Genomic DNA, 72,089 nt, shown 5'->3' with positions numbered 1-72,089 from the left:
TTTAATCCAATTAAAGGAGAATTCTAAATGGATAGATGTTTTAGATTTTCACTGTAGATTAGTAATCGATGGACTTTTAGTAGGATCTATTTTTTGATAGAATTTATCACTACTTTAGATACTTTAGCGGTTTAGCTAATTATCCAGAATTCACGATTATTCTATTTCGTGATGCTAGTAATGGATAGCGGTCAAATAGGATTATTTTCTTCACAAGACTTTTTATTTTTATTTTTCACATGGGAGATAGAATTAATTCATGTTTACTTACTTTTATATATGTAGGGAGGAGGTGTCTGTATTCCGGTACCGAATTTAATTTATATACTACAGGCGGTTCTATTTTTTTTTATAGTCTATGGAACCAAGACTGAATTTGGTATTATTGATTAATCAATCATTTTACTAAGAAATGTGAACCCAAAGTAGTGAAAAAATCCTATAATACTCTCTTTTTAATGAAAAATATGAAATAAAAAAGTGAAGAAAGGGTACCTTATAGATATTGGATCTTGCCACATGCCTCCCTTGTTTCAAGGAAATATTTTTAAGAAAATGAATGATGAATTTATTCATTCATTGAACCCTAGTTCAGGACTGACGTGACTCGAACCCGTAGCTTCTATCTTAATAGGCTAGTCCTCTGACCAATTGAACTACAATTTTACTGGATAGATGTCATATCTATTATTAAATAAAATTATAAGAAGATGTTATTCATCTATCATACTCTAAGAAATAGACGAATCATATATTACATACCCACATAAGATATATATAAAAAGTGAGAATGATATAACTAGTATGTCGTGATTTTTATCTTAAAAAATAAATGATAACCCATCTTTCAATATGAAAATCTCTTTTCTTTGTAAGAAAAGAATCAGAGAGATATGGATTTGAAACAAAATCCTCTTTCTCTTTATCTCTATTTCTGTGAACCAGATATTTTTTATCTAGAAGTAAAAAATTGATTTAGTTCATATTGACGAAGCCCTAGTTTTTTGGCATAATCCCGTGGCATAATTCCTATCTCGGTCACGGGCTCACGGCTTCTGCCTTCTTCCTGCCGCACGCGTCGTCGCCCATTCGACGGCCGGAGCTCTCGGTCTCGGCTTCTGCCTTCCGCACGCGGCCTTCCCGGTATGTCAGCGCTCCCCTCCCCCCTGATGCTGATCGAGGGAGATTGCGTTTCTGATGGTTTTCTCACTCGCCGGTGCTTCGCTCGGGGTCGCAGATCTGCCACCGGAGGGGGGTGGTTGTTGCTCCGCCGCCGACCACCTCTGGTGGCCGCCAGAGCTCGCCGGGGTGGTAGATCCGCCCCTGCATGGGAGGGAATCTTTTGCTAGCTGAAGAACGACCGGCTTTCGCAAGTGGGTGTGGTTAGCCTTCAAGCATGCAACGATCCAATGCATCGGCCTGTCCCACTATCACATTCGAGGAGGCTCTTAGGAGGGAGATGGAATACCGTAAGAGATTGGAGAGGATCCATCCACATCTGCTGAAATGCCTCAGTGGAGCCCCTGAAATGCAGAAAGTAAGGTTCTTCTGGTTTGATGATGGCTTTACTGTTAAGTGTTGTAACATTTGGCAAACATTCTTCAGAGAACTGGAAGTGCGTGGCCACTGATGAATAGCAGAATTTTACGATTTTATAGAAAGGTCTTTGCTTCATCAGTCCGTCCTTTTCCATTGGAAATAAAGTTTATTCTTGTCATTGAGCCAACATACCTGATTCTGATCCAACAGAGCTTGTCAGAGTTTACATGTTAGCACACAAAGATGCACGCCTTGTATTTTCTGTTTGTTTCTTCTGAATTGCAACTCATGAAACTACCTGGAACCTATTAGCAGTGCTTAGGTCATGATCCATGCTCCATCAAAGAATTCTGCTTCATAAGTTACTCTCTCATAATTCTTTTCAGATTCTTATTCCGTCTGTGGATGGTCAGCCAAGCAACGTAGTTAAGTTTGGCTTGGATCTCCAGTAAGATGAAAAGCAAAACTTTGATTATTACTACTAGGGACAGTTTCGCGAAGGACACATTCCTATGTAGGGTTTTCTATATCATCTAACCTTGTTGATAATGATTCTGTCTGTGCAATTAGTTGTTTTTCCTTGAGTGTTTCTTTCAGCCTCAGATTCTAACTCACTTTGCATTATTTTTCTTCCGATAATCAGAATACTTACGCTTGTGTAATTGCATAGTTGTCAATCATAGGTATATCTTACTGCTTTAATTAGGCAATTGAAGATTGTGTTATCTGGAAGCATGATTTTTAGCCTATCTGCTATTCATTACTGTGCTTTCTTAATGGGTCTTCACACCTCGATAATTTTGCTGCAATCAAATACTCATTACTAATTCCAAATTGTATAAAAATACTTTAAGTTTCAGGAGTTCGGTACAGATTCAATACCAGATGTTTTTAAGAGAAAGTTAGCCCCTGAGAGCGCTGTGTCTCCACAGCAGTCTAGTTTCAGTTGTGCCACTATACAGAGAAAGCAAACAAATTGGTACCCTTCAAAGAAAAAAGTGAAAGTTCCACAGCTTCCATCACAGATTCTGCAATGTCCGAGACCAAATGTGGTGCCTTCCTTTTGGTGCAAAATTTGCAAGATTGACTGTGTTACTGAATTCAATTTCAAGGCCCATATTGGAGGGAAGAAACATAAAGCCAAAAAGCTCGAGATTCTTGCTAATAGAAACACTGGAAGACCTGATAGTCAGTGTGCAGGTAACAGGAATCCTGGACAGAACGACCATGCAATTTCTGGAAACAGAAACGACGAACAAAATGTCTCTAGCAGCACTACTGCTGGACCAAGCTGTGATCTGTCTTTTGAAAGCAGAACTAATGTAACAGAAGCGACTGGATGCACTGCTGCACCTATGAGCAGCTTTAATTTCACTGCAATCTGATATCTACTAAAATGCACTATTTGGACAGCAATCTGACAGCATGATTGAGGCTTCTCATTTTCTTCCTTCCTGGAAATGTACAGTGGCATATCTTGCTCCAAAGTAGGAGGTGAAAGTTCAGAAGCCTCAAGCCAGTGCTGAAATTACAACACAAGTCATGAATGAATATCATACAAGCTGCTGCTAAACTGGTGAGCCATACTCATGCATTTGCAGGATATTTATTTACCATCTAGTACAAGTTTACTCGAAGCAGGCAAAGATCCATAATGTTAGCTAAATATAAAACCAAAATATCTATAGAGCAAAAACTTTTACTTTCACATTTCCCATAATTCACTTAATACCTATTGACTTGACCAGATGGCGCTATATGTGTATATACCTTTAATCATATTCCCTTTTGACATCAAAATGGTCTTTGATTGTCACCATTAACCTCATTTTGTTCTTACTTATATGTTAGGAAAACGATACTAAAAATTTGATATTATTGAGATACTCATTTCATGAAAACTTACTGATATCAAACTCTTTTATTTATATTAGCGGTCCAACTTTTAAAAGATTGATTGCAAATATTTGCATTAACAGCCATTTCTTCATTCAAAGTAAAAAATATATTAAAAGTATAATGGTATTGAAGTTTATTTCTAATAAAAAATTGTACTATCAAACAAATCTTATATTAGAAGTCAATGTTTAAATAGTTTGACTGTACATGTTGTAATATGGCATAACTCAGTAGTTTTTTATCTGATAATCTGACAGTTATCAGTCATATTTTGATGTTTGGAAAAAAATGCTGCTGCAAGTTCTTTGATGTTATGGTGGATCAAAGTAGTGTTTGGAACTAGCGGTGGACATCAGCAAGATTGGCGAGCTTTCTGACTTCGCTTTCCTCCGATCGTTCGTGTCACGGCCTACGATGGAGGAGTGTCAAGGACAAGGGAAATAGCGATGCAAGTTAGGCAGGCGCTGTACCGTGCGCTTAAACTTGGGCGGTGCCGGGTTTGGGTTTTCTTCTACTTGATTATCAAAAGATGAATCAGGTGGCATTATATAGCCCTCCTGCCTAACAAATCAACTAACTGAATCTTAGGCCTAACAATCCTAATCATTTAAGCTAACAATTCTTATCTCTAACTGCTATCTCTAACTTAAACTGGAAGAAGGCCCAGCTGTGGCTGGCTGGGACTCCTCAGGTGGTTGCGCACTGTGCATGTGGCGCCGGTAGTGTTGCCCTACATGACAGTGCGCATGATTTAGAGCTAGCAATCCTTTGATAGTGGCTCCGGTTGACTACTGACTCTTGAATGGGTGGTTTTTGGATGTGAGAGTATTGCCACGTGTACAACCGTAAAGTATCCCCTTGTTTTTTCTTTACCATATGAGCTGGCAGGTAGTTTGAAGAACCATGTCCGTGCCAAGCATGAAATGGCAATGGGAAAAGGTTGCAGCCATCGCTTCATGCCTTCCGCCGTGGCTATTGATGTTTCTTATATTTGTGCGCACTTGTTTAGTCACTATCTTCTCTGAACTTTTCAATTGTGGGAGGACAAAATCCATCGGGTCACTGCACGTTCTAGAAGGCCAGGCAAATAGGGTAGGAGAATTGCAATCCACCGGTCGATAAGGGTGGTAAAGGCCACAGCACATCTGATCTGGAAATCTTCTTAGTGCCATTTTGCATCATGATCACCAAAACCTAGCTGGGTTGGCGTGCTCTCTTTGTGCACCATAATGCTACACTCGATTGCTTCATGTGAATTCATGTTACTATCAATCTATGAGTCATGTTGAAGTAATAAGTGTTAAGTTAATGGCAATGTGCATCCCTAGTTGGTGTAGCGGCCAAGTGTTGTACATCCAATCATCCATTCTCTAAAAGAAATCAGCCATGTGAAATGCTCCATCACAGTTGTAGGTGGGTTCCTTCTTAATATCCTATAATTGCACCCTGTTTGAAAGCCTGAATGCAATCATCATCAATAACATTTTAAATTGTATTCCGAACATCAATAATTTATTAAAAATTATCTTGGATGTTAAATGTGAAGAGAGCCACGGGTCGACCAAATCTAACATGGAAGGAGTCTGTAAAAAAAAGACTTGAAGGAATGAAATATCCTCAAAGAACTTTCTACGGATAGAAGCGTGTGAAAGTTAGCAATCCATGTGCCAGAACCATAACTTATACTTCAGTATCCTTGTACCGTTATTACTTTATTTTTTATTATCACTAGTACTTTTATTATCATTATTATATTTTCATCATCTTTTAAGTTGGATCTTGTGGGTTTCATCTCTAGGCTATCCCAACTTGCTTGGGACAAAGGCTTTGTGGACGTTCAAAAACTTGCATATGGAGCTTTTCAGCTAGTTAAACAACAAAGTTCTGGTGGAACCTTTTAGAATTATACGGAGACTAGTAGTTAATCCAGTCCCTTGCATGGGCAATTATTTATCTTAGTTTGGGCACAAAAATTTGTGAGAAACTAACCTTTCTTCGGACTGTCAATAACTGCAATATAACTAAATAAAGAGAGAAAAGAAAACCTTATTATTTGGAATGGAGAAAAAGTGAAGGAATTTTGAAGGATTCAATTTCTATAGGAAACTTCTTCAATGAAGCCTTTGGAACAAAGGAATGCCACCCTTAAATCCCTTTGAGATTGCTATGGAATAGACTTTTCCATTGGAATTTGGATGAAAAATAAATGAGGTCTTTTCCTCCTATGTGTTTTGATTCTTGCATTGTTTTATTGCATAATTGCTACTTTTGGAACTTTCCTGCATTTTGATCTCCTCTAGACTCCGAGTTATATCGTACATACTTCCGTGTGAACTCCGCAGATCATGAACTTCAACTTTCTTTTCCCATTAATTACTCAAATCGATAATTTGGTTAGATGAAATTGTATAGACAGATTCATTCTCTCAACCATATTTTTTATGTCTCAGATCATACTCCCTGCAGTTGGGGCATCTACATGGTCTCTGATTCATTCTCTCAACCATATTTTTTCCTTATTTATATTTTAGCAAAGATATTAAGTCTATGAAGATATTGGCATGCTTTTGATACAACATTATTGATATCAAACAATTGTATGAATATTAGTGGTCAAAATTTTGAAAGGTCAACCACGAATATTGTAACAAATATAACAGCCGTTTGGTCGTTCAAAATTTGAAGTTATTCAATAGCTTCTTATCTGTCAGGCTGTTAAATACTTTACCGTTGTTCTCCAAGGAAGGGTTTTTGTAATTATTTTGTTATTTGTTCTGCAGAATTATACCAAACAGGACGAGCGTTTGTAATGAGGAAGTTGACATGCTTATGTTCATAGTTGCTCCTTTTCTTTTTCTTTCCTTTTTCAAGTTTCTTTTTTAGTTGAAGTTATGTAAAAATTAAAGGCTCCAGGATTTGACTACTTGTTGAATCTGATCACCGTTGCGCATTCGTCTGTTGGATGCTTGAGGTGGAGTTCTTAAACTTTGTATCTGGTCAGCATGGTATCGTTCGGTTGTCAATCTTTTCTCTCCGGCTGTTTTCTGTGCGTTCATTTAAATGTTGCTCTAGTAAGGGAGCGTTGTGTGCTAAGTCCATTAGTTTCTGTTCTTTATTGAAACATGCATCGCAGTTGATTCAGTTAGGGACCAGGTAATTTTCTTCCATCACGAGCCTAGATTGGCCGCAGACGTGAGCAAAATTGCATGTTGCACATGCCTGTGGGCTCCTGCAAATCCAAAATGGAGGGCCCAAAATGGGCATGACGGAGAAACATGATGCAGCTCTCCATCCGCCTGTGTTCTCTCATCCCCGACCCCGAGCCTCCCCAGCCAAGAGCTCTCACCAAGCCTTTGTACTTGAGGGACACTTCCTGAGCCACATACCCCGGTGGGTCCACGTGCCGGTCGTGGGGCGGTACCACAGCACCATTGGTCCAGATCGGAACGCGAAATTAAAAAGCGAGCTATATCCATCTCGGATGGAGGTCCCGAAATCTTGAGGCGCCTCTGTGGCTCCATCCGTTCTTCCTATTTACGCGCAGCTCGTTCATACCTTGTCACTTCCTGACCTCCTGCTTCCTGATCAATCCAAGTGATCTGGATTCTGGAGTAGCTTGGTGGCACTGGCAATGGAGACCTCCTGCTTCCTGACCTCGAAGCCCTCCCCGAAGAACATGGCGATGCCGTCGCACGCCGGCGTTGCGAAGCTCAAGCTTCATCTGCTCTCTGGTTACAGGCGTGCGAGCTCTTCTGCAACTTGTGAGTGATATCTGGCTCATCTCACGGTGTTCTTCTTGCTCCCTTGCTAGAAAAAACTGTGCTTAATTAGATCAATGGATATTTTACTTGAGTCCAGGTTGCAGCTACAACGCGCGCGCGCGGTCGTCGGAGGACGGCGCGGCGCCGGCGATAGACCCAGACTGGCGGTCGTACCGTGCGCAGCTCTACTTAAACGAGCAGTACGCGAAGAGCGTCAACCCGGTCGTGGCGGCCATGCCACCGGCTCCGTGAGCGCACCCGCTGGTGGAGCCCGAGAAGGGGTGCCTCCTGATCGCGACGGAGAAGCTGGACGGGTCGCACATCTTCGAGCGCACGGTGATGCTCCTCCTTCTGCCGGGATGCTGGGCCCCGTCGGCGTCATCCTGAACCGGCCGTCGCTCATGTCCATCAAGGGGGCCGGAGGCGCAGTCCATTTTCGCCGACGACGCCGACATCACCGGCGCGTTCTCCGATCGGCCGCTCTTCATCGGCAGACCGCTGGAGGAGTGCTTTTCCTCCTGGGGCCCTGGGTGGCCGCCGGCGACGTGGTGGCGCGGACGGGGCTGTTGGAGGAGGTGATGCCGGGCCTGCACTATGGGACGCGGGAGAGCGTCGGCTGCGCCGCGGAGCTAGCGAAGCGCGGCGTGGTCGGCGTCCGGAACTTCCAGTTCTTCAACGGCTTCAGTGGGTGGGAGCGCGAGCAGCTGCGCGACGAGATGCGTGCCGGGCTGTGGCGCGTGGCGGCGTGCAGCCCCGCCGTGCTGGGGCTCGCCAGCGTCGTCAAGGGCGGGCTCTGGGAGGGAGTGCAGGGGCTCGTCAGGGAGAGGAGGGTGTGGTGAGTTATCACTACGTGTGCCGGTGTACTCAGTAAGCCATATACGAGTATAATAAAGTGCCGCATCATATTAAGTGTCACGGATAAGTACCACTAATTATAGCAATATATCCAATTATCCATCATTATTCAGTTCGATAGTTACCACGATAAGTATTACTTTGCCGTGAAACAAGTATCGCCAATAAACACATAACTTCAGTAGCCAGAAGCACGATCTGCACATTTCCAGAATATCACCAACTTGTACATCTTGAGAATAAAATATCACCAACTGCCGTAAATCTATCCGTCAAGTTAAAGAATTCCATTTTGAATGAAGAAGAAATCGATTTTATTGGGGAGTAAGGTTAGATCAAACAGCCTTCTTCTCTAGAGGCATGAGCAACTCCAGCAAGTGCGGTGCGGCGATGGGAGCAACGCCGGAGAGAGATCTGAACGGCTTATCTGCAGTGGCACTCGATCTCTTTTTTACGGGACAAAAAAGAGGTGAGAGGGGGTTGGTGTGGAGGGACAACTCGATTTGCATCAAAGTTGAAGGGTTTTTGCATTTAAATTTAGCAAGACTTTTTGGTGGGGATGGGATGAACCGTGAGGCGATTGGATTGTTGTGGTAAAATGGTCCAATTTCCCAAAGAAACAAAAAATAAAACTCTAAGAGCTTATTTAGATGGGCCAGAATCGGCGGGTATCTAGGTCCAATTCTGGCCACCTGAGGATTCAGATCCACGCTACAAGAAAATCCACGAGGATGGATGAAACCTATTTGGTTAAGGCGTGGATGGGAAAATCCCTACCCAAACCCACCAATCCACGGGGGAGAGAAAAATCGTCGGTAGATATTGCGAAAGAAAACTTGTGTCTCACCCCTCGTGCGCCACTCGGCCCCTTTCCGCATCACCCTCTCACACGCCACTCGGCTCCTCGACTCCGGTGACGACAACTGTTCTCCACGCAGGTACTGCTTCTCCTAGTGCTTTGGCAATTCCTATGGATCGGACTCCCGAATCAACCATTCCAACAAGGTAGATGTGGTTGGGGTTATTGCTCCATGCAGAGTCTGAACTGAGTCGGTGTCGGTCCACTCACGCTTGCAGATCCACATATTGGACACCACTTCCAAGGACGCAAGGAGAGGCAAGCATCACCCAACTTGGTGCCTTCTTCCAATCAACAAGTCTAAAATTTTGTTCAATTCAAATATTTTGAGGGTTCAGATGGCTGCTTTATTTCAATATTGTTGCACCATTGGTGATGGGGACAAATTTATGTAGCTGTATCACATATGAACTCATAAACCATGACTGCTCCTGCTGTTGTTGTATGTATTCATGTCGCTGGCCTCAGTGTAGTGAAGAGGGAGATCTGTTGTTATTTAGGGCGGGCAATTGGCCTCAGTAGTGAAAATTCTCTTCTACGCATGTGCATTTGAAACGCACAACTGTTGCGTAGGGCCTACATAAATTTTCCTAAAAAACTTTTTCTCAAAACTTTTGAGGCAAACTTTTCTTGTTAACTTTTCTCAAAACTTTTTTGAGCTAAAATTTTCTCGTGCAAACTTTTCTCAAAACTTTTTAAGTCAAACTTTTTCTCGTCCAAAAAAGGAAAGATGGAGAGAGAAAAATTCCAAAAAAGGAAAAGAGGGGGGCTGTCGGGGTGGCACGCGCGGACACCTCGTCATGCACGCGGATTAGCAATGCTCCCTTAGTAGTCAGTAGCATTAGCACATCAAGTGAGACGTTTGCTCTGTTGTTGTAAAAAAAAAAAAACTACTCTTGTTGTTCTATAGCAGTCCCTTAAATGCTAGAATATTTTGGTTGAACATAATTGAAGACACCAAAAGAGTCTAGGTTTGCACTGAGTTGGTGAGGAGGCCAAGTACTCAAGGCTAGTTTCTGTTAGTATGTCAAGCACATCTGTTAGACTAAATCTCTAATACTGAGTAGGAACAAAGGGTTCTACAATTATTAATCTAATGGTTATATTTTAATAAGGCATAAATTTAATTTATGTCCAGCGTTTAGTTCTCTTTGTTGATCAATGTTTGCAGCTTGTGTTAGTGACTACAGTCAGGACTGAGGAAGGTCACAACTCAGTTTGGATGATCAATTGTCCTATGTGGGTTGAGTTGAGGCCTGAGGTCGACAGATCGGGAGAGTGAGATCGGTTAGGCAGCCAATAAATTTATGGTGTTGCTATATTACTTATGCCTGAAAACAAGAATTTTGTTTATCGATCAATCACAGTCGTTGGATCAAGATCGAATGTCCCTCCACTCGTCTTCTTCCTCTGGCTGGCAATAGTCTTCTATGTGCGCCCCCTCCCACCCTCGTCCACACGTCTTCGGCGACGCTCCTGTCACTGGATCCACTCACCCCTACTCCAACATCACCTATCCGGTCATCCTTTGCCATCCGCGGCAGCTGGTGCCCTTGCCGCCTCAGCACTCCACCCCCGAGCCCACCTCCTCTGCCGAGCCAGCCTCCCTCCCCAAGAGTTCTTCTAAGCCAGGCGATGAAGGAAGCCCCCTAATCAATCCCCTCCCCTAACCCCCACTGGCGGCTGCCATTCTTCATTACCTGAGACATTGATCTCATTTTCAGGTGTCTGGTCATTAGGAGGCGTGATAAAGTTAAGAAAATATTGGTTTCGTGACACCAAGATCCTCATTATAAAATGTACCATCGATTGGTCAGCCAAGTAGTGGTATCCATCACCTAATTGTAAAATAATCTATAAGTAGTGATTAGGAAAACATGGGTGGAACTGTATTTTTGAAGTTGTAGGCTTGCATGTAGGCTCTAGTTATGAATCTACATCTAGACTTTGGCTTGATAATAATAAGTTTGCTATGCTGGATTCTGCAGTCATGTCGAGCTGTGGAATTTGAGAAATTATTTATGTTTTTAGAATGGGCAGTGGAGCAGTTTGGTGGTGTTGTTTAGGTTGGTCATTCCTATGTTCAAGAGCTGGGTGGTGTTGTGTCTTATAAGATATGTTATATTTCAATCAAGCGTTAAGCAACCTTGGAGCAATTCTTTCAAGGGCGGAGAGGACTAGCTCGTGATGGGAGGGGAGAGACTTGGCTTGAAGCTCTTTTCATGCCAGAATAGAGAGTGAGGTATTATTCAGACAACGAGTGAAGACAAATCTGATGAGGTTAAAGAACCAGAAATGGGAAATGAAAGAAGAGATGTTGAAGAGGAAGAACCAAAAGATGGAGGCAGCTGCCAAGTTGAATGGAAGAAGAAGAACTGGAAGGATTCAAGATCAGTTGTTATCAGATGATGCTAACGCTCCTTTTTTATGAGAACAACTACTCTTAATAAGCAAAAGATTCAGTTTCTTCGACACAACTACCAATTAGTATTTTGCAGCTGAATTGTGTGCATATGGCATATTTGAATATGAATTACCATGTTTCTACTTATTTATGTCTTTGAACATGAATTTATCATTGTTGATATTTTTATGCTCTTTTAAATGCATTTAATTATCAAACATCTGAATTATGCCATGTAATCTCAAGAATAAAATATTGAATGAATACACTAGAAACATGATTTAAGACATATGAGCTCTCTTAATCCTGCAGACCTTAGACTTAGTTCGTCAAAGAGCCTCATATTTCTGTTTTTCCTATCATTGTGTGAATTTCGAGATGAATGAATAATAGGTATTAATTCAAAAAATTAGCAACATACCTTAATTAAATCCTAAAAAATTCTAGTATTGTTATGAGAATATTTTAGATAATGATCCACTACTTTTACACCCTAGTACTTGTTTACATGTGGTAAAGTTACATGAACATTACTGAAACTTTAGAAAATGTTTGATCTCGTGAAGAGAAAGTTCAATGTGCTTGCCCGGAATGGCAATAACTAAGAACTTAGAATTTATGGAAATTAAAAATTCAAGTAGAAATTTCATACAGATTAGATGTTGCATAATTATGAACTTGAAGCTTCATGATCCAAATTAATTTAAAGTATATGGTATGAGTAATTGGATCAATTTTTGGGTGAATAATAAAAGAAGCTACACAATATAATAGTTTTCATGCTACTGCTAATAAAGTCTAGCTCACTGTTGTCCCACAAATGCACGAGATTTGTGTAGCACTTTTTCTCAGGAGTATTCCTAGGTTTATATCGAATCCACAAGGAGCTTGCTGTGTAGTGAATCGTACTTTGAGTCATAGCATAGGGATGCATGTAAAATAGTAATTAAGGTTGATTGTTGTAAAGTAAATAATTGCATAAAAGCAGATAAAGGCAATAAAATAAATTAAACTATAAATGTAGTGCAATTAAGATAAAGACTCGATGCAAACAAAAATAAAAGACGGATCTCAGGTTTAGGGTTACTAGACTAATAAAAGAATAAGGTGACTACTTTACTATCATTTGGCAGCTTCCCTAGTCTAGTTACTATCCTCATTTCCAAAGCAAAATAACACTATTGTCCACCCTTAACTTCCACGGCTTGAGTGAGCAACGACTATTAAGACCAAAGGTCAGACCAATGCATTAGGTTTTATGGATTAACCGTTTCCCCTTAGATAAAACATGCACATCTCCATCCAACCAGACTGTCACTTCTGGCCTTTCAATTCAATACACATCCTACCTATCTACTACCTTGCTAGTGGAAAAATACTAACAAGATCATCATGAGAGGACATCTCCCAACCAAAAATTTAGATTGCACGATATAAACAACGAATACCAAAGCATTAATGCAACCAAACCCTAGTTCATAATAGATCTCCATGGGCTTAAGACCATAATCAATCACTCATGCAACATCTGCATAGCAATGCAAAAGGGAAATACAATGCAAGACATAAACATATAGATTGCACAAAGAGTTATAGAATCTAGGAATCGACACAAGACACAAATTTATTATCAAACAAAGATGCAAACAACTATAGTGCTATTCAGGACTACCTAGTTACAATGGAAGACTTGCTCACGGTGGTGATGGTGATGGAGATCAACGCCGAGGTAGATACATGGTAGAGACGGTGACCGGAGGTGACGATGGCACCTAGGTCAAAGCCCTAGAGCATGGAGATGGTGTGGAGCAACATCAACAACATAGAGATGGATAGGGCTTCCTCCCCCTGTGTGGAATGAGTTAGGGCCAGTCGCGGCCATTGGAGGCATTATATAGACGTGATGACGACCTCCCAACCTTTTGATGTGAAGCTAGTTGATCCAATTATTGATTGGTGGTATTCTTCCAAATACTTTCTAGATATGTTCCTTAGGTCATACAGAAACTCTCAATAGATTTGGTGAAGAAATGTGAAAGTAAGGGCTATTTTTGCCACTCAGGCTCCTCCTAAGGGCTAAACGGTCTAGTACGGGGTGGTACGGTCACATATGACTATACCACACTTCTCCAAACTCTCTGGACTTCCTTCTCTACACAACTTATCTTAGAAAATTCATATAACCTCGGATTGAGACAAACTTTATATAAAAGTTGTAGATCTCGATGAGATCTACAACTTTTTAGTTATAAATTTCTTCATTTGAGATCGTTAAGATTTTCAAATAATTGATTTAAGCTTCAGAAGGAGAATTCGGCATCTGTAACTCCTCTGGATTGGCTCCGACTTGACTAGATTCATCGTGGTTCGTCCATGAGAGTTCCACATCACCTTTACATGAAAACAAAAAAACTTATACTAATATGGTATAATCATAAAATTATGCAATGCTAAAGTGTTAAACATGATTATTTTACTTTATGCAACATTTACAATAATAGCACATGTTCGAGAGAGGCATATGAGATCATTTGAAATTGAATGCATACAAAAATGAGGTACATATTTTTGACACATCACTCACTCCATATAATAAATAACCCTCGAATTTGAATAAGTTCATGAATATTTCTTACATAATTTCACCACCATAGTATACTTGAATGGGCCTTCACTTGAAGTTAGGGAGGTATAGATCTAAATTTTTATTAATTGAATGCCCATGATAGAGGCTATCATTTGAAGTATGCTATTGAAAAGATCTAATATCAGTATTAGGGGGAGAGAGCCCATAATTGAATGCCTTATATTATTTTTAGCATGAAAATGGCCTTTGATTAAGAAAGGAATAGAATCACACACTTAAACTTGCTAAGCATAAAGCTTGAAATGAATGCCAGATAAATTTAAAATTAAGTAAAGAGGAGTAACTTGAAGTTATAAACTACAAATCGAGTTTACTTGTAGTGAACTTAACGCCGAGTGTGGTACATTCCAGGGGTGTATGCGGTATATCATCAAGTTAGACTTATCGGTGGTTGATCTAAACTCTGCGGAGATGCTTGTGATGCGTAAAAAATATGCACCATATTACTAGCGATTTCATGAATATCTTTGATAAATATTGCTTGGCTAACCATTGATTAACATCGATTTGCATGAGATATGTTCCTTTTTGATAAACCCACGGGAAAAGGGAACATTCTACACAATTCATGCAAATAGATTGAGGATTTGGGTTCTCCAATATTCTCATAATTAGAGAGTTATTCAATTCTTAACCATATCTTTATCATTTTCCTAAAAAAAGATACTTGGTTGTTCTACATTCCTAACACTAAGGATGAGCACATTTAATGTGTTTGGTTTTTCATCTTGATGATGAACCTCTTCGTGAGGTGATTCACCTTCATGGTTTTCTCTTCCAAGAAAATTTTAGGAATTTCTTAGTGATTGTTTCGACATGTGTGTCTTGATCTAGAACCTGCAAGCTGCTACTTTGTAACACATACTTGTTATATGTGGTTGTTCTCCCAATGTCACTTTGAAGAACATGCAACACGAAATCCCTAGAGTGACCTAGGTTTAAATATTGATCCCTTACGGGACTACCAAGCTTGCACTGTGATCTAACCCTGCAATCACTTAATACTTTGGTAGTAATGTAGTGGGATTTAGATAGAAAAAGACTACGTTAAGATTACTCTCAATCTAAACTAATGGTGCGCTACATAGAGTCTAAGTTCCCTCTATCCCTAAGGGGACTACTCTCTCATCGCAATGGAAATAAAATAAAAAATTAAGAACTATAAGGCCATGAAGACGCCATAGATTTTCTTAGAAAATGCATACTCTACTTCCTGGCAATAGAATGGAGCTGTCCTCTATTACCATAGAAGGTATAAGAATATTGGTGATTATTGGCGATTAAGTTATCCCCTAAATGTTAAAACAAGGCTAGTTTATGAATTACTCTATAGTGGTACAATCAAATACTTAAGATCTATAGAACAAATTAATTAGTTGTAACTTTGAAGATCCACTAAGATAGAGTTGCAATATTCAACCTCCTATATTTAGGCTTGATATGTTGCATCCAATAGGTGTGCATTATTACAACTTATTTACTCTCATTATCCTCTGTAATGATTAATCCTCTAAAAGGATAAACTTTGTTTGTATTGCACAACTAATTACAGAAGTGATCATTTGTGCATGAAGCACCTTGCTCCAATTACTCTTGTCATAATCAATTGAAAAATGTGAATTAAGTCTATGAAAGACTAAGCATTGTGGTGATTGCATACCATTGCTTATGCACATTTATAAAAAATATTGTCGATGATTGGTGAACCGTCGATCTCACAAACTTGTAAAAAGAGTAGGGGATGCTTCCAGTAGACGAATGACACAACACACACAGAATTTTATAGGTTCAGATCTTTCTTGGAATAATAGCCCTACGTCTTGTTGGTCTTATATTAATCTCTAAGACTATTTATGAGGGGTTTCTTGGCTAGTTGGATCTAAACCTAGTCGGATGGCTCCCTTACGAGTAGTCAGGAAGAGATGCTAATACAGATCTAAACTAAAGAATGTTTGAATGTTCAGAGCTCCTGTAGGTTTGAATGACTTCAATGGACTTATCCTCCGTATGGTCCCCTGGTTCCAGATATATAGGGGGTTTGTCATAAGACTCATGGAGTCTTTTCTTATTATTCTTGGAGATAAACTTCAGTTTATAAGATATCCTGAGTATCTATGAGTAGTTTCCATACGCCTAGAGTTTTCCTTCCTAGGGATAGAGATATGTCCCGAGAATATAAAAAACCATAGGATATCTGAATATCATAGTTTTATACTATCCATCGTCAAATGTGACTAAGATATTTTCAACAATGAAGTTCAAAGGATGTCACTATGAGGGGACCATACATATTGAACATTGACCATCAAATTCTAGATTTGAAATCTTTATGTTGTTTTACCTAGAAGGAACCAATTTGAAGATTAATAATTGAATTTATGTATGCCATTTAAGTATCAAGACCCACTAGATCATTATAATCATGAAGATCAAGAACTATTCATAAAGAATAGAAATTCTAGAAGGACATAAGACGGAGAAGGTTGAGTGTTGTACCCCTTTTTCCTTTTTGAGTTTTTACATGAAGGTTTTTCACATGAGGTTTTTAACGAAGCAGCAAATGCAATGCAACTTGTATAAACATTGTACTCTTTTCCTTATGAGTTTTTACCTGAAGGTTTCTCATGCAATGTTTTTAATGAGGCAATGTGTGCAATATAATAATGGTAATATGCACTCTTTTGTTCATATTTTCCACTAGGTATTTAAGGAGTTATGATGAGGCATATGTATCGTTGTAAATCGTCTAAGGGGAGTGTCAAATCTATTATCTTAATAGTTGGCCAACAAAAAAAAAAGCATACTCCTTCGCTATTAAGGCCTATAAATTACCATGTTAATTAGAGAGAAAAAAATGCAAATTGTCCCTATGCATATTTGTATTTACACATCGCTGTCATTATGAAAAAGTAAACCTAAAATACCCCTATAGCTACTCCACATCTACCATTATCTATCTATATATCCCACATTAATCGTGGAGAAAAGAAAAGATCAACACCATTGATTTAAATTTGTCTAAGTTTTAACGGTGCGTATTCAACTAAAAGTTTTTGCTAATTTAAATAGGAAGCAATATATAAGGAGCCCCCTGTATGGATACTAATACAAGAAGTTTGGAAACATATGCTAAAGTGAAAGAGATGGATTCCATCCAATTAATTAATGCTTTTCAGAAGAAAGAAAAGATATGTCATGCATGCACGGTCACACAGCCAACCCAACGCACACGAGCCGTAGGCATCGAGGACATTCAGCAGGTCCAAATTCCATGCACATGACAACAAATCTCGGTTATCAATAGTAAACCGAAGAGCGGTACAGCAAAACTGATGACCGATGGTTAAAATAGAAGCCTAGCGATTGAAATCGAACCCAGGCGGCGGCAAGAATCGAAGAACGGTAGCAAAATCGACGCCCGTCGGTGGAAATTGAATAACGACGGTGGGATTCGAAACCTAGCTGATGCGGTGGCGGGATCGATGCCCATCGACGGGAATCGGAGACTAGGTGGCCAGCGATCTCTCCACCTTCGTACCACGTCGGATCAAACTCCGCCAGGCTGAAATCGAAGACTTGTGGCAAAATTGACGCCTGGCAATGGAAATGGAAATCACGGCGACGGGATTTGACGCATGGCTCGATGCGGTGGCGGGATTCGATACCCCTCGATGGGAATCAGAGACCAGCTGCCAGCAATCTCTCCACCTTTGCATTGCATCGGATCGAACTCAGCCGGACTGGGCTATCCCAGGTACTGCATCAGGGCTTGGAGGAGGAGGAGAGAGGCTGAGCGGGAGCGTCGCGTCATCGGCGCCCAGCAGCACGTCGTGGCGGAGCGGTTCGCCGATTACATCGAGGCCACGAGGGCCAAAATCGAGGCGCTGTAAGCCATGCAAGGGAGATAGAGGCCAAGCTCGCCGTGAAGAACGCCGACGTACGTGGAGGTCTTGCAGGGCGAGATGGAGCTGGTGCACGCATGGTGAAGAACCATGCATGTCAAGAACGGTGACATGGTGGAGGCCACGGCGAGGCGGAACCATGGAAGGCGCAGATAAGGCGCTGCTACAGGCTGCGGAGGCCGAGCTGGCGATCTGGACGCAGCCAGGAAAGAGTTGGAGAGCATCAAGGTTGGTGGATTCCAGTTCATGACATCCATGGACCGCACACGCACAGGGATCATGAGCGTCAGGTCGGCCTGCTCAAGGCACGGTAGAAGAAGGCGGCCGCGTTGGTGTAGCAGTTGAGCGCCAAGCTGCTGAAGGCGAGGGCCCGGATGGAGACTGTCACGGCAACCTAAGTTTCACCGATACACGGTACGAATACAGGTATGGTGATATGGAGATCTTCTAAAAATAAGGATATACCGATATATATATAAATATATATTTAATTTTTGCAAAAATGTAAATAACTGAATATGCTAGAGAATGAGAATAATATAAAACTGCAGATGTTCACACCTTACACCATGGATGGCTAGTAGCCGGGCTTCGGCATAGCAGGGCCTTGGCGACCAGCGGGAAGGCATCAGCGGGCCACGGCCGGCGGCCACAGGCTTGGTGGCGGCCACACCAGGAACTCGGCAGAGTGCAGGTGCAGCACGGCTCGACGTAGCAACAAGGGGCTCCGGCCAGCCGGCACAGAAGGGCAGCAGCCATCGTAGCCTTTAGCTGGTCTTCACGGTAGTAGGGCATGTAGCATGACATGTTACACATGTAGCTGGTCTTTACCTGTTCATCAGTGTTGCACGGCACAGCATAGAGGCAGCAGCAGGGCCGACGTGCGGCTTGGGTCTCAAACTCGAGCAGTGGCAGGTGCAGCAGCAGGGAGCCAGGGACAGCTGGCTAGCAGGACTTCAGCGTGGGCGGCCCGTGGCCGACGGTGGCCAGCAGGGGACTTGGCGCGGCAACGGGGCACGACCAATAGGAGCACAAGTAGACGGAGTCCAGCAGGTGACTTGGCACGGCGGCGGCGGCGACATCTAGCAGGAACCCCGTCGGCTCCTCTCCTCTGTTCAGCGGGCAATAGTAGCATCTTCGGCCGGCCCCTCTCGTCTGAGCCGTGAGCAGCAGCAGCAGCACATCCGGCAAGGCGGTGCATAGCAGGGTGGCCAACGTGTCTCAGCATCAAGTGGTGTCGCAAGATCTTCAACATTGGCGTTGAGCTAGGCCTAAAGTATCGGAAGGAGGTATAAGCAAATATCGATGAACGTATCGTGAATTATTACTTTTTGTTTTCATGTCGTAATTTCCCAATACTTTTCAATACCCATATCAGGCCGTATCACACCGTATCGGCTTATCCCGCCATATCAGATACAGGTACATCGGCCTCTGCCAAGTTTCAGTGAAACATAGATGGCAACCATGCCAAGGTGATGATCATGTCCAATCTGGCTGCGGCATTGCATCATCTGGTCCCTTAAAGTAAATCCATATATTGTTTTGAGCATAGGTATTTTTACTGTATTCCTATGAATTTAGTTTTTTACCCCTTTAAAAATAAATCATATATTTGGAGTTTTTTTTGGTACTAAGTAATTGCAAACGTGTTTTACACACGTGGATTTAATCCAGGATATATAGCAATCTAAAGAAGTAAAAGAATATAGTCTTAAAAAAAAGATTTGTATACACGAAATTCACAATATGATCATGTAATTTTAAGAAGGAGGAGAATGACGAGTAACTAGAAAGGAGTGTGAAGGAGACCGTATCATCCAGAGTTGTTCGTCCGTAGCAACACTGTGAGGAGGATCAAGATGGTGATCGATTTGTGAGGGGATAAAAATAATTCTCGTATAGTACCTTGGTGTAAAGATAGCGTGACGGATGCGACATCTATGGTAGACGGCGGTGAAGACGACATGTGAGTAGCGATGGACCCTCTCTAGAAAATCAGCACTATAGGCGAAGTGTGGGAGGCGGCACACCCTATGGAGAAACTCAGTACTATAGACGAAGTGCTAGAGGCAGCACACCCTCTAGAGAAACCCGTCGATGAACGTATGGAAGATAAATATTGGATGTCTAGGTATGGAAGGCAAATAATAAAAGATTGAATGTATTTTTAAAATGTATGGAAGACAAATCACAACCTCAGAATGGGTTACTACAGATGGATTTTAATTCCTATCACAGACAATTATAAGAACCACCTGTAATAAAGATACACACAGACAGATTTTTTGTGCGTAATAAGGGCCATAGACATATTCATGTTGAGACTCGTCTATGTTAATTGTCACAGAATGAGTTTTTTTTAAAAAAAATTATTTGTGTGACCCTTTCGCTCTATAAGCAAATTTGCTTCCTTGCTGTCCATATGATATGGCATACACACTTCATAATCCATAAATTAAACAAGACATTGACACATTATTCAGAATATAGATCACACATTATTCATAATATTCATCACACATTGTTCAGAACACAATACACATGCATTTAAATATCACAAGGGTTAAGAACAGCACAATTATGCACATCATACATTATTCAAAACATATAAACCTAGCTAGCTAAACACAATCCCTAGCTATACATAATTGAAGACGCTATCTTACAAAAGGATGAGATGATAGATATCATGGTAATGCCGTCTTCTAGAAGGATGAAAAGTGATCGATAAACTTTGGTCGATCGACACCGTCTTCCAAAAAGACGAGATGATTGACATCATCTCAGCGTCCTGCATTTTAGCACAATGTTAACCCAAGCACCATCTTCAATGAGCAGCTCGTAGTCATCCAGATCAGGCTCCACCTTGACTAGTTCACGTATGAGCCAGAACCATATTGCGTTGCTACCAAATCACCAACCATGGTTCAACAAGAAATACTCATTCAAACATGTCTTGCAGTTAATAAAAATATCTCCATTGTGATGAATAGCAATGGAGAAATTTTCATCTGGAAGAACAGAATGGAGAACGCAATTCATATCATACACATGATCCATAGAGGGAGTCTTCACAGCAGTGAAGAACACGAAGTCCACCCCGCTAAAGTCAATGCCAAGCATCTACACTATCGAAGCAGTCATAGGGACAATCTCATCATGTCACCGTCTGACTACCGTGAACTGCGCCATTGCATATCTATGATGAAAACAAGTCATTGCTTTTAGTTACACATATCGAAGCAATTAAAACCTAACAAACCCTAACTAAACCACAATGGGAACCATATGATACTCATATCAGTGCACTGAAAGGGATTTATCCCCAAGATCTCACTTCTCAGACGCTAGGATGGCGAGTGAGAATGACGCTTCTTAATATAGTGGAAGATATAAACACTAGGCTAGCGAGTGAAGAAGAAGAGCACTCCTCGTCACTTTATATTAAGGGGAGACGAACGGGTTATGTGGGTGAGTGCCAAAGAGCCAAGAGAGATGAGCGGGTTCTGTGTGTGGGAAACCAAAAAAGCATGGGAGACGAGCAGTCAAATTTGAAAAAGTTTGCGGGTCTTTAAATACATACGGATTTTCATAAAATCTATATATGTCTATTGTACAGACACAAACGGATCTTATAAGAAATTATCTGTGGTTTTTAGGTGGGAAGACGACTGGTCAAATTTAAAAAAGTTTGTGGGCCTTTAAATATAGACGTGTTTTCATAAAATCCATATCTGTATATCATGTAGACACAGATAGATCTTACAAGAAACCATCGGTGATAATATCACCGATGAGTTTTTTCTAAATGTCGAAACAAACAGATTTGTAAAAACAGTCCATGAGCTTAGTCACAGCTAGACAGTTGTCTTGTTACAGACATGTTTGTCTTAGTACTCATCTGATGATATTTTGTCCGTGTCGGATCCTGAGAAACCATCTATGACACAACGTCTATTTTTATTAATTCTATGGTAGTGAATATTGGACGTGTAGATATAAAAGATAAATAATAGGAGATTAAATGTATTTTTTAAGTTAGAATATGATCCAATTTTATATAGTGACTGTTTGATTAAATCGGATGATCGGTAGAGATCGATCAAATATGTCATAACTCATGTTTTTTATAGAGTATAGATATATGAAGGAAATACAAAAATTTAAATTTAGATTGTCATTTTCTTAATTACTTAATATTCTCTAAATTAGTGAATTATTACCTGTAGTACAAGGCATTTGTATGAGGCCAGTACGTATATCTAACAAGAAGATTTAAAGTTATAGTTTTTTAATATTAAAATTATATCATTGCTAGCTGCATAATTTATTATGCTGGTCACTTTGCTAGTTTTTATTAGAATATACTCCCTCTGATTGCAAATGTAGATCGTTTTAGCTTCCTCAACTATTCTCTAAATATAAGTTATTCTCGAACTTTTATGCATTTTTTTCTCTTTTATTCCCGTCTTGCTTTTGTTTAATAAATACTACCACTCTCACAAATTAATAAGTTATCTTTTCCAATGCAAAATAAATAAAAGATAATAAAATTATTTGATCTACTTTCTTAATCCTTATGTACAAGTCTAAAACGACCAATATTTACAATCGGAGGGTATATAAAATGAAACATCCCATTATAGCTTAAATTACAGATTAGAATAAAACAAAAATATCTCCACTATATATTTTGTCTTATTTTTGTTTTACTTAGGGTTATCGGGGTGGGTTGAAGAGTCGGAGAGCGTGAGATTATTTAACAGTTATGACCAGGCGAAGGGACAAGAGAGATCACACCACATGCACGGCCGAGATCCTCTCACTCCCACCTCGGACGGTGTTTCTGTGCCATGCACGCCACTCCATCCTAGTCGTAGCGCCTTTTCGTTGTATTCACAAACTGTTCACCTTTTAGCCGAATTCACGATATTTGGATGAAAAAAATTAAAAATATATACGAAATCAAACTATAAAGGTTTGGCTTTGATACTCTTTCCCGAAACAGCAAAAACATCAATGCTAAACTTTAGGCACTGCTCGTCACTTAAAGAGAAGAGAGCCCAGAAAAATCTCTTGTTTTGCTAAACTTTTAGATAAGAAAACAGAGAGAAAGAATCACCTATGGCTGCCTCCTCCGCGCAGCCGGATCACCACGGTGCAGGCGCCACCGGTCATACTCGCGGCGTGAAGAACCGGCGGCCCCACCTCAGCCAGCTCCACGTCCAGGTCCCCGCCGTCGCCAACGCCAGCTTATTCCACCTCGGCCCGAAGTTCTCTTCCTCTGCCGCACACGCCGATGCCGACGCCCACGCCCACGGACACGCAGTCCGGCCAGCGCCGCCGTCCCTTCTCCGGTCGCCGTCGGCGTGGATCGGAGCCAAGGGCCACAGCTTCGGGTCTAGCAAGCACACGCCCCGCCGGTCCGGGAACTTCAATTTCACTACGACGAACGCAGCTACGCACAAAACTTCGACGAGGGCGGCGGCGAGGAACAAGTACCGGTGCTTGATCTCGGCCAGGCTCGCAACGTCAGGACGTGACTTGGCACTTCCTTCGGTAGACCCAAGTACCCAACATGTTCATCCCACTGAATAATCTTAATCTCCGCTGGGAAATTAATGCTTCAAGCGAAGCTGTTTGAAATAAGCCATCGGCCGGAGCATCTTGTCCAACTATCGAGCTAGATCAAAAGGCTGATATTTAATCTTGCACCCCAATCCAAAATCACGCCCATGTAAGTAACCCATTAATATATTGAATTTAAAGTCAAAGAGTTTCCTTTGTTGAAAGCACAACACTAGCGCTTGCCGCTGCATGCTTTAGACGAGCGACGTGGTTTGCGTGGAGTGCCCAACGTTCCCGGCTTGCGAGGATGGCGGCCGGACACGGAACTCGCGGTCACGGTGGCAGCCGAGCCTGAGCCGAAGACGATGTCGGCCAGCCGGATTGAGACCACATGCATGGCCAAGCTCCACGCACGCCTCCGGAGCGTCTCCTTGCTGGTGTGGCTGTGGCATGGCATCCACGCCTGTCGGAGCTCCTTTTCGCCGTATCACGGAACTTAATCCTTTTTCGCTCTGTCCACGAAAGTTACTCCGTTTAGCTGTGCTCACGAAACATAGAACATGACATGCATGCATCCGCTTAATTCATCATTCGAACAACAACCAAGAAAAAATAAATCCAACAAAACCAAAAGTTCAAAAGGTTGGCTACTCTCCCGGAACAGCAAAAGCACCAATGGCTAACTTTAGGCACTGCCCGTCAGTCAAGGAGAAGAGAGCCAAGAAAAATTACTCTATTTGCTCAAAGTTTTGCTAAAAGGAGAGGAAGAAAGAAACACCCATGGCTGCCTGCTCATCCTCCTCGGCGAAGGAGGATAACCACCGAACTGACGCGAACAGCCATCCTCGCGACACAAAGCACCGGCGGCCCCATCTCAATCACCTCCACGTCCAGGTCCCCGCCGTTGCCAACAACGCTGGCTGCTTTGCTGGCTGCTTCCGGCCCTCGCCAACGTCCGCTTCCTCCGCCGGACAAGCCCACGCCCACGGACACGGGGACCGGCCGGCGTCGCCATCCCTCATCCGTTCACCGTCGGCGTGGATCCGAGCCAAGGGCCAAAGCTTCGGGTCGGCCAAGCACACGCGCCGCCGGTCTCGGGACTTTCAGTACGACGCCCACAGCTACGCGCGCAACTTCGACGAGGGCGGTACTGATGGCGAGGGCGAGGAGGAGGCTGGGCTCGCTGCGAGTGACACGCTCAAGTACCGGTGCTTCTCCTCTAGGCTCCCCACGTCCCCGCCGCCGGCGTCCCCATCGGGCCTGGGCCCTGGCAGCGCCGGCAACGGCATAGGCAAGGAGCCATCGCGCGAAACGGGACGTGACTTGGAATGAAACGATTTGAGTCTTCTCATTCCTTTTCTGTCCGGCTCTCGGCCTTGCTAGAAATGCGTGCTTCCATCTCTTTATGGTGTTTGATACGTTGTTGTGATGTTTTTGTTCATGCTCCGTCTGGGACGACTTTCTAAATATGTTCTTCAGGTGAATATGGATACATCGCTGGAATGTTTTTGTGTTCTAGCGAAAGTTTTGTAAACTGCAAGGGAGATAAATGACGATCATTTGCTGTCTTGGCAATGGATTTATTTTGACACCGTCCCTCTTTTTTTTTTAATAGCCGGATCCTCTTCCCGGGGACTATATTGGAGGTGTTAAATGAGAGTGCACGCTCGGAAGTCAAACTCTGGACCGATAAGGTCGCACCCGTGCGCTTTGCCAGCTCGCATACCAGTACCTCCAATTTATTGGGACTAATTCAAATTGTTTTGAATGTTGCTAATTTACTACCTTCAAATTAAGTTATTTTTCATTTCAGCCCAACTAACGAATAATATTGGGGGCACTGGCAAACTTTGCCACAATAAAGTTATGCAAGTTTTTTTTTAGATTTTTCTTGTTTATTGCTAAATCAAAGTTTGATATGAAACAATTATTCATGGGTATACAACTTTAATTTGGCACATGAGGAAAAAATCAAAATGTCAAAGCTGATCAAGGGCAGTTCATGGTCGTCTGCAATGTAGCTAGCTATTGTTGTGCTTGTCATCCTGGTTTGTTAGTGATGGTTGTAAAGTGAGCTAATAGCGATGTATTTTTGCTATGTAGAATCATCTTATGATGTGAGACAAAATGCAATGTGATGTATGTTCATGTTCATGCCAATGCAAAATGCAATGTTCACACAGAATGCAATTTCATGTTCATGTCAATGCTATGTTCAGACACCAGAAGCTATCATCTCTGCCATATCAGGTTCATCTTCATTCTCTTTTTGCAAAGCTATCAAGCAGCCTCTCACAATCCTTAAACTGCCTGTATGTAGTTACAATCTAAATGTTTTTGGGAAAAAAGAAAGTGTGATGTAATAGTTGATGGCAATGATCTGCTCAAATTCCGCTTTAATTGGGTAGACACCAGAAGCAAATGCCAGTGTGAGTAAGCCAAATACCTGATCCAGTTCAGTAACAGAGTGTGCAAGTTTTTGGTACTCACTAGGATCTGAGACAGTTCAGCAACAAACTGTGCAAAAGTAATTGGTAATTCACACAGAATTGCACATTGACAAAATTCACACATAATTCAGATAGATAATGCAAATAACATGACACTCACCACAGGAGTTCACAAAATGACACTAACATGACACGTAACAATGCTTACACACAAGTAATGCGGTGGGGAGAGAGGAGGGTAGGCGGCGGGAGGATAGGAGGGGCAGTGGCGGCTGGCTGGAGGAGAGGAGGGGCAGGCGGCGAGCAGCAGGCACGCTGGGGAGAGGAGGTAGGTGGCACCGGGAACGGGATCTTGCTGGGAACAGGAAGATAGAGGAGAGGGAGATTATGAGCTCATGGCCGGGAGATCTAGATCGACCTAACCCACTTCCAGTCGCATATGGCTGAGCCCAGTGGCAAATCTGTCTTTTTAGTTGGCCTGAGAAATGAAAGGAAAGAAAAACGAAATAAAATGAGATAATGGCAAGAAAATCAAAGAGGTCTTCTTCTTAGTGGCAAATAGGGGTAAATCAACGATGAGAATGACAAATAAGTGAAGCTATCTCGTGGCAATGGCAAAAAAATTAAATTTCTCGTGTTTTGCTGAATCACTTTAGAGAAATCTGGATAAAAGGGAAATGCAGAGGATCCTACAGCTCTCGTGTTTTGCTGAGTCACTTTAGAGAAATCTAAATGAAAGGGAAATCAAATTTCTTGTGTACTTGAACTCGATTTGTTTTTGGTTGAATGGTTTGGGAGATCTGCTATCAGAAAGGGATACTTTCCAGAATGCTCAGTCTGAATTTGGTAGCAGTTTTGGTATTCTGAATTTTTGGGTCTCCCAATGGCCGAATTAATATTTCTTCATAACTAATGCGTTGTGGGAAATTTTGTACAGCTGTTCATACTGCTCTTGTTTTTAGCTTTTGTAGCTGTATGAAAATATATACGAAATTAAGAAGGCTGCTGTTCTGTTTTGGACAGAACGTGGTTTGGGGTTTGGGACAGGGGCTCAAAATTTGATTTTTGGCTGGTGTCAATGGAAGAGAAGTTAGGAAATATTATTTAGGTCATGGTGTTACAGATTCTTTTGGTCCATTCTTCACTGCTGAGCTCGAGGGTCTTATTTGTTTGTTGGGATAGCTTGTAGTTGTTGCTGTCCACCAGGAGTTGCGCCGTTTCTTCGTGTAGGAAGCATATCTATTTTGTGTGTGTTATTGCCATGCAGCTAGTGCTAAAAAAAATGCTTGTTCAGGTGGTAGTGTATCCAATCGTGCCTAGGCATGCTTCCTTCATCAACTTCGGTAAAAGGCATGTAAATGCTGGGGGTCGTGGTTGCTATAAAATTTATTTGTTATTTTATACTCTACTACTAAAATAAAGTACACATGATTAAGATAATGAACTTGAAAAGTTATGCTTTGTTTTTTGTTCTTAGTATTTTAATGGTTCTTTTTCTTTATGATGTCAATTGCTCGAGGAGGATATTCATATGTTATATAGGCACTTGTGGTTTATATTAATACCATTGGAAGTATACATATTAGTATCTATGCAGCAAGTATACATATGCATTTGCATTTGCATAAGAAGTGAAATATCACCGCAATGGCCGCGACTTGTACTAGTGCCTAGCATTCTATGTTACCTGCGGAAGGACAGGATATGCACCCTTGTGTTCCCTGCGGAAGGGCAAGGGTGTTGAAGTATGGCATCGCATACATAAGCATTATCATATGGTGTAAATACATTACTTATTGTGTACTTGGTAATCTTATGTGTTACATGAGAAGAGTTTGCTAGAAGAAAGAAGCATGAATCCATAGTGATGCAATTTATGATTACTGTTTTATAATGGTTGATGATGATATTGTCTTGTTCTCAACATGTCAGACTTGATATTTACTCATTGCACATGATGATCCCTTAAAGTGACAATATAATGAACCTGTGGATTAGCATCTATGTTCCATAGTTGTTTACTTGTTGAGATGTAAATCTCACCCCATGTTATCTTTTCAGGTTTGCCTTGAGTCGAAGAGCACCGGGAAGGGTGTAGAAGCATCACACACACACTTATTCTTTTTTTACTTTATCACATGGATATGCTATAATAAATTAGAGCCTAACTGTTCTTACCTCTTAGTAGTTGAGGTCTATATCTTGGTGAACAATTTGTGATTGTTTTCTTTGTGGAGGTTTGAGAAGTTAAGCTAGGTCGATGAAATGTGTTAGTGTGCTTTTATTTATGATAGAATAATATATCTTGCCATATTTGTGATATGTGGTTATGCTTCTGCATAGTCTCTTTTAGTGACGAGGTGCTGTTGGATTTTTTTTCTTTTTTGAATCCGGTTAGTTGTGGTGAAGTTTTAGTAGCATCCCGGGAAAGATTAGTTTATAGGGTGTTATGTTGCAGGAAGAAAAGAAGATTAGGGGAGTGGATAAGATGAACAAGGACACGACATGTGGAGCACAGAGGGAGCAAGCTGGTTTGGCAATGGTAATCTGCGGAATAACATTCTTGATATTTTTTCCTCTTATCACCGAGTTCCTTCAAATACACCTAGATCCAATCCCTCCTGTACCATTTCATTTACTGCTAGCAAAAGATTGAAGAGCTAATTATTAGATAATAAAGTGTAAATATTTAGCTTTTCCATCACTTGTCGAACACATCCAAGTGGTGACTAGCATAAGTGGTTGACTAGAGCTCAAGAGTGTATTGCCAAGGTCCTCTGCCACATGGGTTAACATTGATCATGCCCCCCCCCCCACCCTACACAACCAAGTATGGGTAACCTAAAGTAGTTTTATTGTCTCCTTACCTTAAATCTTGATGAATCCATAGAAAAATCTGCCACCAATACAAGGAGTTAGATTTGCAAGTTACAGTGCATCTTTTCACCACTTCCCAAAAGTTAGGTTCTTGTGTGTCTCTGACTCTTCTACCCAATGTGGTTTTTACGAGCTCAGTCTCCTTTAACCTCTACTACAGAAGCAAAATTTCATTAGTGGCGTCATGTGAGCTAAAGCGCTACCTTCCTCTTGAATAGATGGCATGCTATTCCACATCCTGCTGGTGGTGGCAAGGCAAGCGTTAATAAGACAATCTTAGGGGCCAAGAAGCTTGTCTCCGAACAAACATCTATTTCAAATATGAGCAGAATATTTCTATTTAATTGCTACCAACTTTTGTAACATGCACATGCAACATAGTTCTAAAACCTTTAAATGTTTTTCAAAATATTGTGTCATTTGCTAACAATAAGAAGTATGTTTATTAGGCTTCTTTGTTTGTTTACTTATTCTTTTCAACCAGACTAGCTAAAGTTTTTCTAAAAATAAAAAGGAAGATCACCTTGCCACGTTTTTGCCTAAACTTCCTTGGTAGAGTAGCCAACAGCTATCAAACCTTATGTAGCGTGCTGAAGATCCAATACAGAAATAAATAGTACTTTAAAATGGATTCAGCACACCTATATTTTTGGGATGGTAAAATTCTAAAATACGTATCAAGACCTTGACGTGCATCGCACCTATCTTGTCCAGTGGCAAGATGTGGGGTTCAGCCACAGAACCTAAGTACTTTGTGCAAATAAAGAACAAAACAGCACATATAGTAGCAATTTTACTGTGAACTGGCATATACAAAAGGTGGATGAAGCCTCCTTCCACCCCCACCAGCTCCTCACATTCACTCTACTCTATCTGATCCTCACATTCACTCTACTCCACCACATCCACTCCATTCCAGCAGATCCAAACATACACTCGACTCCACCAGCTCCAAAAATGTCCACACAATCTAACTCCCAGCCTCACAGCTCCAAAAATCACAACATTGATGTTATCCCATATGACTTGATTTGGGACTACATCAATGATCTTGTTGAGGCTCAGATCGAAGAGCAGATTAAATCTCAAATTTAGGAGCAACAGAGAGGTATATCAAGTCACAACAGAATGTTTTCTCGAAGGTACATTAGAAGAGACCGTCAAGATGCTGAGAATCGGCTGAGGGCTTACTACTTCTCAGAAAACCCAATGTACACTGATGACCAGTTTCGTCGGAGATATAGGATGAGAAACCCATTGTGCAAACCCATGGTGATTGGTCTCCAGTTTCCGTCAAAGAAGCGATGCTTTCGGTATGGTTGGCTTTTCACCCTTGCTCAAATGTACAATTGCTATGCAAATGTTAGCATATGGAACCTGTGCTGATATGTTTGATGAAAATTTACAAATTGCTAAAAGCACAGTCATTGAGTGCTTGACCAATTTCTGCAAAGGTATCATAGACAATTTTGGGCAGCAGTACCTAAGGAAGCCCACTAATGAAGACATTCTGCAAAGCAACCTCTGAATGTCTTCATTAGTGGGGGAGGCTCGTGGCTTCCCTGGCATGTTGGGAAGTATCGATTGCATGCATTGGGAATGGAAAAAAATTGTCCAATGGCATGGAAGGGACAGTATACCCATGATGATTATGGAGTACCCACCGTCATGCTCGAAATTGTTGCCTCACATAACCTATGGATATGGCATGCATTTTTTTGGTATTGCTGGGTCAAACAATGACGTTAACATGTTAAACCAATCTACCTTGTTCACATAACAGCATCAAGGGATAGCTCCAGAGGTTCAGTTTACAGTCAATGGCAATCAGTATAACATGGGTTACTACCTGGCTGACGATATATATCCTGAGTAGGCTGCATTTGTGAAGACTTCAAAGTGCCTCATGATGAGAAGCACCAATTATTTGTTGAAAAGCAAGAAGGGAAAGGAAAGATATTAAATGCGCATTTGGTGTTTTGCAATCTTGTTTTACCATTTTACGCATCCCAGCACGTATGTGGCAAACACGAACTCTTGGTGAGATCATGTATGCTTGCATTATAATGCATACTATGATCGTCAAGGATGAGAGGGACTCTTATGATGGTTGCCATGACTATGACTATAAGTAGGGGAGCGCTCCCGCACCATTGAATGGATTTGGACAATGTCCAATTCATGGATTTTCTAGGGTACTTGAGATAGGCGTGGCTATTTGGGATCGAGTGATGCATCGTCGACTCAAGGATGACTTGGTTGAGCATATATGGAAAAATTTTGGAGACAACCAACTTGAGCAACAAACTGAACACTAATTATGTATGTATTAGTCCTATTTTTCATGTACTGAATAATGTAATTATTTCATATAATGCAGCATAATTGTACTTTTAATTTTTATGAAGAAAATAGGTACCAGATGTTATCGTTTTTTCACGTAACATAGCAATCAAAGAAGCATAGGTCATACATATTTTATGCAAATTTGCAACTAATGGTGGAACATAGTTGAACTATAGGTTGAACAAATGGTTAAATCTCACCTCGTGTGATGCGCGTTTGCCCGATCTTCCGAACGTAATACGATAAATCGATTGGTGGAGTTTCGACATTGATGATCCAAAGGCTTTGACCAGAATAGATCGAGAACCCTCGCAACCACTACACCACTACTCCGTGGTTATCAACCGTACCAAGACGTGGTTGACCTCACCAAGAAGGCTTTTCCTGCAAGCGAAAATCGAGAACACAAGTAAGAACAGGTAGATTCAATCTGAATATTGCTACTTACCAATGAAGTACTCGAGTTTGGGGTTCAACAAACTGATAAACTGCGAAACTATCTAAAACAGAATAAGCTAAGTTAAACCCGAGCCTAAACTACGACGGATATTGTGTATATATAGGGGGGACATAGGGAGGACGACCTAGGGTTGTGCAGCCATGGAAAGAGGCATACGTAACCTAGCCTCCGACTTCGACACGATTACAAGACCCAACTAGGTCCAAAACGGTGGCACAACACTTTATTCCTTTGACTCTGACTACACCATAAGGAATATTTGGTCAAACTCATATCTATTGGAAAGGGCTCATCGTAAGCTTTCTAGGATGTCTAAGATTGCCTAAAGCGAACTTCGTATGAGAGAGTTATACCCATTTTACTGACGTGTTGTCTTGGGACTCGACCACGACCACGACCTCAACCACGACCACGACTAGAGTTTAGGCTCGAGTCTGAGTAGACTTGGCCTTCGAGGAGTGACGTCTGGGAAAGGTTATGCTGCTTCTCCCACGTTCCTAAGCAATAAAATATCACAAGAATTTAGTAGTAATCCATCCAAGGAAATATGAACAGCGAGAAACGAGTTCATCTGGTGGTCTAATTGTCGTGCACGTGCTCTTATAATTTGATCTTGTATGATTTGAGGATTATTAATGGTATTGATCATATCCGAAGAAGCCATGGGCTCATCATACCCCCTCCTCTTGAATTGGAGTCATCCTCGACTCAAGTCATCTTCTTCTCCCAAATATAGCTTTAAATCTGAAATGTTCTAGATATCAATTTTGACTTTCTTAATTCTGGAAACCTATCCTTCCTCAAATACAACCAAACTAAATCACCCGGTTTAAATTTTATTTCCTTCCTACCTTTACTTCCATCAATCATATACTTTTCAGTCATGTCTTTATATTCTTTTTAGTTATTTGATGCAACTTAAGAATAAATTCAGCATGTTTCTTAGCATCTAGATTGGGTCTTTCAAAACTAGGCAAAGGTAGTAAATCAATAGGAGCACGGGGAATAAATTCATACACTACCTAGAACAGACTTACCTTGGTGGTGGAGTGTACGGTTGACAACCTCTGTTTGACCATCGGTCTAGGGATGACACGTAGTAGAAAACAGCAGCTTTGTCCCTAATTTATTCCAAAGTGATCTCCAAAAGTGACTCAAAAACTTTGTGTCACGATCCAAGACGATAGTATTAGGCACTACATGTAGTCAAAAGGTTTCCTTGAAAAATAAATCGCTCTTGTGACAAGATATAAAATGCGTCATTTTAGAAAATATATCCACAATTACAAATATGCTATTCCTTCCCCTCATTGTCCTAGGCAGTCCTAAAACAAAATCCACAGAAATATCCTCCTATGGTGCACTAGGAACAGGAAGAGACATGTAAAGACCATGTGGATTCGAGTGAGACTTAGCTTTATTGCAATTGGTGCATTGAGACACGTAGCGTTCGATATCTTGTCTCATCTTTAGCCAAAAGAAGTGGACGGTTAGCACATCTTCAGTCTTCTTTGCTCCAAAATGTGCCATCAATCATCCTCCATGCACGTCCTGTAACAACAAAAGATGAACGGAGCTAGCTGGAATGCATACCTTGTTAGTATGATAGAGCAATCCTTCATTCAGCACATATTTATTCCATATTTTCCCTTCTTTATAATGTTCAAGCACTTCCTTAAAATCCAAATCAGCAGCATATAAGTCCTTAATGGTCTCTAAACCAAAAATCTTATGATCAAATTGAGATAACATGGTATAACATCTAGAAAGCGCATCAACAATCACATTGTCCATTCATTTCTTATGTTTCATGACATATAGAAAAGACTCAATAAATTCGACTCATTTAGCATGTCGTTTGTTCAATTTAGCTTGACTCCTACTATATTTTAGCAGTCCATGATCAGAATGTATAACAATTTTTTTAGGCCATAGATAATGTTGCCACGTTTCAAGCACATAAACTAAAATATACAATTCTTTATCATAGGTAGAATAATTTAGACTTGGTCTACTTAATTTCTCGTTAAAATAAACAACAGGTTTAAGTTCTTGAATTAACACACCTCCAATTCTAATCCTGCTAGCATCACACTCTAGCTCAAAGGTCTTACTAAAATCAGGGAGTTAGAGTAAAGGAGCACGAGTAAGTTTCTCTTTCAACAACTTGAATGCTTTTTCTTGTGTAGGTCTCCATTTGAAAACCATTTCTTTCTTTGTCAATTCATTCAATGGGGCAGCAATGGTGCTGAAATCCCGCATAAAGCGCCGATAGAAATCCGCAAGGCCATGAAAACTTCTCACTTGAGTAACAGCATTAAGGATTGGCCAGCTCTTTATGGCTTCAATTTTTGCTTCATCCACTTCTATTCCATGTGGAGTAACAACATAGCCAAAAAAAGAGACTCGATCCCTGTAAAAGATGCACTTTTCGAGGTTACCGAACAAACGTGCATCTCCCAAAGCATTAAAAACAACACGTAGATGATCAAAGTACGACTAGCTATAAATCAAGATATCATCAAAGTATACCACCACAAACATTCCAATAAAAGCTCGTAAAACTTTGTTCATCAATCGCATGAAAGTACTATGTACATTAGTAAACCCAAATAGCATTACTAACCACTCATACAAGCCAAACTTAATTTTAAACGCAGTTTTCCATTCATCTCAAAGTTTCATCCTAATTTGATAGTATCCACTTCACAAGTTAATTTTAGTGAAAATTATAGAACCACTCAACTTATCAAGCATATCATCTAACCTAGGGATAGGGTGACAATATCTTATAGTAATATTATTAATAGCTCTACACACTCAACTCATCAAATATATCATCTAACCTAGGGATAGAGTGACAATATCTTATAGTAATATTATTAATAGCTCTACAATTAACATATATATGCCAACTACCATCTTTCTTTGGAACCAAAAGAACAGGAACATCACAAGGACTAATAATTTCTCGTACGTACCTACGATCCAAAAGGTCTTGGACTTATCGCTGAATTTTCTTAGTCTCTTTTGGGTTGATCCTATATGCAGCACGGTTTGGCAAAGTTGCTCTCGGAATCAAATCAATTTGATGTTCTATCCCTTGAATTGGTGGTAATCCTGGGGGAACTTCAGCCGAAAATACAACCAAAAACTCATGCAAAAGGTTAACAACAGTAGGAGGCAAAGAGCTAGATATATTCTCGAGTGAAACTAAGGCCTCTTTGCATATCAAAGCATAGCATGGTAGCTTATTAGCATAAATTTCAGTAAGATTAGATTTAGTAGCAAGCATAACACACCTTTTCAATCTAATTTCATCGGACTTAGAAGTTGTTGTTGCTTTCTCCTTTTTAGGTGAAAAAACTTTTTCCGCTACTTGCTGATTTTCATATTCATTCCCAAATTTTTTTCTCTTATTTTCAGCTATCTCTTGTTCACATTTCATAATTTCAGCAGGGGTTAAAGGCAGAAAAAATATTTTATTTCCTTTATGCATAAGGGTGTACTTATTACTTCTACCATGATGTGTTGCATCAGTATCAAACTCCCATGGTCGTCCTAACAAAAGTCAACATACTTGCATGAGCACTACATCGAAATCAACACAATCATGGTATGAACCAATAGAAAAATGCACCCTTGCTATTTGCATTACCTTCATATTACCACTGTTGTTGAGCTATTGAATATATAAGGGCGAGGATGGTTTCTTGTTGGCAAGGTAAGCTTCTTGATCATATCTGAACTTATCAAGTTGTTGCAGCTTCCTCCATCAATAATGACTCGAACACAATAATCCTTGACTATGAGGAACATCTTAAACAAATTATGGCATTGTAGCTGTTCCGCTTGCTCCATTTGAGTGCTTAACACTCGTTGCACAATGAGGGTCCGATAATCCTCCGTGGCAGTGGCATCGAACACTTCTTCATGGTCGATATCCGTCTCACATCTACCCTCGTCACCTGCATGGTTAGCTGCAAGAGTATATTCATCATCAACATCACTAGCACTTACATATCCATCATCTTCTGTTACAATGTATACGCGCTAACTTGGATAATCCTTCATGACATGGCCCATTCCCTTACATTGGTAGCAAATAATCTCAGTCATGCGACTAGTTGAGGCAACCAAAGAAGATCTCTTTGCTGGACCCTGCACACTTACAGATTTGCTTACCTCGGTAGCGTGTGACGGTGTCAAACGTACCGCTAAACGCGCCCTACTCGAGAAGGGGGTAGTAGACCATGTAGCTGAACGTGGGGCTGTTTTGACTTGTCCCGGAGTTGATTTGGAAGTAGTTTGCTTCCAAAATTGCTCCTTGGCCTCTGTTGTTGTCCCTGCAATTTTTTTTCTGCCAAACACGAAAGTTGAAACAATCTACAAACACTATCGTATTCTTTGTAATTAACTATGTCCTGAATTTTATGTCTTAACCCTCCATAAAAGCATGCCATTGCAACTTCTTCATCCTCAATAATATCACAACGCAACATACTAATTTGAAGCTTCTGATAATATTCTTCTACAGATCTATCACCTTGGTTTAAGTGCTGCAATTTTTTACGCAAATCACATTTAAAAGAGGGTGAAACAAATCTATTACGCATAGTAACCTTTAAAGCATTTTATGTAGTAGGTGCTAATCTGTCAATGCATATTCTATTCCACCAGATGATTGCAAAATTTTTAAATTCATTAGTGGCTTGCCTAACTCTATGCACTTTAGAAACTAAATGAGCATTAAACTTCTGTTCTACTATAAGCACACTCAAAAGATGGTATAGTAAACTTAACCTTAGTAAATGGATCATCATTAATACTTGGGTTATGTTGCTGAAAATTATTACCTCTCATAACTTGAAGGTTGAAGTTCAATCGGTTCCTTTGTCGTTCATCAAAGGTGTCACATTCTTGTCTCAAAATTTCATCATCCGTTATAGACTCCTCTTATTCATAGGCTACACCTTGAAGATCCACTCGACCATTGCTCAGTGGCGGATTAACCAATTGATCAAAGCGTGTATTGAGCATTGCAATACTTTCATTGAGTTACTGCAATGCGGTATTGGTTCCCGCAAGATTCTTGTCAATGTCGTCATAATAGTTTGTCGATGAACATCTAATAACATTGTGAGTTCTTCCTTCAAAACACACTCCTGTGCATTCGATGCTTCTCCTGCCATGGTTAGTCGAAGATAGAAAATAATGAAAGATAAATTATCCCTATCAATTACTAGGTGGTGGAGGTGGAGTCATATAGTCTCAAGCGTCTTACCATGCTCTTGCAAGTGTTCTTACCAATCACCGTAATTGGCACAACCGGTGGTTAGTTCGTGATACCTTATCAGGTGTGAGTGAGGTAGTTGCAAGGGAAGACACCGTTATGATCGAGAGAAGGTGTAGCTTGGATAGGCAATATTGAGTAGTAAGGAATAGCAATTAGTGAAATCATATTAGCAAAGCTGAATAAAAGTCCACAGTACTCGTCACAGTTACTGGCCCGATCACGTTCCTCGAACTAGCTCAAGCAAGCCGAAGACTATATCAGACACAAGCACAATGGAACAAAATTCAAAATGCAAACTGATTCTCTTTTTTTTTTAATTCTCTCTTTTTTTTCTCTCTTTTTGCACTCTTTGCTTCCTTTTTTTTCACTCTTTTCTTCTTGCTTGCTCTTTTCTTTTTTGCGAATGTGACACAAACTCAAAACTCTTCTATTGACTTTTCTAAGTCAAAAGAGGTATATTGGTCACAAACTTTTTCCGGAGAGTAGGGGTATAAAGGTAATAAAAAGATACTCTCTCTCTTTAAACTTTGGCTACCTCTGTTTCGGCTATGGTGGTCAAATCTGAGAAGGTGAGCGACTCTGACTAAGTGGTTGGATCTGAGAAGGTGGGTGAATCCGACTAGGTGGTCATGACGACTAGGTGGTCAGACCCGAGTGGGTGGTCAAATTCGAGTAGGTGATCATGGCGACTAGGTGGTCAAACCCGAGTAGATGATTGACACGACTAGTGATCGAATCTGAGTAGATTATCAAATTCGAGTAGGTGATCGAATATAACTAGTGGTCGAACCTGAGTTGATGGTCGAACCTGACTAATGTTCAAAGCAGAGTAGGTGGTCGAATACGATTAGTAGTTGAACCCAAGTTGATGGTTGAACTTGACTAGTGGTCAACACGGCTTGTGAAAAAATCTCGACTAAAGCAGACAAGGGAAAATCGAGATACACAATGACTAAGACAACAAAGACTCGACACTAGAAACTAGAACAGGTAGATGAAATCTGAATATTGCTAATTACCAATAAAAACTCGAGTTTAGGGTTCAATAAAATGATAAACGACGAAACTGTCTAAAACAGAATAATCTAAGCTAAACTCGAGCCTAAACTACGACGGGTACTGTGTATATATAGGGGAGACATGAGGAGGACGATCTAGGATTATGCAGCCGTGGAAAAAGACGTATACAACCTGAACTCCGACTCCGACACGATTACAAGATCCAACTAGATTCAAAACAGTGGCACATCATCTTATTCCTTGACTGACTACACCATGAGGAATATTTGGTCGAGCTCATATCTCTTGAAAAGTGCTCGTCGTAAGCTTTACAGAATGTCTAAGATTGTCTAAAACGGATTTCATATGAGAGAGTTATGCCCATTTTACTGACGTGCTGTCCTAGGACTCGACCACGACCATGACCTCAACTACGACCACGACTAGAGCTTAGCCTCGAGTCCGAGTAGACTTGACCTTCGAGGGGTGACGTCTAGGTAAGATTGTGTTGCTTCTCTCAAGTTTCTAAGTAATAAAATATCACAAGAATTTAGTAGTAATCCATTCAAGAAAACATGAATAACGAGAAACGAATTCATCTGGTGGTTTAATTGTCGTGCACGTGCTCTTGTAATTGGACTTTGTATAATTTAAGGATTATTGACGGTATTGATTGTATCCGAAGAAGCCATAAACTTATCATCGTAGACCACGTCAACCCCTGCGAAATAAGCACATACACAAGCCTGATCCTCGCACAGCTACACAATGCAAGTGCGTCTAGCTCGTCACAGCTACCACGAGCTCGCATGGCACGTAGCGAGGAGGGCTCCCAAGACTCGATCTCGCTTGAAGAAGCCGCGAGGAGGACGTCTAGGTCTGGATCCACTCACCTCCATAGCAACAGCTAGGGTCCTTGCAACCTCTAATCGGGTGCCTATCGTTAAATCCAGTCTGATTTGTGCGTTAATGACCCGATCTACTTATCTTCGAGGCCAATTTCGTGTGCCATAACTGGATTTGTTTGGGATGGGTGAGGAAATGAGATAACGATTAGGGAGGAGAAGAGGATAGGGAACGGAAGGAACGGGTGGAGGCTTTAGCTTAGCTGCGCGAAGGACTGGGAGAGAAGGAAGTATTTTTAGTTGCCTGTAGAACCCGCTCACACCATAGGAAATGAACTGCGTAGAAGTGAACCGAACTCTGCCCTTCGATTCGACGATACACTACAGATGCTCTTGAAAGCCCGTACCCTCCGCTAGTGAAAAGCAGTAGATCTGAGTATCGGACTGCTGTTCTGTTCCCACGGTGACAGAAACAAGGGTCGAGGCGAATGCCGGGACCTTCCTCTCCCCGTCGCGACCAAGACGGCGAGCCGGGGGGCGGAAGTTCGACTGCAAGGGAGAAGGAGCGCCCGCGGTCCTTCGACGAGAAGACCCGGTCGGCATGCTGGCGGAAGGCGGAGGTGCTAGCGGGGCGGCACCCCGAGCGGTGGCGGCAGGACGCCGCCGGCAATGTGGTCTGTCGCCGCTTCTGGAGCTGCCACGGCTGCCTCTGCTACGAGTACGACCACATCGTCCCCTTCTCCAAAGGTCACCCTGTTCTTGGCTTTTAGCCCCCACGGAAACCCTGATTTCTTCGTTTCTTGCTTGAAAAGAAGGGTTTTGAGGAGCCTGTTGGCCGTTAGCTCCTTTGATGCTTAGATTAGTACCGTCAATTCGTCTATGCAGGATACCGGGTTGAGTTCATCTGCAGATGGGTTGGACTTTTTAAGTGATTTTTTGTTAGAATTATTAGTTTAGGTAACTGTGCGTTTTGTTCGTTTTGGGGAAAAAGACTTAAGCATTATCAGATCATCCCTACTGAAAGTAAATTGAGGCATTAGTGTTCTGCAGCGAATAGAGTTAGATTGGTTGTGTTTGGGGATACAATTGAAATTTCCAGCCAGAAGCATACTGGTCTCTCAATAAGTTTGATTCCTCGATTTGTTTGTCCAATTTTATTTTTGTAGACTTCGCTCTGTTTAGTGACACTTACAAAGAAGGCTTGGCATTGGACAAATTAGTCGAGTGATGCATACAGGCATGGTATCATTTACTTACAAGCTCGCACATATTGGGATACAATTTGATCAAATGGATTATATCATTGAAATTATGTCTATTGAAATGGTGGTGATGGATGTACTTAAGATTACATTATATTGGTTCCATCTATATCATAATAGCTCAGTTGTAGCCGTGAATTTACTGGTTTATGCTATTGAAGAGTCTTTGGCAATTTGATCGCTTGGATTTAGTTCTTATGCATCTACACTCTCAATTTAAGCAAGGCGCAATCAGAATAGAAAGATGCTGCTATGTTTATGAGTCCCATCTCGTCTGGTTACTTTTTTGCTGCAAATCTGAGCTCTCTCTTTTTTTTAATTGCTTCTGCTGTTTGGTACAAAACATGTGCATTTTATTTATCCAGGACAAAATAAATGCATTTTCCTGCTGCTAGTAAAAAAATGTTAAAACCTGACAATCTGTTAATTGACTTTGCCATTGTCAATTTGGCACAACTAGGTGGTATTTCAATCAACCCATTACATAGAATTGTATATTTCTAAAGGTGCCCGTGACTGATGAGTCATGAGTGTCTATTTCTGGTTTTGGTTCTTTTTGTTACTATTATTGAGCTTCGTACACTGATAACAACCCCCCCACCCCCCACCCCCCCCCCCCCCCCCCCCAAAAAAAAGATCACACTCCTGTCTAGGTTCCTGAGCCTATGGAATGGACTAGAAATGAGCCTACTATTCTCTTTCATTAACATTGTGTTGGCTAGCTCTCGAACTTACTATCTTTGAAATGGATATATTGCTATCACTTTATAAAGATGGACCTATAAGAAATCATCTTTAAATTTAAGGAAACTTATCTCGAATTCATCTATAGTATCTACAGGGAAACAAACCAACCTAACTAGGAAAATGACTATTCTTATGTATAATTTTCAACTAATGTCACACTGGCAGGTCTCGCATGAATAGTGTGCAGTTCCTTGCTGCTGCAGCAGCTTCTGTACAACATTTACCAACCTTGTGGTTTGATCATTTGTTTAGGAGGGGAGTCCACTGTTGAGAACTGCCAGATCCTCCAGACTAGGGTTAACCGATCCAAATCTAATAAATCATGGGTTGACCAAGCAGAGATGCGGGGTTTCTCCTGCGATATTAAGTTTACTGGTGAGTAAATCAACTTTTTTGATTCTTGTGTTTCAACAATGGCCTTGAAGTATTCTCCTTTCTGATTATCAGTTTAGCTATTGAACACCGGTACTAGAAACAGTCATATGTAGACTAGCAGTAGCATATGTTTTATATTAGGAGATAAAGTGGATATGGTATGTTCTGAAAATGCCGTTCACAAATGAGAACAGCAGGCTGCATCGGAGTACTGCAGCACTGCATGTTACTGTGCCATCACACGTACTGTAGTATAAGATTCGTTGTTAGGGATTAGATTAGTTAGAGATAAGATTGGTTAGTTTAGATTGTTAGGGCCGGTTCCTATATAAAGAAGGGCACAACATCTATTGTAATCAAGCAAGAGAAACCAATCTAGTTCCTAGTCTCCTTCTAAGTCTCTCCTAATATTCTGTCTCTCCAATCTATGACCTAATCCTTCCCCACGCAGCTGATGCCACCCCGCTAGCCTCCTTAACAGCATAACAGTGTATATTCTGTTTAATACTATAGATTTGTCTATGGCCGTGAAATATATGGCATGTAGTAGGATTTGGGAGAAGAAAAGCTTATTAGGGGAGTCGGGAAAGAAGTATTTTAACCAGTATTGAAAAATGTCTTAGTTTTGCCCTTACTGGGATATCTGTTGAAGTCAACATGATGCTTGATTTATCTTCTTTTCCTGGAACTAAAAACAGCTTCATTATTAACAAATCAGACATGTCACTATTGGTTCATTTGCAATCATTAATTTGTGGAACCTGTTCATCCTGACTAAATCAATTGTAATGTCTGATGTACACACAAAATGCGCACAGCTTGGTCCTGTTGCTTTCGACAGTTATTTTTCTGATGCCTTACCCTGTCTTCATATTCATTCCTTGTTTTCAGATGCGACTTTGAGAGTAGGGAATGCATGTATCTAAGTTAAATGTCATAGCTTTTAACTTTTTTTTTTAATGTTTCAGTTCCAATAGTAGTTTTCATGTATGATTTAAATTGTCAACGAATTAGGGTCTTCGTTATGCTTCCCAGTGCTCAAAAGCATGATTTATCTTTCAGATGGCTGAGAATTTGTCCAATCATGGTACATGTAGAGGTGCCATTCCGGATAGTTTCTGTTTATGTAATCCTTTTTAGCAAGTTTGTGCGCTAGCATCTACTCCCTGACTGGAAGAAATTCAAAGGTCCAACAGATTGGATCTTTGTACTGTTCTTAACTTCTTCTTGCCTTAATAACCTTTAACTGCTACCCGAATTGGGAGCTCAAAACCAAGACTTCAGTTCAAGCAGGCTGTCCCTATTCACTCCAATCACTTTGAAGAAAATTTTCTTGTAGTTTTAATCATAAAAGTTAGCCTGATTTAGAATCATTTTTCTTCCCTCTCTGAACAGATAAGGAGCTTGATATAATTGAAATGGCTGTCTATGGGGACATCATTCGTCCAGGGAAGCAATGCCGTTGCAGGACAGTAGCCGAGATGCTCGGTCAGGTGAAGTCAAAAGATCACATGGCTGCTTGCGAGTTACCAGAGAACAACGCCTCTTAACATGTTTGAAGGCTTTTCACATCAATTAGTCCCAAATTCTTCTGGTCCTGTCAGAGAGCACAATCCTTTTTCACACAATTTATACCAATCAACAATCGAGTTTTCATTCTTTCACCACCAGCATGTCATTTATGAAAAGATTGCGATTGTGTCTGAGCTCTCACAGTCATCTGAGTAATTGAACATTCTGTTGCATTGTATTGATCACTGCTGTGTGCTGGAATGTGACAATGAATTTGATTCTCGAGTTATAGCATCAAAGTGGCAACACCACAAGAGATGGGTGGATTACCCGTTGATTTTTGCAGCTGGGCTTGTTTAGTTTGATTCAGTGGTTTATACGTGGTAGATATGACTGATCAATCAGGTCATTGGAGGAACGCGAAAGGGCTCTCGGCTATCACCATTGGAGCAGTTCGAATCGAAGTTTTAATAAACGTGGCATGCAATTGTAGTATCAGGGGCAAATATTGAGTGATTCAGTAGCAGGTTATTGGCAAAAAGGAAAAGGTGGACAGTAGAGCCGTAGAGGCACTGAATTGCTGAAACGATGAAGTGGTGGCGGCATGTGGAAAGAAAAATTTGGAAGTTCTCTGCAATTCTGATTCCTATGTGCTTCCAAGTTAGGTCTGCTTTGTCATAGATGGCTTAGTCTTTCTGGTTTTTCTATATTAGTGTTATGTATTTTTCCCCTTCTACATGTGTCTTCACAACTGCAATTGGCGCTGTCAGGATGTCGCGCCGTTCATACTCGCTCTGCAGTAACCGTGAATTGAGGCCAATAGTCCCAACCTAGCAAAACCTGAAATGCGTTGAGGAGATCAGTACATACCTGTTGAAAAGAGGTCTCCCAAACATGCATCTCTATTTATATCCATTAGGGAGAGGTGCCTCTCTACCATCTTTTTATCTTGTATATATATATGTAACATACAAAATGCAATGAATCAATGAATTCTATTCTACATTATCTAGTGTGTCCAATCTCTTGATCTCTTTTTACCTTAACAGGTTATCCGTCATGTATTGTTCTACACTTAGTTTGTAGGGTGTTCAATTACACCGAAGCCATCAGGGTTAGAACAGAAGCATATAGCGATGGCACCGCGCGCAAGGAAAAGAACAAGATGCAGCGGAGAACAATGCCATGAGACGGAGAAGAACAGAGGACCAACCAAGAACAGACACATCTTTGCCTTACATCCCATGACGATTGCCACCGCGGTTTCTTTTGGTACTCACTCTCGCTTGCCCCGTCAGCAAGGTTTCAGTCCTCCATCATCAACGATGTTCTCTGCGCTCCGTTCCTTGCTGTCACAGTTGATGCCTCCGCGTGCCCCGGATGGCCACGCCGCTCTTCCGAGCCACCACCGTGGGTTGGCGATGGTGAGCCCGTCGCATCCGAATCGGATTCTGCCACCATGGCCACACCGGCGACATTGGGCGGGTCTTCTCCTTCGCTGCAGTTGGCTCGGACATCTCTTCGTCCTCCTTTGCCTTCGGTGTCGAGGCTCGGTTAGGATCAACAGAAGACCGACCAGGCGGTGTTGCCTTTGGCGAGTCACAATAGCCGCCTTGCGCTCTATGCGGCGGCGGTCCCACTCTGGACATCGGCTCTCCAGCGTTCCTCCGTCATCTGGCGGTGACACATGCACCAAGGCGGTGGTGGGGACGTCTGCTCTCCATGGTGGCACCCCCACCCACAAGGCGGCTTGAGGCGCCCACCCTCAGGCGGCACGCAGGTCGGTCCAGATCTGCAGAGCGCTGGCTGGATGGACCACCCTTCAACCACATCCTCTACGCTAGTCGACGATGCACCCCGACAGAGGTGGCCCTCAGCCTGACCTCTGGGGTCGGTCTCCTCCCAAGGCGGCCCGCACACAAGCAGGCGAAGCGGGCCTGCATACAGCGGCGGCCTACCGAGGTGCGACCAGCCAAATGGCAACCGGTCGAAGTTCGGCGGTGGCGCGTCGCAATGCCAACAAGTGAGGTATAAATCTCTGTCAATGATAAAGTACCTTAAACTCCTAACATGAAACTTAGATATAGCCTGGTTCGCTGATTATGTTTTGATAAAGATAATTATTCGGCATTAGGTGGAGATATGTACCACGAAAATGCCTTCAGTGCTTAGATCAACGTACTAAAGAATCTGAATAAAAAGTTCAGAGAGTTATAAATTTGTAATACTTCGTAAATACTTTGCCAATTACATTTACTGATCATAGGGTGTCACAAATCACTACGGTCAATAAACTAGAAAGAGTAGAGGTACTTTATAAAACCACTAACCTCCCAAATGAAAATAAGAGGGGGATAAATCTGGGCAAAAATAATACTTTTAAGCTACACAGAAGAAAATAAAGATATATTCTAAATCAGTAAATGAAGTTTAACCTCTTATTGAAGGCACCTAATTGATGCTCTGCATCCAGTGCCCAGCACAAATGTGCACACAAATTTATATGCTAGGATATCGGAACACCCTCACTTCATTGTTGTGGAAAATCATAAGGAATTAGAAGGGTTAACTAAATATCCACAAACTATATTAATTCCCTGAATCATACAATAGAAAGACTACAATTTATCAACATTATATTTCTCCTCGAAAATTACCAAAGAACTTCAACTGGATTCAGATCAAAGTCTATGGTCATGGCAGAGTGCCTCTAGCACTCGGATTGGACCAAATATAAGGAAGCAATTGAGAAAGAATTGCACTCGCTTCATTAAGACTTCCCACTGGAAGCAAAATGGGTCACTTACCTCTGTAATACTTAGTATTCATTAAGACTTTCCACTAGAAGTAAAATGGGTCTATTCATTCAAAAAAATGAGGTGATGAGATACAAAGAGAGGGCTATAGCATAAGGGTTCATGCAAAGACCCGACATCGATTTTCGATGATAACATACTCTCTAGTTATGTGTGGAATTAAGTTTTGATATCTAATATTTTGACAGTATAAATGGATTTATCTATGCAATTGATGTAGTGACCGCATACTCTTATGTGTCATTAGATTCATATATCTATATGCCTCTGAAGGGCTTAAGATTCTAAATCCAAGAGTAAACCACCACATGTATTGTGTAAAACTAAAAGTCACTCTATGATCTAAATCAGTCATACAAGATATGACACATCTGACTTAATGAGTTCCTTCTACTGAAGGGTTACTCAAATGATGATTGCTCATGTGTGTTCGTTAAAAAATCCCTCATTGAATTTTGTGTCATATTACTACACAAGATATAGAAGAGGTAAACAATCATCTAAAGATGGAGTTTGAGATGAAATACTTAGTTAAAACAAAGTTTGCTTAAGTCCATAACTTGAGCACATTCCATCAGGAATCCCATCTAAATCACCTATGATCATTCGATCCCTTGGTGTGGATAAATATCCATTTGGACATAAAAGTGATGACGAGGTCCAGAACATGAAGTTCCATATCCTGGTATGATTGGAGCACTTGGATATCTTGCAAATTGCCTCAGACCTAAGTTTGCATTTGCAGTCGAGTTATTAGCTAGACACAACATAGCTCCAACAAAAGACATATGATCAGCTTATGGAATATCCTCAAATATCTCCAATGTACAAATGATCTTGATTTATTCTATCAGAATATCAAGACATGGTCATGGTAGGATATACCAATGCTGGTTTATTGTCCAACCGGTTCTATTTTCCTACATGGTAGTACAACCTTATCATGGAAATCATCAAAATCAAACTCTAGTTGCTACTTCCATTGATTTTTCTGAAGCAATTACATTATATGCAGCATCACATGAGTGTATTGCTTCGCATAATGATTAATCATATTCTAGGATCATATGGTATAGATTCATCAGAATATCCCACAATTATCTACCAAAATAATACTGCTTGTATTGCTTAAATGCATACATATTATATAAAGTGCAATATTACAAAGCATATTGCCATAAGATATCTTGCAAATGAAGTTATGTGAAAATCTAGCATATTTATTCACTAAGTCATTGCCCACTTTAATATTCCTAAAATGTATTCGTGGAATTGGCATGACGAGGACTTCGAGAATTGCAGAGTTCAGGGGGAGTCAATCCCTAGTTCATAACCTGTTTATGATCATCAAATCATATATATTGCACTCTTTTTCTCTTTATAAGTTTTACTCTCTAGTTTTCTCATATAAGGTTTTTAATGAGGCAATATCAATGCAATCATACATGCTATATCATTTTCTTCTAAGATTTTTCCCCACTGGGTTTTTAAGGAGTTTTCAATGGAATATTACAATCGATCTCTTTCTCCTCATATTTTTCCCACAGGGTTTTTAGAGGAGTTTTTCATTGTGCTATATACAGATGACAAAATTGATCAAGGGGGAGTGTTGAGAAATGATCAATTCATGCCTGTTAGGAAGAGATATATCCCCAACATGCATCTCTTTATTCATGTCTGTTGGGGAGAGGTGCCTCCCCAACAACACTCTTTCATCTTTATATAACATATAAAATGCAATGAATCAATGAATTTTTATTCTACACTATCTAATTTGTGTCCAATCTCTCGATCTCTCTTTACTTTAACAAAATGTACTCCTTGCATAAGAGCATATCAATTATCCAACTTAGCCAAAGTGGCCTAGCGATGTGCACCTAGTCCACCATGGACCAATATGCAGCTGCACTGTATGGACTGAGACCCATATTCTGGAGACTAACATTCTGGATTAATGATCATTTAGAATACCATCACATAACAAACCTATCTTCATGGAAAAATTCATGCATGGTTGCCTATAGGTAAAGTTTAACTTCGCATCATTTAGTAACATATTATTTGTCTCACAAGTACATAGAAGAGATACAATCATCTCCATAATTACCTATAGGTAAAGTTTAACTTCACATCATTTAGGATTACTTGTAGAAAAAGTTCCCATGGAAACCATAAGGAACCCTTTGAGGTAAAGTAACTTTTGCTATTGGCCCCTCTAAAAATCTTTTAGCATCGATAATATAAACCTACAGAAGACAAGAAGTTCGATAAATTATGGAAATAAATGGGAGAAAATACGAAGATAGATGACATGCATGATTTCTAGGTACACGCTTTAACTACCTGAGAGATGTTAGTTCCCTCATCATGGAGACATGTAATTACCCACCCATCATCTTCATTGCTTCCATTTTCTTGGCAATAAATTGAACTCCAGAGTAGAACTGTTTCTCTTGTAAAGCATGATACTCCATTGAAATCAATTGTTCATTTTTCTAGGTTTATTTGTGAGACAATTTAGTATATACTAATAAAATATAACTGCAACTTTGTGCAACATTTTTTACTTACTACTAACCTTATCTTGCTCGTCAAAGTGTTGCTTTGCTATCATCTTGTACTTGAACAAGCCTGTATCCATACATTCAGTCACATTCGTGAAACATTTTGGAGATGATGCAGGCTACTTAAAATAACAAGAACACATAATAGCATGTCATGTGGTTTGTAATAAGTCTGTCAACAAGAACACCTAAAATGAACAAAATATTTCTGCCATGCTGCAGTAATTAAGGATGTTACCTATTTTACTGGTTGCTACTGAATCAATGACTTAAGTGTATCCATACTTGTTTCTAGTTCCTATAAGTTTTTCATTGATAACTGGAAAATCCATTGCAAACTTCCTCACTAGTAATATAACCTTCACTTGTAATGCCACTTTCCAAATTTAGCCTCCACTCATAAGGGCGAGAAAAGAGAATGCCATCTAGTAAAGGATCAAAATCTTTTTGAATTCTTATCTAGTGGTAAAAAGACCCTTCTGTACCACTTTGACTTGTCAACATTTTGAGGTGGACTAGGGAGTACTGATCCAAGTGTGAGACAACCTCTGGCAACAACCTACTCAAAAGTTTTTTTTCCTATCAGTGGATAGAAAGGGCTTCCTAGATAGATAGAAAGATATAATCCAGTGCTGATGATATATATTATTAATATTATCCATGGGACATTTATGGTCATGTGTATAGGGCATAACCAATTCGAACTAGCATATACTGTCCAATTGTTTATCATATGTTTGATTTTCATTCTTCTCTTTTGAGGACCGGTCAACAAATTTAGCATTACCTAACTAAAGAAGGAGCTTCTCCTACTATTCGAACCCAAACATGTGATGTCGCTATGGCTCTTCTTTACCCTCAAATCTCTGCTTGAACCTATAAGTTTGGTTTTCTTGTTGTTATTGTGATTGTTGTTTTTATATTAAATACATGTGTGTTAGTTTCTAAGGAAGTTATTGTTATTGGACAAACATCAAGATCAAAATTGAACAATGAGATATCTTAGCCATGCTTGCATCATATTGGGTACAAAACATTGGAGTCGTGAGTGTTTGAGAAGTCTTTGACAAGGATTAATGTTCATTCTGTGTGATTACAAGTATGAGATATAAGTCCCATGTATGTAATAGTTAGAATCCAAGCATTGTTACGTTGATCATTGGTGATTCTACTTTATGATGTTTGGGTTAAATTGGCAGCAGATTGATAGGAGGTGTATGGTATATGCCCCATGAGACATGAAAAGTGGTGCATTTGAGTACAAATGATGTAATGTAGTTCACAATGAACATTTAGATGTTAATAATTGCCCTACATCTCTTATAATACTATCGATGCGTTGAATAACAAAGTAAATTATTTTATGATCTTTTGCTCTTTTATTAAGAATTACCTCATTTCCATCTTCAAAACAATTATTTAAATGGTAGCTGCAGTGATTCTCCACATCAAACCATATGATGGATTCAGCATACCAAGACGAGGCATTACTCCAATACGCAATTTTCCATTCATATCATTATCAAATATTCTGAAGAGAAATATGGGCAGAATATTATGGAAAATCAAATCAACCTGCATTACACCTTGCAAACAAAAAATGTTCACATAGTAAATGAAGTGGATAACCAAGTAAATCAGTTCACTCACTGCTTTTGTAAAAGTGTCCTTGATATGCAAAACTGGAGAGGATAGTCCATTATAATGTTATACCTTTAATACATGAAAATAGTATTTAGAGAATCGGTAGTGGTTAAGAATGATCTAATATGTCTCATTAACAAGCCAGGGGGTACTTCTTAGTTACTCCAATGTCATGAATGAATCTTGCTTCATCATATTTGAGATCAACCTTGTGAACAAGCCTCTGCCCATCAGCTTATTCATGTCAAAGGTCATCGATAGTTAACAATTGTAATAAGATCTAAACTACAAATTTTCTTATTCAAACTTTGATGGTGTAAGCAACTCACAATGAATTGAAAAATTTGTATTGAAATGATTTGTATAATTTTTAACATTCTTTTAACTATTATTGTGCTAATATAACATTATTATTTTCAGATTTACATAACACTGTTTGTTTCATAGTCATCTCTCTTCTACTCTTTTGATCTAAGTGATTTACATTCCAGAACTTACATGAAACTACTCCAAACACATAGTGGGGTTTTTTAGAACCTATTCCCATGATCACTAGGTCTCCGCTTCCATGAACCGTCTGTGAAACAAGTAATGTAGACATGTAAGCATTTGTTGTTGAAGAGTTATAGTTTAGTAATACCAAAATGTCATTATATACCTTTGGGTGACTAGTAAAGGGTTGGTCCCAAGCTCCATTAATGTTGTATGGCCCTATAGTTTCAAGTTTATTGATGTCAATTTCGTATGGAAGATGATTTTCTGCAATAGCAAAAGCTCTCCCCGCATGCTTGAATATGTTAGTATTTGCACTGTCCTTCATGGTCTTTCCAAATCTTAACTATGACATAACAAAATTATGTAAATATCATAGAAGAAGATACATAGAAACTACACCTACAAATAAATAGTTAAGTCACATAAGTTAAACTAATGTTTTCATTAAGAAAAGTTGAGCCGATGTATCCACAAGTAGCTTAATCATCAATGCTTATCAGCATTTCATACCTATAGTCTCAAATGGCAAGAGTTCCAAAGAGTAAATGATTCAACAGAGACATCCACATTTTCCAGTAAATCATTAAACAGTGATAACCACATTTCCACCTTCTAATCATAAATTAGGTAAGCTGGAAACTAACATCCCCATATGTGCATTCTCTAAGATGCCAAACATACACATTTGAATATGGCTTCAGAACTAAAGGATTGTTGTGCACCCACAGTATTGTAGATGACTATACCAACCAATGCCCACACTTCCTTACATGTTCTGGACAAGTTTAGCTAAAATACTGACAGGATAATAATTTTGAGTTTAGTTGTTCACTTCACTAATGTACCAAGTGTTTTGTTGTCTTCTACTCAAGCACAACATATTTCTTTGTGAAAGATGTTTGTTATTCCAAAATATGTTGTAATATTCACATAGAAAGTAGTTTTCATATGGTAAGTGACTAACTATGACCGGTTAAAGTTTTTTGTTGGATACACCATCATTGTTCATAGTACAAGATGAGTACATCAATCTCTTTTAAACATAAATTTGTTGCTTATTAATACGTAGTACATGATAGTATCAACTATGTTAAGCTTGGCTTCTGCCTTTGATTACCGCTTGATCTTATGTATGTATGTATGTATGTATGTATGTATGTATGTATGTATGTATGTATGTATGTATGTATTTATGTATGTATGTATGTATTGTCAGAGTTTGTAAGATATACTAATATACCATATTAAAAGCAAATGCAACTAGCATTGCATAAGGTTGACCGTCAGCAGCTGGTATAAAACCCACTTTGCTCTTTTGTCTATCTAATTCAAAGGTTTCTGAATCCACATACTTGTTCTTATATGACATATTCCATTGTCCTGCACTTGTCTTGTTAAAGTACACAGCATGAGGCATTCTGTGGCCTTCAAAATAGATGTATTGTGTTGAACTAAAGAAATAATTTGCGATTGCATGTATCAGATTGAGAGGGTTCAGACCTGTTCAAATAGTTCAATATAAGACATGGATCTTCTGATGAGTGCAAGAGATCAATCCATCCAAAAGTTTACATAATTAGTTGGATGATAACTTGTTAATCATTTTATCATAAAATATTTATTTTCCCATAATCCAATGTTAATGCAGTGGAAAAGTATTACAAATCACACATGTTATGATCCCAATCTGTCAACTTTATAATGTTCTATGTGTTGGTGATATACCTTAGAGACAATCATAGAGATAATTGTATCACATCCATATTTATGTACTTTTGAATAATGTGCTATTCGCTTCCTTGGATAATTATTGTTTACATTGATTAGCAAGTATGTGACTTATTTGTGTAGCGCTTTGTTTTATTATGATGGTATTCTAAATGATCCCTAGTCTTATATCATTATGTGGGACAATAATGATTCGCAGACTATCACATATATTCACATACTAGCATATGTATTGATTAATGATCATCTATGGAGATATCAAATCAATAATAGAGACACATGTTAGAGAATATGTTGGAAAGACCCATCTTGAGATATTGCTGGAATTGTTATATGGTGTGCCATTGGTTGTAATTTCAGATGGTGTACCTATAGGATCCTTAGACCTGAGATCATCATTGATTCCCATAATATGTGGAGGCACACTTTGGGGCTGTCAAATTCTACTCCGTAACTGGATACTCATGAAGGTAGTTTTTGGGTTTGCTATGAAACATGTCATGGCGTGTGAGTGATTAAGATAGAATTTGCCCCTCCTATATAACAAGAGAGATATTTCTCCTCAATGTGGTTGGATTAGAAAGTTTATGGCTATGCAATATGATTAAAGAGTTAATCACAAATTTAGTAATCCACTACAAGATTGAGTGAATGGTTGAGCTATCATAAGGATGACATGTGTCTCTCCTTGAGATTGACTAGTATCGTGATGCAAAGATATTGGTGCATATGTATATCAAGGTTTAGTTGATATAATATTTATGTATACTCGTGAGTCAATATACCCTAGTAGGGACCACTGATGATTTTGGTTTGGAAAAGGATTTTCGAGGTGTGCCATTTATACGTGAACCTAATGAGACACACATAATGGGTTGAAACAACATATACGGATTGGATTCATTAGTGAGTTCGATTGGATTATGATCCATGAGGGATTAGAGTCTTAAGGGCCACCAATGTGGGAGCCCATTAGTAGGCTCTGTATAAGGGGAGGCGATGGGGAGGGCGCATACGGTTCAACACTCCAAATCCTAGCCACACCCTCACCACCCAACCTTCCAAAACCCTATCCGTGCATGTGGTGCTAGCACAACAACACTTAGTATTCTCCTAGGATACGTGGATACTGTAGAGGCACTGCTACAACTGCGGCGCTGATTGGCTTGACAACTACTCGAGGAGGAGATCGTGTGTAAAGGATGATCACCCTGCTAACTTCAACTACTTCCTCTAAATCGACGCGCACGATGTTGGACTGGTCTTCTCTAATTCTTCTTCCGCTGTGCTGTGCATCTAGTGGTAACGATCCATGATCCCCTATTTGTATTGTTTCCTTGTTGAATGCAGTAGAAAATTTTGTTTTATGGTATCATAGACTACCCATTCCCTAACAATATGGAGCACTAGATGTTAGCACTAGACGATAGCTGTGCTCTCCAGGTGTAGGGTTTTTAAGGATAGTGTGTTCACATCATGCTGTTATAATTTAATTCTACTCTTGTTTTTGCAGGGAATTTGTGAATAATATGCCTTTTATATGTATATGATGCATGTGTGTAATTTTCATAGCCTGTATGTCATGGTTAATTATAGCCAAAGGTTATTATATAATGGCCTACGTGCCGACATGTGATGTTTCATATTCTTATGTAATTCATTACTATCTATTAGGTGTAGTAGCCTAGTATATGATCATGGAGGCCTAAAGCATGATGGCATGAAGCACAAGGAGCGTGGCGATGGAGATCACCATGTGAGGTGGCCATACTATATCACAGTTTAATATGATTGCCTGTGATATTTATCTAAATTCCTGTCATGCCATTTCATTAATATTTGCTATGAGATGGATACGTTTACATGATAGAATAGCTTTTCTAAAAAAATTAAGGGTAATTGATGCCCTTCCATTAGCGGCACCTACATAGGTTTTGAACATTGTTTGGTAGGTCTGCAAAAGCAGGGTGCCACCATTTGTCTTAACTAGATAGGGTGGATGTCAGACATTTATACGTATAATATTGGTTTACTTCACAAAGCTATCAAAATGGTTTTGGGCTTTGGGGCGTGGAGTTGGGTGACGGAGCATTGGATGCCACCCCACAAACAAGAATCATATATGATATGATTAGTAAAGTATTGCTTACCTATGTCATTAGGTTTCTAGCAGTGATGCCAAAGCTCACTAGAACTTACGTTGAATATGGATCTTGACCTGATGTATGTCGTTAGAGAGAAACGGTTTTAAAGCATATAGCGGGAGTATCTTTTACTAAATTGTTTAATGGAAGATTCACATAAACGTAACGCTAAACTTTGCATGTTCATGCGTCGTAGCACGCCATCCGTGGAAGAACACACATGAATAGAATAGGCCAACCTGATCATAGACCACACCCTAGTGTCCCGAGGCAAGAAGCCACGCTTTGCTATTCCTGTTGTAGATCATGGCACCTACTGCTAAATCAATTCTAGTTTTAACGCGATCAATTCTTGAAAAAGAAAAGCTTTCTAGAACAAACTTTATTGATTGGTATTGTAATATGAGAATTGTTATCAAACAAGAGAAAAAAAGAATATGTTCTAGAGGTTCCCTATTATGATGAACTAGCTCATAATGCAATTGCTGCTGATCAGAGGACTTATGCGAAGTACACCAATAATTCACTTGATGTTTATCTCATGCTTACCACTATGTCTTCTGAGCTTCATAAGCAATATGAGAATACAGACGATATAATAGTGGGACTTCTTTTAGCTTGTTTGAGAACAAAACTAAGGCTAAGAGGTTCAACACTTATAAGTCCTTATTTGCCTGTAGGTTGGTAGAAGACAGTCCAATTAGTCATCATGTGATCAAGATGATTGATTACATCGAGATCCTAGAAAAACTTGGTTTTTCCCTTAGCCTAGAGTTGGCTATGGATGCGATTCTCCAGTCGCTCTGTGCAAGCTTTGAGCCTTTCATTTTGGATTTTCATATGGATAGCATAGAGAAAAAGTATGACTGGATTGTATGGGATTCTTAAGACAGTTTAGAAAAGCATTAAGAAAATCTCTAATCATGTGATGATGGTTCAAAAGGATAATAAGAAGACAAAGCATAAGGTCAAGGCCAAAGCTTCAGATGAGATCTCAAGCTCAAAACCTTAGCCTGTTGGAAAGTCTAAGTCTGGTCCCGCTGCTGATGAAGCATGTCACCACTGCCATAATGTTGGCTTATTCATTATTGTTACCCCCATGATTAGCTTTGGAATTAAATAATTGTTTTTACATTCCATCCTTGGGCAAAAATATTATTTCTTCTTTATGTTCGGAAGAAGATGGTTATGAATACATAATAAAAAAACAAGTATTGTTCAATTTATTTGAATAATATGCTCTATGGTACTTTTCAATTAGTTAATGCATTATATATTCTAGATCTTGGGATGTTCCTGTCTATAACATTAATGCAAAGAGGTTTTGACCTAATGATTTGAATCCCACTTTTATTTGGCATTTTTGCTTTGGTCATATAAATGAGAAGAGCATGTTGAAGCTCCATAAAGATGGTCTTCTTGATTCATTTGATTTTGAATCATTCGATACATGTAAATCTTGTTTACTTGACAAGATGACTAAGATGCCTTTCACCGGTCAAGTAGAAAGGGCGAGTAACTTATTGGCCCTTGTACATACAGATGTATGTGGACCAATGAGCTCTACAGCCAAAGGTGATTTTCAGTACTTCCTTACTTTTACCGACGACTTTAGTAGGTAGTACATCTACTTAATAAGGAGCAAGTCTGAATCCTTTGAAAAGTTCAAGGAGTTTCAGAATGAAGTACAAAATCAAATATGCAAGATAATTAAATTTTTGTGATCTGATCATGGAGATGAATATTTGAGTCATGAATTTGGTAATCATCTAAAGCATTGTAGAATTAAATGGAAGGGGTGTCCGAACGAAGGAACCAAACTTTGTTGTACATGGTTTAGTCTATGATGAGCCAATCTAATCTTCCATTATACATCTGAGGATATGTTCTAGAAACTGCTTGTTTCACATTAAACATGATTCCATCTGAAGTTATATAAAAGATGCCATATGTGATGTTGATTGGGAAGTGTCCTGAGCTATTTTTTCTTAAGATATGGGGTTTTGAGGTCTTTGTAAAACGTTTGACATCCGATAAACTCATTCCCGAATCAGATAAATGCTTCTTTGTGGGGATATCATAAAGAAACTAAAGGATATTACTTCTATAACTAGGAAGAAGGCAAAGTGTTTATCATCCAAAATGGTGTCTTTCTGGAGAAAGAGTATCTCTCAAAGAGAGTTAGTGGGAGCACAATGCAACTTGATGAAATTTGGGAACCATCGAAAAGTGTTTTAACTCCTACTAAACCTCAACAGGAAGTGCAAAATATTGCAAGGCCTGTTGTGGAGGCACTATCCCCACGATGGTTAGAGAGGGCTCGTCATGCACATGAGAGGTTCATGTTTCTAACCACAAAGTAGTGTGGCATATTATTGTTAGACAATGATAAGCAAAAATCTTGTACATAAGCAATGGTGGGACCGAACTCTGAGAGATGGTTTGAAGCCATGAAATTTGAAATAGAATCCATGCATGATAATCGAGTTTAAACTTGGTTGATCCACCGAATGGTGTTAAAACTATTGAGTATAAATGGGTTCTTAAGAAAAAGATAGAAATTGATGTAAAATTTCAAATCTATAAAGCACGATTGATGGAAAAATGCTTCAAGTATATTCAAGGTGTTGAATAGATGTCAAAATAGCTTTCCTTAATGGAAACCTAAGTGGGGATGTATACATGACATAGTCTGATGGTTTTGTCGATCCAAAAAATACTGGGAAAATATGCAAGCTTCAAAAGTCTATCTATAGATTGAAGCAAGCATCTTGGAGTTGGAACCTTCATTTTGTTGAAGTGGTCAAAGGGTTTGGCTTCATCAAGAATGACGAAGAGCCTTGTGTTTACAAGAAAGCTAGTGGGAGCACACTTGTGTTTCTGGTCTTATATGTAGATAACATATTATTGATCAAAAATGATATTGCAATGATTACGTTATCAAATCTTTATTACGAAAGAGTTTCTCAATGAAATATTTAGGAGAGGCAGAATACATTTTGGGTATAAAGATCTATAGAGATAGATTGAAAAGGCTAATTGGATTATGACAAAGTACATACATTAACAAGGTATTAAAAAGGTTCAATATGCATGATTCCAAGAAAGATTTCTTGCTAATGTCACACAACATTAGTCTTAGCAAGAATTAGTGTCCCAAGGACCTGATGAATAAGACAAGATGAGTGCGATCTCATATGCCTCCGCTGTTGAATCTATCATGTATGCCATGCTTTGTACACGCATGGATGTCTCATATGCTCCAAGTGTTATGAGCAGATACCAATCTAACCCATGTGAAGTTTATTGGGTAGCAGTTAAGAATATTCTTAAGAACTTGAGAAGAACTAAGGATATGTCCCTAGTTTATGGAGCTGAGCAGGAGCTCGTTGTAAGTGGTTACATCGATGCTATCTTCTAAACTGACAAGGATGATTCTAGATCACAATCTAGTTTTATGTTTTGTCTCAACGGAGCAGCAGTGAGTTGGAAGAGTTCCAAGCAAGAAATGATTGCTGATTCCATGATGAAGGCCGAGTACATATCAACTTCTAAAGCTGCAAAGGAGGTTGTTTATATCAGAAAATTTGTTTTTGAGTTGGGTGTGGTCTCTAGTGCATCCTGTCCCTCTATTGTGATATAGTGAAGCTATTACAAAAGCCAAGGAGCCTAGGTCGCACCAGAAGTTCAAGCTCATACTACATCGCTATCACCTCATATGAGAGATTATAGATAGAGGTAACGTAAATAGATGCAAGGTGCACACAGATTTCTATATTGACGAAGCCACTCCTACGATTGAAGCATGAGGTGCACATGAGAGCTATGGGTATTAGACACTTGCATGATTGACTCTTGTGCAAGTGGGAGATTATTGATGATATGGCCTAGAGGCAGTCATAGAGATGATTGTATCACATCCATATTTATGTACTTTTGAATAATGTCACTATTACAGAAACAGTTTCTAGAGGTGGGTGATAACCCATTTCCATAGGCGTTTAGCCACCCGCCTCTAGTCTAAAGCCTGTGGAAATGTACGATTTCCATAGGTCCAAAAGAGACCGCCTATGGAAATAGACAATTTCCATAGGCCCAATAGAAACTGCCTGTTAGATAGGCGGTTCCTTAAGTGAACCGACTCTAGTAATAGGTTTCCATTGGCGGTTCCTTAAGCAGACCGTCTCTGGTAATAGGACTACACAAGTTGTTCCTTAAGCGGTCCGCCACTGGTAATCGGTCCCTGAATCGACCTTTTTTTGCTCGACCAGGTACCCCCTCCTCCCCGCAATCACGCCATCACAAGTCACAAGTCACATGATTTTTCACACCAAATACACATGTGTTTGGTTCGTGGCACTCGAATCTGGGACCTCTCAACTCATGCAATACGTCCTTACCATCCCACCACATAAGTACTAGTGTTGGAGCAAGAGTTCGTGTTGCCCTAGTAAGTACGATGAGAGTTTCTTCTAAGGAGGAGACTCAATCTTGGAGACGAAGTTTGAGAGGAAGGAACACCACGAATATATTGATGATAGAAAAATGTGTCACTCTGGGAGGGGAGTATCATAGCGTTCGCTGTGGTATGTTTCTATTTTTGCCGTTCTGTTGGGTCTATGCTCGACGAGGACCATGGCCTCCTATTTATAGGGCCATGCGTAGCTTGGCGTACAAGTTATCATAACATATAAATATCCAAGATCCAGCTAAATTACTGAGCCTTATCTCGGATAACTACCTTCTATCCTGTGGGGAGATAAATATCCACTGTGGTAATTATCGTGGTGCCTACCCCTTGAAGGTGGCGAGCCGGTCGCCAAGTGCGGCCCGATGCCGCACTGCCAGAGGTGTCAGGATAGGTACCATTGTGCCGGGGTGTCAGAGCGGCGTCCACTAGCCTAGGCATTTAATACCGGTCACCTCCTCACAGGCAAAGTACAACTGGTTCTTCCCTTTTGGTAGATTTTTCTTGAGGCCTGATGACTCACCCAGTAACCTCCGGGAAGCCGGCCCGGGTAGCGGGAGGCCGAAGCCTCGGAGATCGAGCCTGCGGGAGGCTGAGCTCCAGAAGGCCGGGGCTTCAGAAGGGGGAGGCTTTGGGAGGCTGAAGCCTCGAAGACCGAGCCTTCGGGAGGCTGAGTTCGGAAGGCCAGGGCTTTAGAACGTGGAGGCTTTGATAGGCCGAGCCTTTGGGAGGATGAGCTAATTAAGACAAGGTGCCGTCTTGGGTCCTTAAAATGACCCGCAACATTAGCCCCTCGTGAGGGCGGCCAGCGGAGTGGTCGGGCCTGCAGTTCCTTCAGAGCAGGGCCCCCGACAGTCCCTAGCTTGTGGTTGATGGCTCGTGGTTCGAGAATCGCTTGGCTTGTCAGGGACGATTTGACCCGGGTAACGGAACGACATGTTGGATGGCGTTGGCAACTGGGGGCATTGAATGCGCCTTGGGGAGAGGTGTAGTCCTGCTCTATCTGGCGGGATGTGGGACACGTGTCATCTTGTCGTTGGGGGGGGGGCAAGGGAGTCGGTTTTGCTCCCCCATGATTTCGGCATGGCAGCTGAAAGGACAGCGCGTGCGCCCACTGCCTGGAGGGGCAAGTTGCTCCCTATTTGTAGTAGGAGGGGGATTGCCCAGAGCAGCCCTTTCACCAACTCCTCGTTCTCCTCTGCCTTTGTCTTTAGCGCCTTTTGCCTTGTGTGAATTGTTCCTTGATCCCTACTCCCCTCTCTCTCGTAATCCAGCACCTTTCGCCACCCTCTTGCGGTTCATATGGTTGACTTGAGTACCCTGAGTGAAGCCGAGGGTGACGGGGGAGATGGAAAGAGTTGCCACGGTGGGGGACCCTCAGGTGTCATCGGCTTCCCCATTGCTGATGGGGTTACCGCCGGGAGTGGAGCTCTGGCGTGCCAGCAAAAGCCACTCCCGGCAAACCACTACGCTGGGAGCATCTTTCAATGGTGACGAGGAGCTCAACCGGATGGTTAGGGAGGGGAAGATCCCCTCCTGAGCTGTCGCTCAGCCTTCGCTGGGCGAGGAGGTCCTGAAGCCTCTAGCCCATGAGGTTATGGTGTTTGAAGCCTTCTTTGAGGCGGGCATGGGTTTTCCCTCGGTGCCGTTGCTTGAAGAGGTGCTCCGCCACTTTCACGTGGTGCTTTCGCAGCTCCACGCCAATGCCATTGCCCGCTTGACCACCTTTGAGTGGGCTATGCGGGCGGGGGAATGTGAAGGGAGGGCGGATTTCTTCGTGGCCCTCCACTTTGCTAGCTGCCAGCTAAAGTTGATCAACTTCCAGATATGGCTGCAGTATCGCGATGCCTTCCCAGCGAAGGCCATTAACAGTGGGTAGTATACCGGCTGGTTGTAGCGGTGGTTTTACTATAGCGCTGGCCCTGTATCGCCCCTTCGCTCCACGAATCGGGATATCGCGTATTTTTCGGAGTCGGAGATGGGGATTACGGACAACCAGTTCGCCTCACGACTAGCCCTTCTCTGGAGGGTGGCCGAGAAATGAGCATACGTGACCTTGTGGAGGAGTTCACCATGTTGCATGTCTGGCCCCTCCAAACGGGCTGGGACTACGTTTTCGAGCAAGGTGTGGAAGAGTGGCCGAAGGTGTATTCTGGTCCGCCTGTCAGTGCTAGTGAGTTCCCTTTGTAGTTGGGTTCTCGATTTACCGATGTTAGCCTTCTTTTCTCTTTCAGAGAGCTGCCTCCCATTGGAGCATGTGGCGGAGATCGCAGAGGTGATCCTAGGCCCCTTACTATCGCAGAGTGGGAGCGGCGGGTGGCCCTGGCATGTAGTTGGGAGCGGTACAATCATGTTTGCTTTTACCTTGGTGTGGGGGTTTTGGCATGGCAGGATCCTCCAGAGCCTAGGGCTGCTGGAAAATGAGCGCGTGCAGGCCCCCCCATTCGTGCGAGGATACTCTAGGCCCGGCGGTGTTCAATATCCGGAGGCTCGCATACTGGTTCGACAGTCGAGTCATCAGAGGTGCCCCTATTTCGGAAGAAGCACCTGAGGTAGGTTGGGAGCGTGAGCGATCAGTCCAGAGGTGAGGGCCAGGGTGGCAGCGACGACTGAGGGAAGGACCAGGCCTCCCTGGATATTGCGGGTCATGGCCAGAGCCAACGGAGAGGCATGGCCTCCGTGGACTTTAACTTCAGTCTTGTTGTCTCGGATGCTGAGGATGCTACGGGTCCTCTTGTAAGAGGTTTGGGGGAACCAGGTGTGGTTTGCTTTGTTAGTCATATTCTTTTGGTTATGCACTGGGATCTTAATTTGTATTTCTTTTTCGTAGTGACCTTCGAGGTGGATGCATCCTTGACTCCACCCCTCGAGGCCCCGGAGGCCTAGTGGAGATCAGGGACTACTCTGGAGGGGTCTCTGAGGGCCGTCTTGGGGGATGTGGCTTCATTCCTACGGGGCCCTGAGTCAGTTGGTGGCCCACTCACGGCAGCTGGTGCCTGAGGCATCGTGCCCTCCACTGAGAGTCCCTTCAGAGCGATTGAGGGGGGTCCTAGCCTCGGGATCCTAACCTCGGATGACTTCGCACTGTGCCCAGAGGAATCAAGGGCTTTTGCCATGGCCTCCTCTCTACTCCGCAGTGGGGAGGTCGAGCGATCGTTGGCCCAGCGTCCCCTTGAGGAGCTGGTGGCGCGGTTGGCGGCTGCGGTCCTTCAGGTCGGTAATATTAGTTATGATCGCCGAGTCCGATATTGGGTCCTGAGTAGCTCATCTTGTCTTTTTCCATCTTTTTGTGATGCTTTGTAGCAAGTAATTTTGATGAGGGCATTGGGAGGTGGCGGACGCCAGGCTTTGGAAGAGGCCCCAAAATGGGCGGAGTCCGTGGAGGGCTGTCTTCATGAGGAGATGGTGCTTCGTGAGCGTGCGAAGGCTGAGGTGCGGAAGGCTGCCGAAGACCTCCGGGAGGTGAAGGAGGTTGCAGATGCGGCCAATGTAGCTCACGTGTCTACTGAGAGTAACGTTGACACCCTTCGGGTGGCAGTGGTAAATATGCGGCGAGAGCTGGAGGAGGTTCGGGCAACGGAGGGGGCACTACGTTTGGAGTGCCAGCAGTTAATGGCGCTAGCGTTGAAGGTGGCCTGGATTACCTTTGATTCCTTGAGCGGCCTAGGGGCTCGATGTCTACCACTGCCCTCCGACTCAAAGGCATCGGTCATGCCGCTCTTCTAGCTTCGGTGTGCCACGAAGGTTATAGTTAGGGCCACGGAGGTCTATGCGAGGTCCAGCGCTCGTGTGGCTGCTTCACTTCAGTTGCCCCTACTGCACCAGGCGGGGGTTGGTCCCTTCGAAGCACTGGAGCGGCAGATGCCTATCTGTCATGTAGGTTAGCGAGACCTTAAAGATGGCAGACGAAATGCCTGTCCAGCACGGAGGCTTATGCCTTCAACATGCTGGAGCGGTCTTTGCCTATCCGCCACGTAGGTTGGTGAGACCTTAAAGATGGCGGACGAAATGCCCGTCTAGCACGGAGGCTTTATGCCTTCAAGATGCTGGGTTTTTTTTGGGTATTGAGCCTGGGGTTCCTTATACATAATACTTGCGGAGGGTCTCTGCATTCCAACTGTGTCGAGGGAGGTCCCCTCTGTATCGGCCAGTCGGTAGGAATTGGGTCTGTTAGACTTGAGGACCAGGTATGGGCCTTCCCATTTGTTGCGTAGCTTTCCCGGGCTAGGGCGCGTCGAAGGACTAATTCGCCGGGTTTGAAGTTTCGTGACGCAATCCTTGGATCGTACCAAGGCTTAGTTTTCTTAATGTAGTGATCTAGGTTCTGAATGGCGTGGAGCCGCGTGCCTTCGGTAAGGTCGAGGGAGAGCTCCCTTTCTCCGCCAGTTTGTGGGAGTTGTACCCTAAGTGAGCAGGCCTTGACCTCGGTGGGGGTCATGGGTTCGTCTCCGTATAGGAGGCGGAAGGGTGTGAACCCGGTGGCCTGCGTGACAGTGGTGCGGAGGGACCATAAAACCTTGGGTAATTCATTGACCCATAGGTCTCGGGCTAAGCCGACGAGGCAGCGATTTTGACTGGAGAGGATGTTACCGTTGGCCCTTTCGACGGCTCCATTGGATTGAGTATGTCGAACTGCTGCGAAGCATAATTTGATGCCGAGGTCATCGCAGAACTGTGTAAAAGGCCCAGAGTTGAATTGTGTGCCGTTGTCCACCGTGAGCTGTTGTGGGACACCTAAGTGGTAGATTATGTTCTTTCAGAAGAATTTCTGGACATCTTTTGATGTGATCGCAGTGAGGGGTTTGGCCTCGACCCATTTAGAGAAATATTCCAATGCGACCACTTCATGCTAGAGGTTTCCTTTGGTGCGGGGAAATGGACCGATGAGGTCCATACCCCAACGAGCCAGGTGCCAGATAGGGGTGATTGGTTGTAAAGGAGTTTTAGGTCAGTGACTTCGTCGTCCCATCCATTAGCGTCCTTGGTAGGTGTAGACGAGTTCTTACGCATCTTACATGATCGTAGGCCAATGGAGCCCCTGGCGAAGTGCCTTTCTGGCTAGAGCACGAGGCGCCAGATGATTGCCGCAAAGGCCTTCGTGTATTTCCCTGAGGAGGTCGGCTCCTTCTTGTTTAGTAATGCATCAAAGGAGGGGAGCATAGACACCTATCTTGTAAAGGACATCATTTATGAGATGGTAGCCCCTGGCGTGATGCTGGATGCGGTGGAGTGCAATTGAGTCATCCGGTTCTTCTCTTCCTCTTAGGAATGATAGGAGGGGGGCCCTCAAGTCCGCAGTTTGGATGAGGAGGATGGCAACGGCTGTCTCGTCAAGGGTTCTGGCGGTCGGCTGGTGCAGGGTCTCGAGGAAGGTGCCTATTAGTGGGTCTTTACCTGTGCCTGCAGCCTTTGCTAAGGTGTTTGTCTAATTGTTGTCCGCCCATGGTATGCTTTGTATTGATATGACGTGGAAGTGTGCCTCGGCTTTGTGAATGGCCTCGAGGTATGTTATCATGTCTGGATGCTGGACTTGGAAGTCCTTATTGACATGACCGACGACGATCTGAGAGTCGGTTCTGATGATGACTTTGGGTGTTCCTAAGGCTCAGGCCTTTCGGAGGCCTAAGAGGACGGCCTCATATCAGCTATGTTGTTGGTCGTCTTGAAATCTAGGCGAGCGGTGTATTGAACCTGCTGGCCTATGGGGGAGATGAGGACCGCGCCAGCTCCGGCACCCGTGGAGTAGTATGCTTCGTCGGTGTAGATGGTCTAGATGTCTTGGGTGGGTGTAGTGGTGGGTTCGGTTGGTGCTGGGGTCCATTCGGCGATGAAGTCTGCCAAGATTTGGGATTTTATGGCAGTGCGGGCTACAAACCTTACTTCGAAGGGGGCTAACTCTACCACCCACTTGCCGATGCGTCCCATCGCTTCCCAGTTATGAAACATGTCACCAAGCAGGTATGAGGTTGGGACAGTGATGTCGTAGGCAAGGAAGTAGTGCCGGAGCTTGCACAAGGCCATCAGCATGGCGTAGGCTATTTTTTCGAGGTCAGTGTAACATGTCTTGGCCCCGGCTAAGGCCTCCGAGACGTAGTATACAACCCTTTGAGTGGGGCAACCACTACTTTTTTCCTCTTGTACCAGGGCGACGCTTACGGCGGATGCGGAGACGGATAGGTACAGGACTAGTAATTCATCGGGGAGGGGCATCGTGAGTGTTTCGAGGTGGGAAATGTGCGCTTTTAGGGCCTAGAATGCTGCCTGACAGTCCGGTGTCCAGCTAAATGTCTCGAAGCCCCTTAGCATTTTAAACAAAGTGAGGTCGTGCTCAGCGGATTTTGCGAGGAAGCGACTGAGGGCTGCGAGGCAGCCGGCCAGGTGCTGTACTTCTTTAGGATTGGCGGGAGGCGACATTTCTGCGATAGCACGAATCTTGCCCGGGTTGGCCTTGATGCCCCTTTGGGAGACAAGATATCCTAGCATTTTTTCACCTCTACTGCCAAATACTTATTTTTCTGGGTTTAGCCGTACGCCAGTGGCTCGGATGCTGTTGAATGTTTGTTGTAGGTTGGCAACATGGGTGGCTTCTAGTTGGCTTTTCACCACGATATCGTCTACGTAGGCCTCGACGTTGCGGCCCAACTGCTGTTACAGGACCTTGTGTACTAGGTGGGAGAACGTGGCCCCGGCGTTTCGAAGACCAAAGGGCATCCGGACATAGCAGTATACTCCGAAGGGGGTAATACAGCTGGTCCTATTCTCATCCTCCGTTGCCATCCACACCTGGAGTATCTGGAGTAGGCGTCGAGGAAGCTTAGCATTTCACAGCCAGTGGTGGAATCCACCAGTTGGTTGATGCAGAGGAGTGGGTATGGATGCCGGGGATATACTTTGTTTAATGACGTGAAATCGATGTACATACGCCATTTTCCGCTATGTTTTTTGACCAGGATAGTGTTGGAGAGCCAATTGGAGTGGATAACCTCTCGGATAACACTAGCTTTCAGCGGCTTCTAAACTTCTTGTCTTGCGACTTCTACTCGCTCCGGAGAGAGCTTGTGAAGCCCCTAGCGTACGGGCCTTGCCTTCGGGTCGACCTGGAGTGAGTGCTCGATGATGCTGCGGTCAACTCCTGGGAGGTCCTGCGAGGACCATGCGAAGATGTTGAGGTTACTCCATAAGACGGCTAGAGGTTGGGCTTCTTGCCCGGAGGTGCGGTCTACCCCTATTTGGAAGGTCCGGTCGGGTTGGTCTTGGTGTATGGGGACTAGCTTTATGTCCCCTTCTGGCTGTGGCCTTAGAGGGCAGTGGTGCCCGGGGTGCACCGATGGAGGATCTTTCGAGTCCACCCGTGTCATAGTGTGGATATGGCAACTGGGGAGCAGAGAAGGGTGCCCATACTCGTTGCGTCTAGCCAGGTCTTGGTCACCGTGGATGGTTATTAGCCCCTGGGGTCCAAGTATTTTCAGGCAGAGGTAATTGTGATGGGGTACAGCTCTGAATCTGTTTAGGGTCCCCTGTCCCAGGATGGCATTGTAGGCGTACGGTATGTCCACGACGTCGAAGGTGATAACCTCGGATCGTGATGCAGAGCCCTCGCCGAAGATGACCGGGAGTTCTATCTGTCCTAGGGCATTAAGGGGGGCTCCATTGAATCCCTGGAGAGGTCTGTTGCCTGGTGAGAGCTGGCTTCATGGAATTCGGAGCTGGTCGAAGGCATGCACGAATAGGAGGTCTGCCGAGCTACCTTCGTTGACCAATATTCTTCGGACCTCGACTTCGGAGATATTGGCTGAGATGACCAGGGCTTCGGAGTGGGGAAATTTTACCCATTCAGAGTTGTCGACTGTGAATGTTACGGGGGCGTCGGTCCAGTCAGGGGCCTGGCAATGGATGCTAATTGCTCTGATGTGGTGTATCCTGCGGGCGTAGTCTCGCCGCTGTCGTTTTGAAGTGCCTCCAGAGCTCCCTCCATCGGTAATGGTGAGGATGATCTGTTTTCCCTGTGCTCCTTTGTCATTGTACTGTTCTAGGGATGACTGGGGTGGTGAAGGTAGGGCCAGCTGCGGAGGATTTTGTGGGGCCAGGTGGTCGACCCGTCGGTTGGCCAATGGCCTGCGATCTTTGGACTGCCCCTTGGGGGCTCCACCATTGTTGGCAAAGGTTGCCTGCCTCCCGAGGTACTCCTCTCGGAAGGTGGTGAGGGTTCAGTAGTTATCAGTATTATGCTCTCGTCCCACGTCGTGTAGAGTGCACCAGAATTCTTCCTTGGAACACTAGTTTGGGGCATGGCTTCGCTCCGGGAGGCCTCCGGAGCGTCCTCGGCCGTCCCCTAGGGTGGCCTTGGTTCGGAGCCCTGCAGCTTGGGCTAATATTGCTGACATTTTAGCATTGCCGTTGCCGCCCCCTTTGGGACCCGGCGGTAAGGGCCTCCTCGAAGCTCCTTTTTGTCAGGGGAATAAGGGCGTGTGGCGATCCGGCTTGCGAGTGTGGTCTCTCGGTATTGGCATGGGAAGCTTCGCCAGCTTGTGAGCGCCTCCGACGGAACTTTTCCTCCTCTGCCCACGCATATTCCTCAAACTTTCTCATGAGTATTTCTACCGTGCGTATTGGGTGCTGGTTTAGTCCATCATACAGAGGGCCATCGACCAGGCCCTGGGTTGCGGTATCGATGATCGAAGAGTCCGATATGCCCCTAATCTAGGATTTGGTCTGGGAGAACCTTCGAAAGTAGTCCCGGAGGGTTTTGTCTAGCCCCTGCTTGATAGTGAACAGGCTGCCGGAGGTTACTAGTTCTATGAAGGTGCCCTGAAAGTTGTTGTGGAAGAGGTCTTGGAGTTGGGACCAGGTACGAATGGTGTCGGGGTTCCGCGCCCAGAACCAGCATATGGCCACTCCTTCTAGGGCGAGGGGGAAGCATTTAGCCATGGGTACCGGTCCGCCCCGTTGGCCTCTATGGCTAGGGCGTAGGATCGGGTGAACTTGTCGGGGTCTGAATCACCTTTAAATTTGGGCAACTTTGGGGTCCGAAAACCTTCTGGGAAGGGCGTGGCCTGCAGGTTGGCTCGCAGGGGAAAGTCGTAGTCCTGTAGGGGGTCCTCACGATGCCAGCCCCTGGGCTCCGGGGACTGAACGGGTCATGTCCTTGCGCCGAGAGGCTCACCTGTTCGTGGAGCTTAGGTTGAAAATGCGCAGGCCATCCTGGGAGCGGCGGCGAAGGTGTGGGCAGCTTCCTGCTCAACCCGTAGGGCAGTCCATAGCTCCTCCATCTATGCCAGGAGCGCCGCCAAGCGTGATTGCCGCTCGGGCGGAGCGGTGTTTCCGGCGGCAGCGTCGGTCGCAGCCCCTAGGGGTGTAGCAGGGGCCTCATCTTGCTGTTGCTGGGTTTCCGGGGTAGAGAACCCTTCGGTGTTGCCCGCAGCTATAGTTATGGCTTGGTCGGTGGTGGCCGTAAGGTTCCCGTCCCCCCTGGCTGGAGGCCGTTGTCGGTGCTGGCCGTGTACAGCCGGGTGGACTGCCGTGAAGGCATGACTGGGGATTCGGCTGCTGCCGATGCGGCCTTGGTTGTCTTTTTCTTGGGTGGCATCCTACCTCTCTTAGCACTTCTGTGTTCGAGTCCCCACGGACAACGTGCTGCTGGAGCAAGAGTTCGTCTTGCCCCAGCAAGTACGGCGATAGTTTCTTCTAAGGAGGAGACTCAAGCTTGGAGACGAAGTTTGAGAGGAAGGAACACTACGAATATATTGATGATAGAAAAATGTGTCAGTCTGGGAGGGGAGTATCACAGTGTTCGCTCTGGTGTGTTTCAGTTTTTGCTGTTCTGTTGGGTCCCCCCTCGGCGTGGACCATGGCCTCCTATTTATAGGGCTATGCATAGCTTGGCGTATAAGTAATCATAATGTACAAATATCCAGGATCCGGCTAAATTACTGAGCCTTATCCCGGATAATTACCTTCTATCCTGTCGTGAGATAAATATCCACCATGGTAATTATCGTGGTGCCTGCCCCTGAAGGGGGCGAGCCGGTTGCCAAGTGCGGCTCGGCGCCGCGCTGCCAAGGGTGTCAGGATAGGTACCATCGTGCTAGGGTGTCAGAGCGGCATCCGCTAGCCTCGGTATTTAATGCCGATCACCTCCTCGCAGGCAAAGTATGACTGGTTCTTCCCTTTTGGTAGATTTTTTCTGAGGCCTGATGACTCATTCAGTAAGCTCCAGGAAGCCGACCTAGGCAACGGGAGGTCGAAGCCTCGGACATTGAGCCTTCGGGAGGCTAAGCTCCAGAAAGCCGGGGCTTCGGAAGGGGGAGGCTTCGGGAGGCCGAAGCCTCGGAGACCGAGACTTTGGGAGGATGAGCTCCGGAAGGCCAGATTTTTCTCTAAAGGCGAAGACTCTGAAGTGGGCGAACACTCGGCCCAGCGGGCCTTTTTCTATCAGAAAATGAATCTGCTTTCTGATGGCCATTTCAGTCCATTGTGGGACCACAGCTTGGAAAGAAGGTATTTAGCGTCCCTTTATTATGGGGATTTACCCATAAGGGAGGGCCTAGTATGTTTGTACCTTTAAGGAAGAAAGCCCCAGATTGGCTAGAGAAACGAGCTAGAACTTCACTTCGATTTTTGGATTTGACCTTTGGATTTGGAGATCCTGTCGTCGAGAGACTAAAAGAACTATAGCATGCCCTTCTTCCTCGAGTCCTGTCATGATCGCGCACTCGACGAAAGAGCTTTACAAGCGGCATTGCCCTTTTTCACTCACGCGATATTGCTGGATTGGGCTTTCGCCCATTGTCCAAGATTCCCCACTGTTGCCCGGGGCTTCGGAAGACGGAGGCTTTGATAGGCCGAATCTTTGGGAGGCTGAGCTAATTAAGCCAAGGAGCCGCCGGGGGTCATTAATAACGACCCCCAACAACTAGTGATACTAATATCATATTAAATCCTTTTGATCTGTCATGTCTAAAAATTTAAATGATTATTTGGACATTTAAATGACATCAAATGAAAAAGTATTCAACTACAAAGTTATAGATCTCATCGAGGGCTATAATTTTTATATAAATTTTATCCTCATCCGACTTTATATGAAAAAGTTATGAATTTTTTAAGATAAACTATCATCCATTACTAAAGGCGGTTCACATAAGGAATCGCCTGCGGAAATCATCCAATTTTTATAGGCGATTTACATAAGGAACCGCCTCTAAAAATAAAATTTTACATAGGCGGTTCATATAACGAACCGCCTATGATAATCATCCTATCTCCAGATGCGGTTCACATAAAGAATCTCTTCTGGAAATGACCTTTTACACAGATAGTTCACATAAGGAACCACCTGTGGTAATCATCCCATTGCCAGAGGCGGTTGTCGTAAGCAACACAAATTTCCACAAGCGGCCCAAAATCGCAGGGGCCTGCTCAGGCGGTTTATCATATGAGTTGCTTGTGGAAAGACACCCAGGGTGTCCCAAAACATAGTTTTTGTAGTAGTGTGTGTTATTCGGTTCCTTTGATAATTATTATTTACATTGATTAGCAAGTATGATACTTGTTTGTAAAGCTCTTTGTTTTATTGTGATGTTATTCTAAAGAGCGTCTAGTATCATATCATTATGTGGGACAATAATGATCCGCGGACCACATTTACTGATTGATGATCATGTTTCACATATCATAGATATAGAGATATTAAATCAATAATGTGGATACATGTTAGATAACATGATGTTGGATAGACCCATCTTGAGATACTGCTGGGATTGTTATATGATGTGCTATAAGTAGTAATCTCAAATATTGTACCTGTATGATCCTTAAACCTGAGATCACAATTGATTCCCAGAATGTGTAGTGCTACATTTTGAGGCTGTCAAACACTACTCCATAACTGGATAGTCATGAAGTTAGTTTTTGGGTTTACCATGAAATATGTCGTGAGGACAGAATTTGACCCTCCTATATAACAGGAGAGATATCTCTAGGCCTCTCAATATGGTCGGATTAGAAAGTGTATGGCCATGCCAATGTGATTAAAGAGTTAATTATGAGTTTAGTAATCCACTACAAGATTAAGCGAATGGTAGAACTATCATAAGGATGACACGTGTCTTGTCTCGAGCTTGACTGATATCATGAGACAAAGGGATTGGTGCATATGTATATCAAGGTTTAACCAATTTGATCTTTATGTATATGGGGGAGTCAATATACCTTGCTAGGGACTGTTGTTTATTTTAGTTCGGAAAAGGATTTCTGAGTTATGCCATTTATACGTGAACCTAATGGGTCACACATTTAATAGATTGGAACAACATATACGAATTGGATTTATTAGTGGGTTTGCTTGGATTATGATATATGAGGAATTAGAATCCTAATGGGCTACCAACGCGGGAGCCCATTAGTGGACTCTATATAAGGGGAGATAGTGGAGATGGCATATACGGTTCAACCACTTCAAACCCTAGCTGCACCCTTTGTGTTGGAAGAAGTGTCTTCTTCGTCATAACTAGTATTACTCTTCTTCTTCTTCTTCTTCTTCTTTGTGTTGGCAGAAGCATCTTCGTCCTCACAATCATCATTCCTGTTATACCGACTCGCATTGCACATTGAGCATCTCTCCAAGGCTTCATACTCTTTACAGTAGAGGATACAGTGGTTCGGACATGCATGCATTTTTTGCACATGTAATGACAACAGGCAGATAAGCTTCTACGCCTGATAAGTGGTGGTGGGCAAGGAGTTAGGTTTCAGAAGCATGTTTGCTAAGAGACTCAACATATCCGAGAAACTCTTATCAAACCATCCATTGCTGGCCTTCAACCTTAGAAGTTCAAGCATCGAATGCAACACCGTAAACTCCTTAACACAGCCCTTCGATTCCACATAGAAAAGATCCTTCGATGCCTTTTGTAACGCGGTTCTACATGGCACAACATTTCCTCGAGGTCGAAATTAGTATCATCATCCATTATAACATTAGTGTCGCCTTTGACCACCTCATCATCACCATCCCCTTAATCAACAGTGATGTCGTCGTTTGGTTCACTTACACGTTGTTCACCGTGATTGGACCAACATGTGTAATCCTCAACAAAACCTCTCAAGATCAAGTGTGATTTGATTATGCTTGATTTGTCCCATAATTTCTGGTTCTTGTAGTCAGAACATGGACAATATATTTCCTTTGTCTTCTTAGTCAAAGCGTCTATCTCGGCGGCTTCAATAAAAGCAGATAGTACTTTGATCTATATTTCTCCATATCTTGGCGCATCGTACATCCATGCTCCGTCCATCTTTAATTTCAATCACAAAATACATAAATTAATTAATAAGAAAATCAGTATTTTTTTTAAAAAAAATGGAAAAATTAAGCATGTTATGATTATAATATGTTTAGGCAATTGAATCTACATTTGCGTAAATTTTTTGTCTCAAAACAATGTGGATTCATTTCTAGATAAAAAAAAATGCCCATTCATGATAAAACCTCCTAGAGGCTAAAAACACATCAAATTGAAGCTACATTTTTGAAATATAATGCTAGAATCATGTGAATCTACACAACTGAATCAACATTGCTACAAATTTAAACTAATTCGAGGATCTAAATGGCTAGAACCAT

The 72,089-nt window shown here is 42.2% G+C and overlaps 1 protein-coding gene and 2 pseudogenes across 1 annotated transcript; 2 read left to right on the top strand and 1 right to left on the bottom strand.

The window, feature by feature from the left end:
• Positions 1 to 1,022: 1,022 nt before the first annotated feature.
• Positions 1,023 to 8,127, top strand: LOC133907336 (uncharacterized; annotated as a pseudogene).
• A 30,655-nt stretch (positions 8,128 to 38,782) lies between these two features.
• On the top strand, positions 38,783 to 43,614 carry LOC133907721 (uncharacterized). Its single transcript, XM_062349800.1, has 3 exons — positions 38,783 to 39,457; positions 40,972 to 41,094; positions 42,490 to 43,614. Exons 1-3 carry the CDS (start codon positions 39,199 to 39,201, stop codon positions 42,642 to 42,644), a joined length of 537 nt encoding a protein of 178 aa, XP_062205784.1. The 5' UTR covers positions 38,783 to 39,198; the 3' UTR covers positions 42,645 to 43,614.
• A 3,949-nt stretch (positions 43,615 to 47,563) lies between these two features.
• LOC133907197 (carotenoid 9,10(9',10')-cleavage dioxygenase 1-like) lies at positions 47,564 to 58,866 on the bottom strand (annotated as a pseudogene).
• Between the last annotated feature and the right edge of the window lie 13,223 nt (positions 58,867 to 72,089).

This window comes from Phragmites australis, chromosome 24, assembly GCF_958298935.1.
Source record: "Phragmites australis chromosome 24, lpPhrAust1.1, whole genome shotgun sequence".
In the NCBI taxonomy this organism is placed as follows: Eukaryota; Viridiplantae; Streptophyta; class Magnoliopsida; order Poales; family Poaceae; genus Phragmites; species Phragmites australis.
This window is presented reverse-complemented; position numbering and strand designations above follow the sequence as displayed.

What these genes read in the sequence shown, in the direction of transcription:
- LOC133907721 (XM_062349800.1), top strand. Translation starts at nt 39,199, where the DNA reads ATGCCGGGACCTTCCTCTCCCCGTCGCGACCAAGACGGCGAGCCGGGG. An exon ending in CATCGTCCCCTTCTCCAAAG is followed by an intron (nt 39,458 to 40,971) that starts GTCACCCTGTTC and finishes TCATTTGTTTAG; the next exon opens with GAGGGGAGTCCACTGTTGAG. An exon ending in CTGCGATATTAAGTTTACTG is followed by an intron (nt 41,095 to 42,489) that starts GTGAGTAAATCA and finishes CTCTCTGAACAG; the next exon opens with ATAAGGAGCTTGATATAATT.